The sequence below is a fragment of the Athene noctua genome, chromosome 1 (assembly GCF_965140245.1).
Source record: "Athene noctua chromosome 1, bAthNoc1.hap1.1, whole genome shotgun sequence".
In the NCBI taxonomy this organism is placed as follows: Eukaryota; Metazoa; Chordata; class Aves; order Strigiformes; family Strigidae; genus Athene; species Athene noctua.
The window spans coordinates 55,947,800-56,013,022 of NC_134037.1; the positions used below are offsets into that span (position 1 = coordinate 55,947,800).

Consider the following 65,223-nt stretch of genomic DNA (forward strand, 5'->3'; position numbering starts at 1 on the left):
GTGTATCATGTTGTAACAGTACAGGTAGAAAAAGAGCATACCAGCCTGCCTTCCAACACAGCCATGGCTGCAGATTTATACTTTTGCTAACATCTTAGACTATGGTCATACCTTGTATCACTGATTTTTCCTCCACTAGAAGTCTAATCCATTTTCTATTTCTAGTCTCACAGGAAAATGACAGATCAATATTAAGACCCTGATGGCAGTAATTTAGAGAACCATCACAATCTCTTGTGCCCTACCATCAATTAGTTTCTCTTCCCACTACCCCTTCCTACAGAAACAGGCCTGTGTTTTCCTTCCAGGAAAGGCTGTTGTGAAGTTTGTGATGTAGCAGCTCTCATACTTTCTTCCAGATTCCAGTACCTTGTTAGTCTGACCACAGTAATATTATTCACTCATAGCTGTGGGGTCCCAAAGATTTGTACTGAGTCATTTCTCATTAACTCTAAAAACAGTCTGTCAACTGCAATAAGAGTCTATCTTAGTATCTTAATTCAATGTATGTGTGTGTGGCAGAGCGACAGTTAAATAAATCAGAGAAGACCTGTGGGCTTCTAACTTTTTACTGCATGTCTCTCCATAACTGATCTGGCATCTGGCAGGGATGAGAGTATGGATGAGAGCCAGCTCGCTAAGGAGACAGGCAATACTGATGGTGGAACAACTGGAAGACGAAAGACAATTATTGAAGCATTGGGATGAGAGTGTGACTTCAGGTGACATTGCTGACTCTGGAGAACTGGTGCCTACATGTAGAAGATGAGGTAAAAGGAACAGTGAAATATAGATTTTTGAAACTTGATTTTGGTGCAAAGTAATCCAGATCCATGTAGTTCTAGAAAAACACGCAAATTCAGTTTTCATTCTTCTGGCTTCTGAGAGGAACGCAGAACTTAGAGGCTGGTAATGGCACAGAATGGACAAGTATCTGTTTATAAGAAGCCGCCCCATAGGAAAAAAAAACCATTGAATGCATTGTGTTCTATTTTTGGTCATTTTAAGTATTTGTCAGAGTAATGACGTGCTTTGCAATGTGAACAGGTTTTGTTGTTTGTAAATGTAAATAAAATAATCATAGTATAAAAACATCCAAGTAGGGTTTTTTTAAATATCAAGAACAGGAAAAAAAAAAAAAGTGAGAGAAAAAACAATGTTGAAAACCACATATAACCAACAATAAAAAGTTTAGCATGCTTAGATATTCTCCTAAGCAGAGAGATACAACTATCCAGCTGCAGAGACAGGAAATAAAAATAAAAATATCTTGATTTTGCTATATATATTTGAATTCTCTAGTATATTAAAACACAGAAGTCCAGTCAGTATACTGAGATATTTATATCAAGGTAATTAGAGAAAAAAATGCAGTGCAATATGCTTTGCTTTTCTTTAATAGCATATATAGCACAGCCAGCTAAACCAAAGAGTGTTTTTTACAAATTCAGCAGCAACTCTGTTTGTTCTGAAATGCTCTACCATTGTCTTTTCTAAAGACATGAACAATTGCCAAAGTATGATAAAATCTTCCTACATTTCTTTTTCTTTTTTTTTTTATTTGAAGAGTAGTTTGGGGAATAATCTTCAAAGCTCAGCTTTTTTTTTTTTTACCTTTAGAAAAAGAATAGAAAAAAAACCTTTTTTACTTTGTGAGAGTTTTAACCTTCCTGTAATAATATTGATAAAGAACTTGGAGAGGGGGAAGAAATAAAGAAGTTGTTGTATACCTGCCTTCTCACATGTCTGCCTAATAGCAGAAGTTATTTTGGTGAAAATAGTGGTGGGAGCCAAGGTACAATTTCTATCACATTTTTCAATCCTAGTGATATTTAGATCCAGGAACAGGTTAAAATTCATTTCTAGGATACAGTATGCTTCAAATGCACATTTTAATTTTCTCTATACCAAAATAAGGAAAAATTGAATTCTTCAGCACAGTGTAGCTGTGAAGATTAAAATGCCAAAGTACTTTTCAGTGATTTCCCCAGCTTGCTTATACATGTCATTGATTTTTTTTCTTCTGTATTAGTCATTCCTGAGAAGCCTGAGACTGAAAAAATAAATTACATGGACTTGCTAATAGTAAGTGTGGATAGAACGAAGCCTTTTTCACAGACCCTAGTTCAGCATTTTGTTCGAGCATAAGCAGAGATTTTCTGGGCAAACTTTTACAGCAGGTGACTGAGGCAGGCATCTGTCACACACTGGAGAACACATCTGGCCCAGATGTTGATGGAACAGAATGGAAGCCACACAGCTTTCCATAAAAGTATACCACACATCTGTATGTCTTTGAGCACAGTGCCACGACTCATGTGCAACATTTTTATCTGCTCCAAGATCCATACTCTACAACCAGCTGACTAGTGATTCGCAATGACCATGGGAGCACTGAGTGGGCATGATACTACAGCACTTTTTAAAGGCGTGAAACAGAAGCACATAGGAGAGCATAAGAAGCCATCACTTGAATGAGTCATATGCTCCATTTCTAGGCACTAATAGTTTGCTGAGCCAGAACCACAATAAAATAATGCACTCTGCTGGTTCAGTTCCTTGCATGCTCTAAGTTACAAATCTACACAAAGAAAACTGCTGCTCATAGTCAAGTCATTCAGAGAGCAAGTACAAGATATAATGGACCAAAAAAAGAAAAGTACTACAAGTGATAGAAGGTTCGCTGTTGCCCTATCACGTGTTTAATATGCCTGCATGTGTTCTTGAATGCAGATTTAGTGAGCAAAGGTTCTCCAATAGGAGTCAAAAATAAACACTAGGGACTCCCTAACACTTACAGTTCAATTGCATTGCTCCATAACTTCCTGAAGAATGAAGAGTTTAAGAAAAATAGAGGTTCTTTCTTTCTGGTTGGACATTTTTAAGTTATCTTTTGTAAGGCCACATAAAATGATTTAGTTCTCGAAGAATAACTGAATTGCATAAATAAAACATTACATAAAAGACATCTCAGTACAATTTATGTGAAGTGAATTTCACAAGGACCGGTCTATTGTAGAAAATTCAACTTATCTCTTCCTGATCCTTTTATTCTATCTAAACATAGAAATTTATGTCAGTTCAAAAAAATCTATTACTATTTCTCATAACTGAATCCATTATTTTCCCTCCATGATCCATCAGGTAAAAACAAGTGCAACAGATAGCTCTAGCAGAACCTTGAATATAAAAGGCCTCAAGAATAGAATAAGTTAAACCCCTCTTGCTGTGCACTATAACTGGAAATGATAACCCTGATGTTTAATTTAAAACAAGTCATAGCAAAGACTTCTCAATATAATTGTTATCTGTCATATAACTAAAATTATTATAAAATGGAATTGGACTTGGAAAGGTATAGTTTTGCTTGTTGCATTGCCTGTAAGCAAATTGAACTCTGTGAAGGTTTGTCACCCTTTGCTCCCTTCTTCCTCCAATCTTTCTCACTAATGGATCCATTTGACTGGAAAAATATGGAGAGAAAGAGCTGAGAACAAATGATTAATCTTCCACATTACTCTACTTCCAGAGCTTTGCTGATTCCATTGTATTGCTGATTTTTCGCTCCCTTTTTCCCTTGCCAGCCCAGGGAAAAAAGAGACACTAAGTTAGAGCTCAAATGAAAGTGGCAGCATTTCATTGGTATAACAGCAGTTTACGGACAGGCAAAATAAGGGAGCAAGGGCAAGTGCATGGATTTAAGCCAGAAAGAGGAACCACTGGATCTCATAGTAGCATCTACGGTTTCCAAGTTTGGCCTCACCTGGACTGTTGATAGTGGCAAAGGGCCTCTACCAGGCACCAGACTTTCTCAAAGCAACCCAGTGCAAGATGAATGTCTTAGCCCCATCACCTACCTGCCTTCCTGCCTTTCCTTGCTTTCCACTTCTGCTAAGAAAAGAGGGTGCGGTGCACTGGCTACAGGACACACAGCAATGCGGTGGAGATGGTGTTCAGTCGCGGAAAACAAAGGCTGACCGAACCTCTTCATTTACAGGGCATCACCTTGGGGAGGTCAAATATGCATATGCTACCTCAAAGATGAAGACAAATAAACTAATTTATCTGATGCAGTGCCTATAATGAGACACATCAAAGTAAGTCTACCTCCTGCTTTTAGCCAAAGCTGCAGCTTATCTCCCACTCTGGGCCAGCACATACCAGAGGCAGTTGTCAGATCCGAACTCCATTAACTAGCTGTGGCTGTGCAAGCATCCACAGCGAAAGCACAAGAGATAAAATGGCAGGATGCAGCAGTGGGGGAACATGCCTTCTGGAAGCAGCCTGCTGTGCCAGGCCACATCACCTGGAGGACATCACATGCGGGTGCCTGCTCCTCACAGAGCTCAGCAGGATGCAGCTCACTTGCAGCTTCTGCTCCTTTCAGCTAAAGGTGGTTCCTGAGGTCACACTTGGTAGAGGAAGCTTGAAATAACTAATTTCAGTTCACACACACCCCTCAACAAAGAGTCTCATTTCTCCTGGATACCTTCACAGCATCAGACAGAAAGAAGCCCATCAGGAGTGCTCCAGAGGAGAAATGCAATTGTGGCACACTGATTCACCATCTCAAGGAGCCTTTCTCTCTCCTTTGACTATAGGAGAAATTAAGGAGCAAGGTATCCAATTTAGCTGAACGAACAGATCTTCTATTCCCTGTATGTTAGTTTAGAGAGATATTTATTGCATAGGTCTGCTTTCTTCAGAATTACTGGCATCACTTCAGTGGAGTCCTACAAGATCTTTCTAGCTTACACCCAAGGGCAGTGGCCAGCACACAGGAGCTTAGACCAGTTGGTATAATGCAGAATCCTGAAAATTGCTATTTCCCTGATGTCGATTTTTTGATTTTTTCCTGGCAACTCATCTCCTGTGAACTGCATGCATCTGTGCTCTTTAAGATTATATTTCTTTTATCAACAGTTTTTTTGAGCTGGGCAAACTCAATTTTTATTTGCAACATTCTCCATGTTTTAAGTCTGAAACATCATGTTAGAAATAGTGCTTGAACACCAAGATTGCAAGCTTGACGCAGAGATCTTTCCAAATAACGGCATTCCTGCTCTTATTACATAAACCTACTCTGTGGGATTTGCTAACCTCATACTGTAACAGTATTAAACACAGCTACCAGCCAGATGGGAGATGCATGGATTGATGGAGGTTTGATAATCATAAATAAAATCTTGTTGGGGCCATGAGCCAGTAGCTAGCATGATTCGCAAAACAAATATGGATGGAGGACAGTAGGAGACTTTGCCTGGGAGTCTCCGAGTTCCTTCCATGCCAATTCTTATCACGATGTGTTTGGCAAAGCCATCTAACATCTTCTTCTTTTAGAGTGGATGACTACTTTCCAAAATTGTATGGATGCTATGACAGCTAATTAATTATCACTGTGTTGTGCTTTAGAAATGCAATTAGTATAAAGAGGGTTAGTAAGGAGAAACACTGCACAGAAAATGAAGGTGAACAGAGACAGAATGCTAGTAAGACTCTAAGTGTAGTAAGATAGAAAGAGAAGAATACATAAAGAAAGGAGTTTTGAATAGCAAGTACGTAAGAGATATGTATGAAAGAAAAAGGTGTGCTGCCTTCCAAAAGTAGAGGAGGGGAAAAGGAAATTAAAAATTAGAAGCAAGTCACTGAGATGAATGGATTTAAAGTAGAAAGAGAAGAAAAGAAAATGAAAAAAATGTAATAAAAGCCACCCAGCCTTTAAAGTAATGAATCTTTTCATTTATTTATACCCTTTTGATATTAGAGGAAAATGGTAGCACACTTACACTGAGCTCACACTATGTTAACACAGTACAGCTCTTAATTCATGGATTATGTTGCTAAATAATTAACTGATGAATCATAAGTAAATAATTAAAACTTGGTTCTCTAAGCCTCACAATTGAGAACATAAAACTGTCACAGTGATATCAGATTTTAGCAGAACTACTATTGTAGTTAATTAGAAAAAACGCAAAAAAAATTGTAAAATCTGTAGCTGTAAAGACTTGCTAGCAGAAGCACCTGGGTTCCATTTCCCCATAGAATAAAATGGATCATCTATTATTTAAATCTCCCATATTAAAGTTACATCTGGAGAAGATGGAAACATGGATTGTTAGTTCCTCTGCAAAATACTTAGACCTGACCTGGGCCTTGTCCTTTTGGAGTGGGTCTGTGACTTGGGCAGCAGGATAGGAAAGGGTGTCACTCTAAAAGACTTAAGACATTATTGAGTTCATGTTAAAATACCTTTTTCTCCAATATCCCTAAAATTAAGAACTATAAAACAAAACCTTACACTTCAACGGAAAATAACTCATTGGTTCTGTGGCAGGATTTAACAACATTAAGAACAAACAGCTTCAAAAAACTAATAATTTGTTTATTCTTGTAGAAAAGGAAGAGTAGACAAACCAAAAAAAAAATCACTCTTTGCATCCACCAAATAAAATAATTCCTTTTCTTCCATGATACAGCAAAAGCATGTGTACTTCAAGTCTAAGCAAGGCAATTAATCTCAATTCTGCCATCATCACAGTCACAGTTATTTTTTTTTTTACAGTAAGAGGAGTCTGGAAGCACAGATCCCGCTGTGCAGACCCGTCACATTCCTTCATGACATCAACCTGGTAGAAATCAAAAATCTAAGGAACAGCAGATAATTATTCCAATAAAGAAATTACAAAATGCTACAACGGTTATTGAACAACACTCATTTAATTTGTTCATTGTGATCTGTCATTTAAAAAATAAATAGAAGACTTTTTATTTTTCAGAAGCATGCACCCTTCCAGCTTCCTGATGCTTAGTCTTGTGGAACACGCCGGCAGCAAAAATTTTTAGTGTCTTTGAGTATCCACATGGGGATGAAAATGTGGCAGAATTTCTCAGCACCCCCTAATAACCTCCACACCTGAGGTTAGGCTGATTTCACAGCCCCACGCCCTTCAGCCATGTTGGGTAGCATCTGCCCCCAGACTCAGCCTGGGGGTTCATTTCACCATGTCCTGGGCGTGAGCGTAGGAGGAGGAGTCAGTCTCGAAGTAGCACTCCAGCTGCCCGCAGAGGGCCTCAAAGGTGGGACGCCCGCCCGCCTCCGCACTCCAGCACTGCAGCATCAGCTGGTAGAGCGGTGCAGGGCAGGTCTCTGGCTGAGGAAGTCTGTACCCTTTGTCCAGCATCTGGATCACCTGGTGTCCTGGCATACCTGCAAGCCGAAAGGAATTCATCGGGATACTCGGGGGTCTACTAAGCAACACCATGTGTCCCTATCTCTTACTGACACCATGTGTCCCTATCTCTTACCAAGAGGAGGTAATGGGATGCTCCCCTGTGAGGTGCAAGTGCAGGCTGAGGGCAGAGCTGTCCTCAGCAAGCCCCCTTCTATGGCAACAGCCCACAGGAGTCACCAGAGGACCCCAAACCAGCAGTTACAAACCACATGAAGCATTTCCCAGCCCCCTCACCTTGACTGCACCACCTGAGCAGCATAGCAAATGGTTCATCTGGGTGTGAGGCTTTTCCTCTGCCATCTTGGTTTGCCAGAATTTTTCTGACACCTGTTGCCCTTAAATTGTTCCTAAACCTCTCTAGTGTCAGTGACTCCAAAATCTCCCAAGAAAATCTGTCCTGCTGCTGAATTTTCCTCACATTTAGAAAGCTTTCCCTAACGGCAGCCCTAAGTTTCCTCTGGTGCAGCTACGCAACGGCATTCTGCCTGCTCCGTCACCATGAGTCATGTAGAAGAATCCATTCCCCTACCTTTGCTATACCTTTATATATTAAATATTTATATAGTTATATATTGTCCTGTTCTCTTTCAATTTTAATTCTCTACTCTTTAAATTAAATCTTGAATTGTGTCATATTTACTTCTTTTCCCAAATCTCTGAATGGTGTTTCCTCTGTACATTACCCACTGCCACCATAACCTCTTTTCCTAACTGATTACCGAGGACAAACTCCTGGAAGTAATACCAAGTAAGCAAATAGCCATGGCAAAAGAACATTTTCTACTGTAAATTTACAGATAAACTATGCCTCTGCAAAGGAATAATGCTGAAAGTACTTTCAGACAATAACAAGAATCATAGTGTGACATATCATTTATACTTGAATATCTTATTTATGCGTGTGTGTGTGTGTGTACTTATGCACACACCTATAGTTTATATCAGAAAGAGCTGACGATTTTTTGCTTTGGGTTTGTTTGGGGTTTTTTTTCAGAACAGTTTCACAGGAGGTAAGCCTGGGAATCAAAAAGCAAGATCAATTTTTCCTTTTACAGAAAATACCAGTTTGGGATCCTGTGAAATGTAGTTTATGGTGAATGCAACACCCCTCAGGCCTGTACAGATGCAGCATAACTTTTTTTTGCTTTAGTCCTTCCCTTGTGTTCTCACCAGCACAAAATGAGTCACAGTCAATCATCTCACTGATACCTTGTGTTATGGGAGCCACAGTTCCTTGAGCATTTCTCACAGAGCTAGGAATAATAGCTCCTTTCATACCATTAAATCTGCTTTTGAGGTTGGTGACATTCCTAATTCTTGTGATCCTTCTCTTTATGAAGACTCCACTGCAATAGTCAAATATGAATGAAGGAGGTAAAAACACCCTGATTCATTTTTCAAACACCTTCTTCCTGAAGTGCCTGTACAGCACTTGACACACAATCATATGTTCTTCCATGAGATATCCTCAAAAAGATAAATTTAAAAAAAAAAACAAGGGCAAAATGGGGACAGAAAAACCTTCCCTTCTTACACATTCCTAAACTTGGCATCTTTGATCTGATGCTGGAGGGAAATAGCCAGTTGGCTTAGGTGCCTGTGCAATGCATGTTGTCTCTACTGAGGGGAAGCTTGAATGGCTGCTAATCACAGCCTTGGGAAAGCTTCCAGGGAGCCTGGGGCAGCCAGAAGGTCTGACCCTTTAAATGGACCTCATCCGAACAGCCTTCTTTCTGTATTTACAGTTTTAACCCTTTAACATGCCTGTAGTACATGGCATTCTTAAAGCAAGAAAACATTGGACATCATTCTCTAGGTAAAAGCACTTACCAGCATAAGGCATCTTCCCATAGGTGATTATTTCAAACAGAAGTATTCCAAACGACCAGACATCTGACTTAACGCTGAATTTGTTGTAGCGGATTGCCTCTGGGGCTGTCCATTTCACTGGGAGTTTTGTTTCATGCCTAGCTTCATATACATTTTCATTTTCTACCTGTCATGGGTAAAACGAAGCAAGCCTGATTTCAGATCTGCTTCAGCAAAGCACTTAAGCACCTGACCAAGCTAAGCATGTGCTTAATCTTACCCTCTTTTACACAAGCAGTTGCCTTTCATAGTATTAAAGCATGCACTTTCTGAAGTCTATTGTTGAATTGGGCTTCACAGTTGAGAAATGCTACATTTCATCGGAGGCTTTTCTAAAGCATTTATCATTTCAAGAGAGCACACAGCGTTGGAGTGGTTTGTGATTAATTATGACCTGCTACTGTGAATTCTGGACCTGGCATGCAAGATTTCAAAAGTCTGTCAGGAGTGGCAGTGTAAGCATCCTGCTGACACTAGAGACCAAATGGCTCCACGTTTGGTCTTCAGTAAACAGAGAAGGCAAGAGCAAGAGCTAATGAATTTCAGAACCTTTCTTCTGTGATTTATTGCAGTGTTGAAGGGCCATTGACTTTTATAACAATCACTTAAGCAGCTTTCGGGGACCAAAGAACAAACTCTAAGTGATTCCAATTAACATACTAGCTTACAGTGGGTCCAATTAATTCAAATAAAGTGAAGATGAAAAGACTGAAAGACATGAAGAAAAATTATTTACTTGCATATTTGTAGAATCACATCCTTAAAGTTTTATAGCACAGATATCTAAACTTTGTGAACATTTATTCTCCCTTTAATTCCTAAATGTAATTTAGTGTACATCATTCACATCTAAGCCTTGGTCAGGTTTTTCACATGCAAATCCAGGCAAAGCTGTACAAGATTTTGTTTGTTTGATTGTTTTTAATACAGAATGTATATTTCCCAGCTGTAATCCCCTATAGTTTTGGAAAGACTGGTTCTTAGTTATTTGTATCTACATAGTGATACAAGTTGACATCTTGACCATAATACTCATCTCTGAAAACAAGAAATTATTTCATTATGCTAATTAACGCAGACAGAAATGCAGATTTCATTTCTCACACCTACTCCTTTGCATGTGACCATGTTAGTGCTTCAGCTTAGGAGACAATATTCCTAAGAATGTCTGCTGAGATGACTCTATGACAGAGTGTTTTAGTAAAGTTCAGTTTTAACAAGAAATGTCAACAGCTGTAAATTATTACTCTCTCGAGTGAGGACAGAGGAGAAATATCCATTGTGAGCATTGTTCATTTAAAAATATATATTTTTCATGTTAAAAATATGCAATCTGAACTTATGCATAACTAGAAGAATCAAAATTAAGCAAAAAGCACATTCAAAGTCCCTTGATGCCATTGTCAAGCCATTATTCTATATCTCAGTATGCAATAAATCCAACTCTCTTATGAACTTCAATTTCTACTGCTTGAATGGAAGAAAACAAACAAGAGCAGAGAGCTTTTTAGTCTGTTTTTCCTTCTCAGTTCAAGAACATCAATCAATAAAAACAATAAGACGACCTCAAAAATTATGGATTACATATTGAAATCCATAAAATATGGCAAATCAAATCCTTCCAACTCTGATCAAATCATTTCTGAGGTAGGAAATCTCATTTCTAAACCACAGCTCTTTCCTTGGGTGATCTTGGTCAGCATTACTTGGCATTCCATGTCCTCAAGGGTTAGAGAAAAAAAATAGTGCAATGGCAAAAAACTTGCAACTGCATCCAATTTAAAGCTCTGAGAGATCACTTTGTGAACTCCACTGTTAGTCATAGAGAGACATAAGGACCTTTTAAGATTACTACCTGTACTCCCAAGCATCATGGAGACAATGGGGAAGTGAACAAGGAGAGAATAGCTGTCAATACATTTTTATATGCCTTCCCTTACAGGCTCAGGAATATAATTTTGCCATCATTCCTGTGATCTCACTCCATGTGGCAGACACTAGTGTTGTGGATAAATGTTGTGCAGCAAAGGATATTGCTTGCTAGGCTCCTTCGCTGGTGGCTGAGTGGGAAGCAGACCACCAGGATGCCATCTTCAGAGTGACACCAAGACACAGGCCTCTAACTTTGCATGGAATAACGCAGTTAGAGGTTACAAGTGAACAAGTTAGGGGTCCTTTTCTCCCTGGGCATGCCTTTTGCCATAACCCAGCAATCCAGAGGCTACAGTTCATCCTTTAGTTGACCTCTTCCACCTTGTTCCCCAGAGTTAATCTAATTCATCCTCTCACAACCCACCTTAAAAACTCTTGCAAGTCCAAAGTCTGCCACTTTGTAAACACTGTGTTCACCAACAAGAACATTCCTGGCTGCCAGATCCCGATGGATATAGTTCTGAGATTCAAGGTAAGCCATCCCGGAAGCCACCTGAGCAGCCATGTCTACTTGATGTGGGAGAAAGATTTGGGAGCCTGCATCTTCTGTTTAAAAAGATGACAAGGATAACATAATATTTACAGTATTCAGATATAAATACATATCAGGTGGCTGGATCAAATAGACAACACGAATCAACAAAACCATGCAATGTAACAAAGTAACAGCCCAACCAAATGACAGAGGTTAGTGAATGACACTACTTAAAGTCATTCAGCTAGTTTCACGATAACTGAGCAACAATGCTTGTCCCATCTTCTCTAAAAGAGTATATACTAAATGCAGCAGTTGATCTAGGGCTGGAAAGAGCTTCTGACACAGTCCAAAGAAAAAGACATTTATCTACCAATAGTAATGCAGATGTTTGTCTTTCTGACAAGTGTATATCCCGTTCCAAACTGTGAGTAAGAGTTAATGTCAGTACTTGCTGGGTGTAGCCAAAGCTGACTAAAGATGGAAAAGCACAAAATTATGCTGGTTCCCTGTTCTTCAATGATTCTTACTAGGAAATATACCATCTGCTGTCAAGTGTAACTCTCATTTTCACTTTCCAGTCCACTTGACTGCTTCACGCTGTTATCTCTGTTGCTGCTACTCAACAGCAGGACTCCTTGAGCTGCTTTCAAGCTGCCTGCTTCTCTTGTAGAACTTTCTGAAGCAATGTGCATGCCGTTCCCACAACTGTAAGATCAGCAAGTCCCAGAAATAGAGATTTGGCAATCAAAGATCGGCTGTTCAAACAAAGTAGTAGAAGAAGTTTGAGCAGAGCAACTTGCCTCCACAAATGAAGCAAGGAGGCTTAGGCCATGATAAACTGCCACTAAAAATAGTGAGACAGGTACTCAGAAAAGAGTCATTGGTGTATAACATTAGAATTCAAATTCAGGGTCTTTGTGGCATTTTGGGGACAGCTGACCTCACAGCAAATAATTTGTGCCACAAGGTAATCTAGGTAAGCCAAATCAATATTATAGTCAAGCACCACTGTCACCCAAACCCAAACACTGCAGCACTGAAGAATGAGTGTCTACCACTGTAGCCTCTAATACTCAGAATGGTTTCTGTTTCAGAATCTTATCAATATCAAAAAGCTGAGTGCTTGCTGCTACATTTATTGGTAGTCCTCCTTTCTCATTGAGGATGGTGACTTTTTCTTACTGCATCTGAGTTAAGGAAATAAAACATTTTGTAGCTGGCAGTTTTCTGTTCCTTATTTTGAATTGATTCGTAATGAAAGTGTGTCTTACCATTGTTTTGCATAGCCTGCTCCTGTTCTGCCATTTTATCTTTTTAACCTTGTAATCATTCCTTATGAAGAGTGAAATTTTAATTTACTCATCTAATTCTAGTTTACTAATCTATTCTGCAATCTCCAGGCCTCGAATTTCCTGCATATCTGGATGTTCTGAGAGGAATAGGTAAAATAAATGAATTTTAAATTATTACATTTGCCCTGTATGTCTATTGTCTTATTTCCTTTTTGAAGCTAAACTCATTGTTATGATAATCCAGCACTAAGATTATTTACTTCTATTGTTGACTCAGAAAGTCTTTTCCTCTCCCACACATAGGTTTAATATCTGCCTTGACCTTTTAAAGAGAGAGGGAGAAAAATGAGGCTATAAGAAAATCTATGGCTTAACCATCAAGAAAACCCATCACCAGGCCACAGACTAATATAACACTGAAGTTTTTCAGTTCTGATAACTGGCAGACATCAACATTTATTATTCATCTTACTGGACAAAGATATAAATCCTCAAATAACACTTATGTTGTATTTAATCAGAAAATAACTACATATGTACAAGTAGTTTGCATGAGTCCTGGATTTTGGAAACCAGCTTATGTGACTGAGTTTAAAATCCCTCTCTCTGTGTTTCCTTTCACACTGCTCCTTCAGCTGCGCAGGCTGCTGAAAGCAGACAAGGATGCAGACAGATGCGAGCACAGGTTTGTCATTGCTCTGATGATGCTCCAGGCTGGCCTGACACAAGCTTGCTCCAAGAGGCAGAACACAGCAATGTCATGGCAAAAAAAAAGGATGACTCATAAGCCTCTTGTTTAATGAGATGCCTCAGCACAGAATAGGAGTTAGAGCTGTTAAACCCTTATTCCCTGCAGGACACACAGGTGGACTGTGTTAAAGGACAAGGATGAGATCCACCTTAAATGGTGGAGTTGCAACTGAAGACTATTTCTTCCACTGGGGCCTGTTTGGGATCCCAGATCAGGCTGATCTGCATTTAGCATGTGGGCTGAGGAAAGAGAAGAAGCTACCATTGCCCTGGCTGCTGCAGTATTTTTTGGAGGGTTTCTCTCTGTGAGCCAGTTCTGCACTGCTACTCTTCTGGAACTAAAGAAGGGAAAGCTGTAATGAGGAACCTCAGCTGATCAGGAGCTGCAAACTGTGCACAAAGATGAAGCATGAGTCTCTCTGGGATCTGAAGTTCAAATCATGTATGGTTGTCTCATAAAGATTTCTGACTATATCTCCAAAATCCGTTAGGCCAGTCAAGCAAGTTCAAGTATGGCCCTGAGTTAGTACAACTACAGAGGTTTCCAGGCTAGCTCCTATCTGGCTGGTTGAGAGCAGGTTGGAAGAGTTTCCAGCTGTATTCATATGGATATACATGTGCTTTAGTCTGTTTAAAAGTGTTGTAAAGAAGGAAAAACTACAACAAAAAACCCCAAAGTTAATATAACTTCCACACTCAAAACCTGGCACTACAAGTGAATTTATAAAACTTTCCCATGGCTTATTCTTTATCCTATGAAGAAAATGTAGTGCCTCCATGTCCTTTTTTTACTAATATTTTTTGACAAAGCTATCACCCTTATATGAAATATTTATTAGAGAAAATATTAAAGAAGGCTTAGGGTCTGCACCCTGTTCTAAACAATCAGTTACAACATCTCACATAGGAAAGATAGGAAAATATTCTCATTGACAGATGTCTGAAAATAAATAAATAAATAAATAAATAAAATAAATAAACGGCACTTTCCCCAGTTGAGAGCATTACCTCTGCAATAATTCACTGAACTTCAAGACTACATCCCTGCCAAAACAAGCTCCAGGTCTATCAGAATTGATAAAAACCCTCATATGTTTATGACAATTTCATTCACATCCAATAACAAAGAAAAGTTTTCAGTTGCATTTTTCTCATACTGGTGGCAGCTCAATAACTCTGCATAGCAGTGTTCATCAAGAAGTGTCCCAAAGTACATTCACAGGGTGCACAGGGAATTCACATGCCCATCATTATTAAGTTGCTGTCATTATGGTGGAATGCGATAGTCATTATGCATTAAATATTAGGGATTTTTAAAGCTGAGAAAAACAGACTATGCATTTATAGGAAGGGAAATTCAACCAAAGAATGATTTCTGGACTTCCCCTCTGTTCCAGTTTGCCATATTTACCCATAGTGCACACAGAGACAGCAGCCTTTTGGAAATGTTTTTCTGGTTCCTGCAGCGGCTGAGTCTCAGGAATGCTTATCAGGAACTGTGCACTGACCAGCAGTCGATACAGATCACTTCCAGTCACAGAGCTCTATGCAAACTTTAAATCACTTTCCTTACTACACTGATGGTAATGACTTTTCTCTGAGCAATACCTTTCAAAACACCTGGATCTCTGCTTCCACCTTCTAGTTCTGTTTATCCCCCTGTACATAGGTCATCAGACATGTGGAGATACCACTAGGCTGTGTTTCAACTGGCCATTTTTATGGTTATCTTGACAGGTGCTTAGAAACCAACTGACCTTCCACCATCTCTCTTGATGCAGGGCTACAAGAATGAGCACTCAGGCAAAGATCAGGCTGCACACGTGCTGCTCACAGCATGGGCAGCTGCTGTGCATATGCTGGCAACTGACCCACTCACAGGCTACGGCACTGATGTGTCCTGGACACCACGCACAAACAGACCAGTTTTCACCTCTGCAATAGCTGTGACTCATCCTGGCTTTCTCAAAGATATTTCTCCTGTGCAATAAATGCTTTCGTGCACAGCAATCATTTCCTGATCTGCCAGGCTTCAATCAGATAAGGAGCAACTTTCACACAAAGGCACCAAAGAGGAGAATTTAAAGGAAATTTGTGCTTTGCTACCTCTGGCCACTAAATGTCTACAAAACTGAAGATGATCTGGCCCAAGATTGTTGCAGCCTCTCTCTGCACAGTTCCTGGTGGAGTTGTCCCTCTACCAGAGATTTCTTTAGCTGCAATTGTCCCTGGACTGAGTCTCACTTAAAAAATGGTTCCACAGAGAAGATGGGGAAAGGCATGTGTCATGGTAAATGCTGTCTGTGGTACTTCACAGGGCTTTGCCTTATGGGCTGGAGACAGAGAAAGAATTTAGCAAGACGATCACAGTGAACATTTTGTCTTCAAGAGATCGTTAGAGCTTTAGAGACATTTGGCATCTCAGAGACATCTACTAAACTGAAAATGGGTAACAACAGTAGAATCAAGCATTTCTCAATAGCAGGGATGAATTTAAAGTGCAATCATTATGCTAGTCTGTTCCAGACTGTACAACTTTATTTTTAATTATTATTTGCCTTTAAAAGAGCACTTTGAAGTGCTGCTGAGATAAAAGCCCTGATGCGAATAGGCAAGGGACAAATTCACAGTGAAAGGTTATCCCTGCCTAGTAATAGATTTCAAAGCTGTTAAGTACATTTTGTGGAAGTGCCTCTATTTCATGTCAAATATGATGACCCATCCTCCTGGATGCTTATATTTTTATTCTGTTGGTGTACGTTCCCATCTACTCATAGAAATGGGTGGAAAAATGTGGGTCATTATGAGGCAAGAATCAAACTGTGAATGTGATTCTCTCCTACTTCTCAAATACTTTGGCACGTCAAAAATTCATAAACCTCTTTCTTCCGTCTTTTCTCATCCTCATATGTGACAAATAATGTAGCTTTTATATTAAACCAGAGTGTTGTACTTCTATCCTTTATGTTAGTGCATTTGCTAAACTGACAGCTGTGGCACCCCTTGAAATGAGTTTATAGTCATTTGCTTACTTTGAAGGTATTCTAGAAGACTTCCATATCTCATCAACTCAGTAATAATATAAATTGGGTCCTCCAAAGTACAGACAGCATAAAGTTGTATAAGCTTTGGATGTCTCAAGTTCTTCATTATTTGTGCTTCCCTCAGAAAGTCCTTTGGATCCATTGAACCTGAAAAAACAGAATATAACAAAACATAAGCTGGTTATTAAAGGCCTTCCTGCCAGCTTGGCAGTCTTAAGGGAATAACTGAGATTGTTTTCTGTCTTTCAAAGTACATTAGCATCTCAAATCTTCACAGTTACCACAGAAAACAGACAGTGCAGCTGAAATAAACAGTTAATGAGTGAAACATGCCAGTTGCACAGGGGCAGAGAACATATGTGTTCCAGTCACCAGAAATATAAAGGCTAAAATTAACTGCCCCCAGGCCTCCCCCAAACAGAAAAAAGTGAGGCTACAATGTTAAATGATATAATTTAAGCAAACAATTATGTTATAACTGGTTAACGAAATGACCAGAAACTGAGGCAAGAGTGCCTAGATAATGAGCATAAAATTTCTGACATAAAATTGGTGCTGCAATAAGAATTTGTTGCGCTGTTTTTTCAGCTTCAGCAATCAAAACCTGAAAGCACTGAAATCACTTTAGCATATAAGGAGTAGATGTGTGCATTTTATATACATAAATACAAATAACTATTTATAATGTTCACATAATAGCAACCTTATTAGAAATACCAATGTATGCACAGATGTAGCAGTAATTTTACACTCCCTTAAATGCAGAAGTATCTTAACAGCTAACGATCCCAAATTTTAAGTGTTAACATAAAGTCATAATATCTCTAGTTCTATTCATATACACAGTGAGCCAGTGCATAAACTATGTCAAAGAAGCAATACAGATATGGCACACGGAGCTAGAGTCAGTGGTAAATTTAGGATTAGAGCTCATATGTCCTGAAAAGGAGATTGATTAGAAAAAACATGCACAAATTCACAAAGTTTCATTAAGAAAAGATTACAATGAAGGTTTGGGGAAAAAAATCTACCCATCTAGTCTGCTCTATGCCATGTTTAAAAACAAACTCTTTTCTTAGTGTAAGCAGACTGAGTCATTTGAGAAGCCAAGGCTGCAAGAGTAAGAATCTTTATGTTTTCTTAACATTAGGTAAATGACAAGGTTCATTGGGAGTTTGGCTCTCTTCCAAACATGGATGTTTAAATGAAGTGAAATGCTGGGAGGATGCTAAATGGCTCAGCAATGAAACTGCACCAGAAAATCTGTTCTACAGTATGAACTGGCAAATCAGCCACTGGCCCCCTTCACCCAACACCTACCTTGAATGTCGCCTCCTGAAAAGTGCCCCAACCTATTTCTCAAAACATAGCAATGATGTGTGATTTCATATCCTTGCATCAATGCTAGAGGAATGACTCAGAAATGCTTCTGACATAGACTTTATGAAAAAAAAAAGAGCCACTTGACATTGCAACCTGTGAGAGCAAAGATTATTGCAAGGGACAGGTGCCCCTTTCTCCCCGTGTCCTCATACTTTCCTTGTCAATCCCATGGGGTCCAATTTGACAGTACTTTATAGGATGCCATTAGGAGGGATGGTGAAAGTTAATGGATTTCCATGCCATCAATAAATGGATAGCAGCCAATAATACATCTACTCAACAGGTACAGGCTATACCCATTTCCTTCTGTCACTGTCAGAAGGAAGTGGGAGCCTGCATGAAAAATAAATGACTCATACTTGGTCTGGATAAAGCAGAGATTATGACAGTCAGGTGGGGAAAAAAAAAATACCTGTAATGTTATGTCCTTTTCCTGTTTGGAGCAGCATAAGATTTACAGATTTATTTGAACTTTCCACCAATCATAGACTCCAAAAAACAAAGCCTAGGGTTGTCTTTATAGGGTTTAGACTCACTTTGATACTGATTTAACATTGTGGTCAACTTGCTTACTCTTTTCAAGATAGATGCATTTGTTATTGAAATCATCCTAAAGTCTACAAAGAAGTTGCATGGTGTGAAGTATTCTACCTCCAAAGGTAAATGCATAAGCATGACTAGTGATTTATCATTGCTGCCAAAATCAGACAAGTCAATGCTAAAAATGGTAAATTTGCTAACTTGGGGTCTATCAAATCACCTGCCCTCTGGATCATTATATAGGATTTCTTCACAGAAAATGACAATATCTGATTTGTTCCCATCATCAAAGTTTATCTACAAGGAAACTCGCAGTTTAATCATGCTATAAGCTTCTTCCAACAATCTGAAACCAAGCAACATGTTTTTCACATATGACAACTTCCAATAAATTGATCAGGAAGGAAGTATCCTATTAGCTGAATAGAAGCAAATCCTTCTTTACGCTGTAAAAGTAATTAATAATAATGATAACAAAGCAGTGACAAAGATCAATAAGAATTTCCTGTATATTTTAAAGAGCATATGTAACCTTCAGTTTTACTTACTTTATATCTTTAAATAGCACAAGTAGCAGATAGAGCTCAAAAAACAGCCCAGAGCCCTGTAGCTCTTATACTGTAGTTATTAAGTGGATTGTATGCTAACTGAAAAGAAATAAAAAGTGTCCTTATCAGTGTTAAGATTAGGTTTCAGCAACTAGATAAACCAAGTAAAAACTGCCTCTAAAACCAATCTTGCAACAAATTAGTTAGGTAAACCCTGTTACAACAGTGGCAAAAAAAGTTACAAGACATTTCTTCGAGTAAGTTCATATAAATGAAATATATAAAATATATGCCACAAAGTTTCAAATAACCAGGCTTTCTTAGTTTGTAGTTAAATTACATGTGTTTTCAATGAAAACTTACATTTTCAGCTGTAAGTGGTAAAAACAGGATGAAGAGCCGATTAAGTAGAAATTACTTGATCAAAAACCAACTAGTTAACAGAAGCCTTTATTGAAACAAGTATCCCTTCTGTAAGACACCAGTTTGGGAGTGGATTGATCAGTATCGAAAGAAAATACAGTTTTGATAATTTGTTTCTTGAATGAAAAAAGGTTTAGTAAATGTAAAAGTCCTTCTTAAGAATAAAATGTAGTATGTTTCTTTGATGTGTTCTGTGATGTGCTGCTTTGCCAGAAACCACCTCTAATTTAAGCCTAGTTAAAGCAGGTATATCAGTTCTGATTATTTTCTGAAAATATTTTGTTCTAGAATTGAGGAAGCTTCACATTGTAAAATAAACACTGATGATTTCAAAATGAGTTAGAGAGAAAGGTCAGGTTTTTTCCAGTTTCCACTGGTCTAAGTGTAAGTGGCCCTTAAATATTTGATAAACCCCTCCAGAGACCCTTTGCAACTTTCAATAAACCTTCCCAAAGGGCTTCAAAGTAACCTTGTACTTCAGAGCAACCTTGTCTTCTGAATATGTTTATACAAAATGAACTTATGTAGGGAGTACATGGAGCATATGCTGTGATCTTCTGAATAAGTTTATGCATAATAAAGAATTAATATTAAAAAGACCAAGCTTTTGGTAACATGAGAGACTGAGTGTAAACTATTCATATTAATAGGAGAATGAGATAGGTATCTGACAATTCTCAAGTAGCTTTCTCACCTACAGCAATGAACTTACAAGTTAGTGTAAGGTTATGTACTGAACTAAAAGGAAAATATTTCTTTGTTCAGGGAAATTGGGAGACTTTCCTGAGTGCAAAGCTTTTTACACTGCATATGCACTAAAGAGATGACATACTAAAGAACTGAAAATATTGTTAAAACCTCCACTGACAATACCAACCCAGAGATGATTTTAAGAAAGCCTCCTGAAAAAAAATCATGCTTAGGCAGCTTCCATGCAAACAGAGAAGCTTGGGAGATGCTTTACAATATGATAATGACAAATGCATCTGTCAACTTGAACAGGCATGAAGAACTTTCTCAGATACGATTAATTGGTGATGATAGATGTCTGTTTTACATGCTGACAGTTGGAGAAGCAAGCTAGCCCAGACAACAGGTTCTAGAGAATCCGTCACACTCAGCATAGGACAAGGTGCAAATCCCTGCTGCAATGATTTCCACTTAAATAGAAAAAACAGTATCTCAGTGAGAAAATAAAAACAGAAATGTGAAATGACATGTTCAGGGACCTACAGCAAGACAGTGCTGTCCAGAGCCAAGAATAGCAATTGCTGGTTTCTAGACCATTTTTCTATCTGCTGATCCCTACACCTCTTTGATGACTGTGGGTCAACAACTCAAAAGTCAGAGATGTTCTTCAAGGTAAAGATGTTTTTGTGGTTTGTTTTTTCATTCACACATCTGTCACTATGTTTTTGGCTGGTAATATATCACAGATGTCTCCAAAGCAAACACCAGTGAACAAATAAGAGAATTATCTGAATGAAGGCATCACATTACTCCTGCATTTTTTTTACAGTCACAGTGATCAACAAATTGTAATAAGAATGAGGAGAAGTAATGGGTAAAACATGGACCGAACAATGTTAAAGAATGAAGAACGGAGTGATCGTGGGGAATTTTGACTATTGTAAATGTGAAAGAGGTGAATTTTGTATAAATTGTCCACTTTGATGTTATGATGATGTTTTTCTGATTTTGGTGTGAGGAGTTCTTTTTGTTGATGTGACTGAAGTTTGTGTGATCACTGCGGATTTTAATGATAATTCTTGTATATGTGATTCACAGAAGTGAGGGGTGGAATGTATTGGGTTTGTGTGGCATGGTTTTGTTGGGGGGGGGGGGGGGGCTACAGGCTTCTTCTGTGAGAAGCTGCTAGAAGCTATATCCAAAGGACCCAATGCCATCAGCTCCAAGAAGGACCTGCCACTGGCCAAGGATGAGTGGTAATGGTAGTACCTTCTGGGATAATGTATTTAAGTAGGGGGAAAAGTTGCTGCACAACAGTAACTGCAGCCAGAGAGAGGAGTGAGAATATGTGAGAGAAACAACTCTGCAGCCACCAGTGTCAGTGCAGAAGGAGGGGCAGGAGGTGCTCCAGGCGCCAGAGCAGAGGTTCCCCTGCAGCCCGTGGTGCAGCCCATGGTGAGGCAGCTGTGCCCTGCAGCCCGTGGGGGTTGGCAGTGGGGCAGATCTCCGCCTGCAGCCCGGGGAGGGCCCCACGCTGGAGCAGGTGGATGTGCCCGGAGGAGCCTGTGACCCCGTGGGAAGCCCACGCTGGAGCAGGCTCCTGGCAGGGCCTGTGGGCACATGGAGAGAGGAGCCCACGCTGGAGCAGGTTTGCTGGCAGGACTTGTGACCCCGTGGGGGACCCGCGCTGGAGCAGTCTGTTCCTGAGGGACTGCACCCCATGGGAGGGACCCACGCTGGAGCAGATCATGAAGAACTGTAGCCTGTGGGAACAGCTCACACTGGAGCAGTTCATGAAGGACTGTCTCCTGTGGGAGGGACCCTACACTGGAGCAGGAGAAGAGTGTGAAGACTCCTCCCCCTGAGGAGGAAGGAGCGGCAGAGACGATGTGTGATGAACTGACCACAGCCCCCCTTCCCTGTTCCCCTGCACTGCTCAGGGGGAGAGGGTAGAGAAATCGGGAGCAAAGATGAGCCTGGGAAGAAGGGAAGGGTGGAGGTGTTTTAAGTTTTAGTTTCTATTTCTCATTACCCTATTCTGACTTGACTGCTAAGTCAAGTTTGTTTTGCCCATGATGGTAATCGGTGAGTCACCCTTCCTGTCCTTATCTCGACCCACAAGCCTTTTGTTATATTTTTTTTCCTTTTCCAGCTAAGGGGAGTGATAGAGTGGCTTTGGTATGTACCTGGCATCCAGCCAGGGTCAACCCATCACACCAAAAGACCCTAGTTTAATTATGAGTCTCGTGACTCTTCCTGCAAGGTTAATAGAAATAATGTATAAATATAAAGATCACAGACTAATCCTTCTGACATTTTGAAGGTCTTCATAATCCACCACTGCCTCTGAAAAAAATCTCCAAAGAGTCAGGGGAAAACATGGTTCTGGATCAATAGATTTAATCTTCTGATATTTTGGATTTTGAAGTATTGAACATTCTGTTAAGAGACGGACAACAAATGCTAGCAGAAATAGGATTTCATTGAAAAAGGATGGTTCACTGAATCTGAAAACATCACTGGTTGAGTTGTTTATCCTGCAAAATCTGCCCTATGGTCCGTAAGAGCTGTGTGTGGAGCCGTTTTGTCCATAGCCAGTGGACTATACCTAGATACTCCATAATCATAAAGGTAGAGGGTAACCCACCACCAGGTTCATCAGAAGATGGACATTTTCATATGGCTTCCTTTGGAAACCCAATCTTTCTGCAGTTCTAAACTAGTTCTTGGTCAGAGGGTTCCCAGGCTGACCAGTTTAAGATCTCATAGGCTCCACCAGCTTAATATTTTCCTCAGTTTTGTAACTCTTCTAAATTCTGTGGAATTATAGAATACTGCAGGTAGCTGAATTTACTTTCTCCAACTGTAGGCAATTATTTAGGCATTAAGATCTAAGTTAGTTGTCCAGACTTTACAATCAATGGAAAGAAACATGCCTTAATAGCATGTTATTCTCTCATTGTAATGCACATTTCTAACCTACAGTATGATATATCTGACATGTAAATGCTTATTTCTTCCCACTAATTATTAAAAATAAGCTATTAGATGCCTAAAAATATGAAAAATGTAGCTAGTATGCTACACATCAATGTTTCTGAAAGAAACACTTATGAAATTTCCAGTTTGTGTGCAATATCTGAAAAATTGGCTTTTGCTCCAAATTGGAATGGAAACAGATTTCTGAATACCCTAATTACTCACAAGTCAGGAATCACACATTTGCATGAAGGGACAACTGCCTCTGGGAAAAATCCATCAGTGTTATCTAACCAGAATTCTGGGAGTTTTATTTTTCCTACAGGTTGGAAGATCATCTAACTAAACACAATGATTTTAAGCCTTTGAGCAGCAATAGCTAGAATTATTGTAAGTCCTGGAAAAGTATTTGAGAAAGCAGAAGGGTACGATATAACAAGAAACTATATTTAGCCTTTCTAAAGACCATTGAATGTTGGTTTAACTCGCTCTGTATGTACCTCCAGAATGGAAAGAAAAAATAATGCATACAAGGAGGCTTTTATTTTATTACAAGAAGACATAGCAAGAGTTTAAGAGAAGACATCAGGTAAATCCAGATGAGAAATTAGGCCCACGTTCTTACAGATATAGTGATATACCATTAATAGAAACTGTCAAAGATAGCAGAGGCAACTTCTCTCTGTTTCTTCATCTCAGGACTGGAAGACTTGTAGTTATTATCTAGTCAAAAGCAAGATGTTTTTTGATTAAATATAAATATTCTACCTCAGCAGAGAGGTGAAATCTAATGACATATAAAAGCAAATTATTTAGACTATACATGATATAGGACGGGTGTACGCTGCAAAACAATGCTCAACAGAAAAACTCAAACTAGCAGAATTCTGTTCTGGCCTTCAGGCCTATAAATCTATGACATACTGATTGCATTATTCTCTTCTATATTGTTTGCTATGTGATTACCTTACTTGATTGACCTGTTCCTGCTTGGTAATAAGAGCATGGTTCCATGTCACAATTTCTCTGATGGCAAAGCCATTTTAACAGAACCCTCTCTATCTCAATTCCCTGTATTTAGCAGATCATTTCCAGTTTATCATAATTCTCCACTTCTCTGATGACCTTCTTTTCCAGTGGGTCAACACTGTAAAGTATCTCAGCAAAAAGATTTAAAATATGTCCCCTCCTCCCTCAGTGTAGACAACTTATTTAGATCTTTGAGACAAGCAAAAATTGTGCCGGGTCCTGCACTTTGGTCACAACAACCCCATGCAACACTATAGGCTTGGGGAAGAGTGTAGTGGAAAAGGACCTGGGGGTGTTGATTGACAGCCAACTGAACATGAGCCAGCAGAGTGCCCAGGTGGCCATGAAGGCCGAGAGTATCCTGGCTTGTATCAGAAACAGTGTGGTCAGCATGACTAGGGAAGTGATTGTCCCCCTGTACTTGGCACTGGGGAGGCCACACCTCAAACACAGTACTCAGTTTGGGGCTTGTCACTACAAGGATATTGAGATGCTAGAGCATGTCCAAAGGGTAATGAACCTGATAAAGGGTCTATAGTGCACGTCTTATGAGGAGTGGCTGAGGGAACTGGGATTGTTTAGCCTGGAGAAAAGGAGGTTCGAGGGAGACCTTATCACTTTCTACAACTACCTGAAAGGTAGTGAGAGAAAGAAAGCGAGATGGGTGCTGGTGTCTTCTTCCAGGTAACAAGCAAGTTGTGCCAGGGGAGGTTTAGATTGGATATTAGGAAAAAATTCTTCATTGAAAGCGTTGTCAAGCATTGGAACAGGCTGCCCAGGGAAGTGGTTGAGTCGCCATCCCTGAAGGTATTTAGAAGACGTGTAGATGTGGCACTTAGGGACATGGTTTAGTGATGGAATTGCCAGTGTTAAGTTAATGGTTGGATTCGATGACATTAAAGGTCTTTTCCAACCTAAATGATTCTGTGATTCTAACAGCGGAGGATCATTTTACAGTGTGTTACACTCAAAGCCTGAAAAATTGCTTATGTGAATATCAGAAGCTTCAATCTTAACATGATGTATTTCTTGATTATTCATTAACTACTATGTTTTCCATTCAGTTATCTTTATATTATGATGAACGATGTTACCCGACCTAGTCTTTGGTGTAATTTTATTAGTACCAAGCTAAGCATTTATTACTCAGGTTAGGGTGAGGGTATTGGGGTTTTTCGTTAATTATTGAAATGTTATTCCTCATGAGTAATGATGAGAACAAGCTATGGAAAACCAGTATGCTAGCTGATTACAGTAAGGCACTCCAAATGGTGAAAAACATTGTGTAGAGGAGGGTAATTCCCTAGAGAAGTATATTACAAGGTTAAATACTTCCAGTTGAGACTGAATTGTTTTTGTAGAATGAGATAGTTCACAAAGTACAGTGATAAGAGATTCAGTATTACTTATATAATTTATCAAGATGGCTTTGAGAATCAAATTCTTCATTCTGAGCATCACTAAATGCAATGTATGACTTTCTTATCACAGTATTAGATCGCAAACTCTGCTATCCAAGCATCACATCCAGGTGGGGCTTGTGTCTGCCCTAACTCAATATAACCCACTGTGAAATCAATGAAACTACTACTGTTGACCTTAACAGGAGTCAGACTAGAGTGAAAAAAACAGAGATAGAAAAAGTATTCATTAATAAAGCCTTTTTTCACAGCCAAACTATGATATTACAAAAAGTTTCACAATGGAAGGGGTTTCTTCTACTGCACTGTGCTAGTCTGTATGTAATAATGAGTTTGCAGTGAATATTATGTTTATTCCAGTGTAAAATTTAATTTTTAGCTAACAAACCTATTGAAGAAGTTTATGTGATCACTTTTTATTGTTTTATAGTCTTCTGTAAGTGCATTCTTAGGACACCCTATTATTATAGAAACTAAAAAAACCTTTTCCTCCTCACATCACTCTAGAAGTCTTGTGTTCTCTGTGTGCTTTATCAGCAAGATATTAAAAGGATACTGAGTTGAACAAACAGATCTCCACAGATCAGTTTGGCCTTAAACACATAAAAATCTGTTTCAGATGTAAAATTAACTAACTTTTCAATTTCTTCAGGTGAAGTATTAGTAGCAGTCATTCAGCTAATCAGCATTAAAAAGAAAAAAAAAAAAGAAAAAAGAAAAAAAGTAGCAAATTGAAGCTGGAACTTGCTGCTAGTGTTTCACATATTTCTGGGTAGACTTGTACTTCTGATTGAATCCATTATTAAAACAGAAGTTTGTTTCACAAAGAACTGATAATATGTAGTGTCCCTATTACACAGAAGAAAAAGCTGAATTAGAGTTTTGTAATGAGTTATTAAGAGGAGATGAAACATGATTAAGATAGCTTCCTGTTTTTGCATATGCCATACCAGATAAATGTCAGCTCCACCTACCCACTAAAGAAAGTAAGTAGAAATGTATGCACTGCAATTTGTTCAAAATCTAATTATTTTGTTTGATGAGAAACAGGTCTTTTCCTAGGGTGCTAATTGCCACATATTTTCTTAAAGAGGAAAGCAAAAAAAACCCCAATTTCTAAAAGGAAACTTAATATCATAAAAATTTAAGATAGTTTTGTCTTGTTCTTCATTCCAGTTTCATTTATTTCCTTCTTTAAATATCATTTAAGAGATTTCACACTTTAGTAAGGACCCTTCAGTCTTCTGCAATAAAACAGGATTGTCCAGATGTTGCATTAAATCATTAAAGGAAAGTAAACTCAGATGGACAAATTAGGTTCTTGACTTATGGAGAAGAAAGACAATCATCATATTGGCCTGTTTAAACAGAGGTCTAGCATGTCAGAAATGCGAAGCAAATATTATTTCTTTACACATCTAGACTTGTTCGTCCTTTTAGCATCATACTCAGAAAAAATATGGCTACCACCTTGAAACAGTCCAGTAAAGATCTTCTGAAAACAGTGGGACATCTAAAACATTTGAGCTACACAAAGAATCTGGTTGAGCTGTTTAACCTAAAGAGGAGAAGACCAGAAAGGAACTTGATAATAGTTTTCTAGTATGTACAACGCTGCATAAAAAGGAAGAAAAAATAGGTACTCTTTAGTCATGGTGTATAAGACAAGAGGTAAAGGACTTGTACTGCAGAATGAAAGATTCAGGTCAGACACAAGGAGAAAAAGACTGATTGCAGACTTGTAGTTTCAGAAGTCAATAAAAATAGGCATAGGGATTCCTGTCACAAAAGCTATAGGCTTAGTGGATACTGTCTTAGGAAAGGGAAATGGACAAAGAGATTTCAAGATGGTTTCTGGTTTACTGGGTCACAGGGGAGATGTATCAGTTCACTGAAAAATGTATGCTGTCTTCCACATCAATTATAGAAGGCCTTTAGTCTGAACAGTTTTTCTACTTTCAGTTAAGCAGAGAAAAAAAAGGTGCTTATTTGCTTTCAATTTGCAAGTCCCAAAACACAGACAATATCCTGATACAAGATAGCCCTAAAACACATGCTTAAATTCCTCCCTGTTCAGGAGACCATTCAAGCAGGACTCAGGCATATTGTTGTTATTCTGAATCAAAGATCTGAATCTGTTCTGCTTCCTGAAACATGATCACTAATGCCCAACACAAGCTTTTTCAATTAACCACATCTCATTATATTGTTATTTCTTTTTAAAAAACATGTATATCATCCAGGCTACCTTTCTTATCTATGTGGTTCTTGCCATCTGCTGGCAGATACTTTATGTTGTCAATTTAAAATGTATAAATTACTTAAAGTCAATGAAAAATAGTCAAGAAAAATGTTAAAAGCTGTATTAGTAACAAGCCTATATTATATGCAAATATTAGGTGTTAATGTTGTGTATCAAAAACTTCGAGAAATATTATTCAGTCAATATTAAGATTAAAGCACTCCTTAAATACAAGCTTAACATTGTATGTATTCTATATTACCAGTGAATCATTACAATATAGCATCTAATCACTAGAAGAAATTCTACAGATGTCAAACCAGTATTAAACCAATTACTTCACCTACAGATGAAATGTAGTCATTCAATTCCACACAAGCATTATTGTACAAATAGATGTCCTTGCTGGAGCTGCCTTTTTAGGTAATATAGATGTTGAATGAGTTCAGCTTGTATGGAAACAGAAGACTGTATAAAATTGTAATTAAAAACGCCAAAGAATATCTGGACCTTGAGCTTTACTAACCCTCATGTTTATGTGCATGGATTTTAAGAATAGTTGCATATATGGGCAGGCTTTCTTTTCATTAGCATTTAAGAAATAAAGGAGCACCCTTGCTAACATTTCACTTTATTAACATTTAAGAGTAATTCACATACCTGGTTTTAATGTTTTGATTGCCACAGGGGTGGTATTATTCCACAGTCCTTCCCATACCTCTCCAAACTGACCAGATCCTAATTTTTTCAACAATTTCAGAGATTGTCGGTCTATCTCCCATTGATCGACAGTTTTATATGACAAGTCAAAAGTAGTAGGACTTTGTATCTTGTAAAAGAAAAATAATACAGTAATTGAGACTTCTGGCATTTTTTCAACAGCATATACAAGTAACTGTTAACTATGTCAGGTAAAGTTGCAACTGATATAAATAATGTTTCCTTAGAGTACACACATGTCATAAAGTGAGATGAGAATGTAAAATACAGCCCACATCCTGAGTATATTTTTTTAGAAATAAGAAATACTCTAAAGAAAATATCCTGCTATTAAAACTAAAAATTAGAAATCATCCTTCTAGCAAGCTTTTTGAACAGTGACGTATTGCTTGCCTGAACCTTGTGGTTTTGTCTCAGTAATTACTTATGGACAGCTAGAGTTATGAAGTTGGAGATTTCATCTCAATATACATTTATAAAAAGGTATTCATAAATCTTGATTTGGCATATTTTCTCCTCCAGCCACACGATGATTTGTTAAAAATGGCACAGTATTTTATTATTAACATGTCAGCTTCAAGAACGAAACCGCAGCGCTATCCAGAACTTCCTGAAAGTAAGCAGATCATCAACATTTTGAAAAGGTAGAAGTGGATACAGGGTTTACACCTTCTGACTGATATCTGATGAGTTAGCATACAAAAACTAGTGCACAGTGTAACATCCACTCTTACCTTTAGGCATGGCTTTCCAAGCACCACACAGAGGCCATCACTGTTCTTACTGTAATAGTCAACAAACTCATTTAGAGTTTTGAAAGTTTTCCTTCTGCTTAGGAAAAATCCTCCTTCATCCAGCTTTCTGATCCTGTAGTGCTTCACAGATACACCATCAAAAACTAAGAAAATTTAAATATATTAAATTTCCATGAGTTATAGCAGTGGTACAATATAGCTTAAGACCAGTTTTAAAAGTCTTAAATAAGGACCTTAAAATAAAATATTTTAGATTCAAAGATGACAACTATAAAAAATCTCTTTCAAACTAAAGCCCACTACTTAGATAGCTTAACAGATCTAGTCTAACAGACTTCAGACGTTCCGGTTTGGAGATTCTTGCTTGCACCATAAGACCTGACGCAAAAATACATAAATATATCTTCTGTGAGACAGCTCATACATTCCATCTTTTAGAACACCAAAATCAGCCAGGAGCATCTAATTCACAGTAATCATTTAATCAGTTTTTAATATTTCATTTATCAGCATTAACATTCCAAACAGCAGATGCTGGGCTGCCAGGAATTTTAAAGCAAACAGATATACCCTCACATGCCCATGACTCTCTGAAAAGCACTCACATCTTCCATGGGCTTCATTGAGATATGTGTATGTTTAGAAAATGTAAAACTCAGGCCAATAATATTCTGTTTCAAGTAGCTGATGACTCCCTTTCCACTAAAATGTGTTTTACTTTAGTCTGTTGTTTCCTAATCAACAAGGCTTTTCTCTCCTCACCTCCTATAGGCTATTTACCTTCATGCCATGACATCCAGTGTCCTTCCCTACGACCATCAGACCACTCTTTAGAGATGTCAGAAAGAAGGCTGGGGCTAGACCTGGACCACCAGCAGACCAGAGATGGACAAAAAATGCACTATCACTCACCTAGTGCATTATTTAAGGAATATTAGGCTTGTAATTGCCATTTCTCACATCTCCATCATACATGGCTTAGAGCAGTGGTCTCCAAAGCAGAGTGTGCAACCCAGGCAGTGTGCAAGACAATCCATTAGGGTGTGGGGAAAAGTATTTTTTGTACTATTAAAAATAAAATAAATATTTTTAAAATACTGTTTATTTCATCTTTATGTCATACATTTTTTAATTTCTTCTTTTGTTTATATTCTACAATGTACATAAATTATCAGTACGGTATATATACACATATAGATTACAAATAAATAAATAAACATATATTGAGGGTGAATGCTCAAAAATCTTTTTACTTGTGGGAGCTGCACAATCAAAAAGGTTTGGAGACGACTAGCTTAGAGATCTCCTTTATAAAGAAATATCAGTAGTAGAAATGGCAGGCTGAGCATCAAGAGAGGGCAGTTCCAAAGGACTGGAAAGGGATTTAGTCAATTATGTGGGGATGTCATTTAGCATGACACTCCATGACTGAGACATCACTGTGCATTTCTCTCCGTGGAGAGTTTGTTACATACTAAAGGGTAACTGATTTAGCTCCTATCAATGCCATAAATGTTAGTTCTAATATTAACAGTGTTCCACAATGAACCTAGCTGGCAATGAGGAATTCTGACCATATAAAGCATAACATCTTCCCTCTTAAGTAGTAGGATAATTTTTCTGCATCTCAGAAGATAAATACATCAGTGGAAAAAGGTTTTCTGATAGGAATTTCAGATGGAAAAAATGCTCAGAGCTCAAGGAGTGGTACCAAGCTGTAATGAGATTAAGTGAGGGGCAAGTATTTGAAAGTATAGACATGTCTTCTCACCACCTGTTAGAGACAGTGTGGGAGCAAGGTGAAGGGACACAGGCTGCCTAGTTAGGGTGGGGGCCAGTGAGATTCAGAATTGAGCCAAAAAGGAGAATGGGAAACATCTAGTGAGCCTGGGGAATGGCTAGGAAGAGAAACACTGGAGCAGTACTAAATGTGAAGCACCACATTTTGGAAAAAGACAAGTGGCAATAGGTTAAAAAAGGGGAGAAAAATCAGAAGGGTATCCCACCCTGTATTTAATGAAGTAACACAGTGCTTTTCCATGATGAGTGGAGGAGTTATCTCCAGTTGCCATCCTGGTCCTCATCACCCAACATTACATCTTTCCAATAGGCCAGGTGGCTCCTTCCACACCCATCGATTTAGGAAATTATCATTGTCCCCTTCATAGGATCCTTGTGCAAGACAAAAAGCCTGAAAAGCAAAAGGAAGGCATAGGGGAAAGGCCCTCTGCTGTTTACTTCCAGTGTACCTTTTAGTAGGCAAAATTCCAGCAAACAATTCAATCATGCTGACTAGTGGGTACTCTTAATTAAATAATTTAATGGAAATATTTTTCAATCCTAGAAGCAGTCTCAGTCTGTTACATTTGAAAATCTAATTATCAAAAAAATTGTAATGTCTCTCCTCTGGAGACATTATAGCTGATAGATCCTTGATACTGTAACACTACATGAATTTTGGCAATCACTTTTGTCATAATAACAGAAAAATATGCAGCTACATATTGTATGTAGCAAAAATATAGAAAATTACTGATTGCATGCAATTAAAAAAAAATGATGTAAATTATAATTTCACCATTTAAGTAATTCTCTCTTAAATACTATCATGCATGATCAAATATTTTTCTACTGTACTGTACGATTGTCATCCCAGGCCACCAGAGGGCATATAGGAGCTGTTGAAAGTATTGGGGGATTTTGTATCTGCCACAGGTAATATTTTTAGAGACCTGAGAACTTAGAATTCTGCACCAGGATCAGAAATAAGAATATTTGTAAATATAACTCCAGAGTATAAAGATAATTATGTCACAATTTTCAAATGACATTTCCTTTTAATTTAAGAACCATAATTGGTATTTTTAAATTATAAAATGCATGTATATTTTTTGTGATGTATCATTTGGAAATGAGGCTGAAGCAAAATGAAGGAAAGAGCAATTCAGTAATAACAGACTGAAAATGTAATGACCTCCAAAGTTCACAGGAAAGTGTGTGTGGCCAAATGAATTGCTATTTATGATGCATTGAACAAAAGGCCAGCAGGATGACGATGTTAATCCAGTCTCAGTTGTATATCACAAGTGATAGTAGGTAGTTTGACTACCTGCTTTATCTATTAGCAGTATTATAATTATTACTTGTGAAGCAGCTAATGTTAATGCAAGAGTTGGTTTGAAGGATGTGCTCTAATTTCTTAAATGAGCCTTGTATGAAGCCTTATGATTGGCAATATCTAGGTCAGATGGTGATGTGAGTGGAGAAGCTGGAGAAAATTTCTGTGCTGATACCATCTCTTCTTGTGATAAGCAGCTGAGATTAGTACAGTATTTGATAGGGGGCTGTTTGCTTGTATCCCAGGGCTGAGTCTGGCTGTACAAATTCCACACCACATACCCACAGTGCTGCAACATGGTGCTGCTCTTCTGTCCAACACAACACAGAGCATGTGTCACTCAGGGAAGAGCTAGCCATAACCCCCTCAGAGCTTTCAGTCATCCCAGTCTACATCAGACTGCTAAATAGGACAGGATCACAACTTCAGCTTCACACAGCTTGACAGCATCTAGGTTTGAAGACTGCAGTGGTTTTCTCCCCAACTTGCTCTTTGCAGAAGAATCACAGCTGCCCATTAGATTTCTTCATGGTTTCAGTTTAACAGAAGCATCCCCCTCTCTCTGCTTCCCATCTTTGTAATGCTGGGCCACACAGAAGTAGATTTTGCTACCCCAAGGATGAGAATAAAATAATTTCTACTCCTTTCCTCAGGGCAGCAAAATTTATGGTGGCATCATCAGAGTCAATATCATCACCAAATTAATCATGGAGACACTAAGGCACCATTAGGGTTGTCAGCAGTCCTCCCACAACACTGGCAGAGCAGCGCTGTCGGCAGGAGCTGTGCTCAGTCCTCATGCCCAGGGTGGATGTGGGAGGAGAGTGGCTTATGAGATTGCCTTTGCCAGCACAGAACGGGTGCAGGGGCTGATCCAAAATCATTCTCCTGCTATGGCCATGATTTTGCCACTCCTATCAGTCTGCTGCCTTAAATGATTGCCTATTTTTCCCTATGCTGAAAGCCAATCTGGCCTAGAGGAAACTACACAACCTTTTTTAGGAGCATGGAAAAAAACATGAAGAAAACACAAACCATTTACATTGTCATTTAATGCAATCAGTCTTTCAGATACCATTATTCAGTGAGGGGGGAAGTAGAGAGCCTCCTGCTATCATTGGCAATGACACTCAATTAAGCTGAGCACATCTAAATTATGGCTTTTAATTAAAAAGAGTCAATGTCTAAGATGGTACCAACATGTTTAAAATTTAATACATTTCACACCAGATGCTGGAGTCATCAACATAAAAATCTGTCAACAACATGTGCATTTTTAAAATGGGAAAACCTATTTTTAAAATGTCAAACACTTTAAAATGATAGCAACACATCTCAGTGGCCTATTTGGTTTGATGAGCTTTCCATTTAACCATTCACAGATGAGAAAAACCTTTCTGAACATGACTTATTTTTAGTTTAAATAGTCATTTATCTTCTAAATCTTACAAATTGCGAGTTTTCCCATCAAGGCAAGTTAGAAGTCAAAAGTGTAATTTTAATGAAAGGTAGGGTTTATTTTTTTTTTCTTTTTTTCCTCCTAAGAAGCTCCATTTATCTCCCTCGTTAACATTAAGTCTCTTACACATTGGCCAGATGAGTACAAAATCAAGCATGAAAGTCATAAAATCAGTTTATGGGTACTTGGATAGAAATCTATCTTCCTTTTCTAGTTCTTTTCCTTTTTAGCTTTATTACACTTAAATGTTAGGCTGGACACAGAATTACAATATTTTCTTAAAGACCTTAATTCTGAAAGTCAGGTTGTCACTCTTCCAGCCATTATCATCTACTCTGGAATGAAACCAAAACAGCTATAGAAGGTAGAGCAAACCCAACCAATCCTACAGAGGATGGGAGTTGGGGGGCGTCTATTCTTTCTGCACTGGAAAAAATGGAAACAGAAATTAGGGACATGTTCCAAAATATCAGGTTGTGACTTCTCCCCTGTCAGTGTATCAGCTACCATGAGATAGAAGCCATCCAAGACCTTTTAAAATAAATAGTTCTGAACACTATTTCTCAAGAAAATACTGCTTTTCTGCCTCAGCTTTGAATGTCTCATAACTCCTTCTGATGGAACAAAGAGGAGAGAGTCAGAAAAACTTCTCCATAGCATCTGGTGAACTAAACAACCTTCCTTCTAATTAATACTCCCTACAGTACAACCCACTTCATCATTTGCTTTAGAATGCAATAGCTCACCCAAAAGGAGACATAAATGATGAGGTTATGGACATACAACGTCTAGACCATTATGTATACTATTAGGTTGGAAGCAAAAAAGCTTGCATAACACAAATAGATGTGATCCAGTCAAGCCTATTCAGTAAGGAGCAAATAATATTTAGCTCTTCAGGATAAAGTAGCATGTCGAGGCTAAATTACATTCAAGTCTGAAGCTGCTAAAAGATCTAACAGCACTGGTAAATCATGTCATTAATACTCACTGTCTACAGAGTGCTTCAGAGTTTATTCTCTTTCTTTGCCTAAAAGAGCACAAACATTTAATGAATCTGAGATGACACATATATATGCATATATGCTCAGAGGACAACCCTTGTTTGTGCATGAAGGAGGGCTGGCTCCTGTAGCTGAAGCCTTGCCTCTGCCTTGTGCATTATGTTCTTCAGCACCACTGTTCCCTTGCTTCATTAAACAAACCAGCATGGAAGAAATCCACACTGACGGTTTCATATCTTGCTGTTATCAGCCATCATCAAATCTCCTGTTCCCAAATAAACTTATACAGAAACCTGAAAAATGTCTACCACAAACTTTTATAATTAAATCAAATATACTAAATCAGATAGAATATAGTTTCTGTCCATGATTTGTAAGGAAAAAATTAAACAGCAGCATCAAAGGATGACCTCATCCTACCCCAAATGCTGGCCTAATATTTATTTTCATTCTCTTCGATCTTCCTCTCCAGTACTTCATAGTTTAAATAAGGTACTGCTGCCTTCCTGTTAGAGAAACAGTCAGGATGCAGGGTAAAGAATAAAGATTTTTCATCTTTCCTAGAAGGCTACACTTGGAGAATAATAAAAAGAAATTGCATTTCCACCCCTAGGTGCACAAGTACAATCTTTCCCATTGATTTTTAGTAAGGTGTCGTGAATTCAAGTGCCAGCATTAAGCAGATAATACAGGCCTAACTATCCTTCCCTGCATTACACCACACTGTTATCGGTCTAGCCCAGTCTTTGGATGAAATCAGTTCACTGATGAAGAATGCTTGAAGGAAGCTGAAACCTCGTAAGACAGGGCTAAGTTGGCATGTAGAGGGAAAGGATTTTTAAAGGTCTGCGGCTATAATACAGTCTTTGGATAAAAGGGTGCACGCATGAGGGTCATTTCTGTCACAGTCCGGAACCAGTCTGATTCCTTGCTGTTAGTTTTCTTATCAGTGCTTCTTGGCAAGAGCAAACTTCCTTAAGGGCAAACTGAAGACTATGGAATGAACTCTCCCAGAACTGCAAATATTATTTATTTCATAAACTTCCCTGTATTTCACTCCACAGGCAACATATATTTCTTTGTCTTGGCAATAAAAAGCAACCCTCCCATTACCACAAGACATTTCAGGTATATATCTTTTCCTCATGATTTGGAAAGAGAAACCAAGAATGTGTCAAAGGTTCATTAAGCTGTTTAATGTATTTCTGTGTAATGCTTAGAAGGTGACTGACACATAAACATTCAGGCAGAAGAGTATGAAAGAATCTGTTTATGCACAAAGTGCCTCTCATTTCACTGACATAATTCTGCACGTGTCAACTTACAGTTTATTCACAAACATCAAGCAACTTCACTGACATATGGAACTGTACAGGTAGAGCACATTAGGAAGTTTGTTATATAGCTCTGTTGTCTCAGGGACAACATTATTCTCTTGACTCACACTTGTATAACAAGTTTGATAGAAAATGTTCATGGAAAACAACCAATGAACAATCATATTTACTATCTAACATGGCAAATATCTATGGCATAAAAAGATGACATGTACATATATGTAAGTAAAATTATTATCAAATAACGATCCTTACATGATAGTCTTTCAGATTCAAATAAAGAACTTCAGGTAAATTTCAAAACCCACCATCATCATAGATCTAACTTTTTACTGATGTTTACAACTAACTTTTCAATGAAATATGACTGATTCTAAAGTACAGCTTTGAAGATCTTGCTATCATTTTGCCTGTGAAAACAAATAAATATAAATCTAAGGGTCTGCTCTAGCAGAAATCTCATTTTGTTAAACTGCAGTTATCTGCCAACATGGTTTAATTTTTATTCTGTGTACTAATCAGAACAGTAGTGTACAACTCTAATGTATTTTTTGGCATTTTAATCATGAAAATAGTTTTTATTTTAAGGCAGCTGGCACACTGGAAGTACTAAGCATAAGAGAGTTAATTTCTGTTCTGCACATATTAATAAAATGTGCCTATAAAATAAATGTTAGTAAAATCTCAAACCTTGCCAAGTTTTCCTTATACATCTCCCGGGAAAGAAATATTATAATGAACTTAATTTCATTTTCGTGCCCACAGTTTATCATTCTCAAAAATTAAAAAGTCCAGGTCACCTAAGAAATTTTTAAAACATTGCTTAAGATGAAATACTAGAATATACCTGAAAGCGAGTATTCGCCTTTTAGACTTTCACTTTCTCGGATTAAGAAAGCTCCTGCCTGGTTTCCAGGGTATGACAGTTGTCTCTCGGCATCTGCTCGTTTGATTGGGCCAAAAAACCATCTGAACAAATAAAAAAACATTAATTTTACCAGTCAGTGAAACATACCAAGAAGACGATTTAGCTTTTATAAACATGCTGCATATTTACTAAAAGATAATCTATGCTATGTTAATTAAATTCCAATAGCATAAGGGAATAAAGCCAACAAGAACTACACAACAAATTTATTGCTAGAAAATATTGCTTACACATTAGAGTGAAATCCGGATTTTACTGCTGATGGAAAGTCCTGCCGATTTCAAGGGAACAAGAATTCAAAAGTGACAGACGGTCCTGTCCCAGGAAAAATTTACCAAGAAATTTTGCCAATTTCTACTGTGGCAGAAACTGATGCCAAGTCCATTGATGCCACTTGAACTACGCGGAGGTGCAGGTATGTGCTAACATCCTGACAACTTAAAAGTCAAAAGATCCCCAAAACTTCAGAAGGGCTCTCGGTAAGAAATAAACCACCCTGCAGCCTTCCCCATTCTACTGCCACGTCAATAGCCCACAAGTTACTGGCAATTTTTCAGCTGTGCTGCTGTCAGACAAACAAAACCACTATGTCCCTCAAGTCACTGCAAACATCTCAACAGCCCTGTCCTGTGAAAACCTACTCCTATCTATGCCTTTTAAAACATATTTTCACTCTCTCACTAAACTCTGTAATTTACAAGGACTTGTTCATGCAGTAGTTTTAGTTTGCTCCTCTGACAGGACTATTTAGCTCTTTTGCTGCTTTGTGCTGTGCGTAAATTAAATGGAAATAAGACTGAGATGAGTCAGCATTTTCAACTGGGACAACATTTAACTTCCGTCCAAAAAACATACGAAGCTCTTTCCAAGATTAGCTCCACCCCTTATTTGAAGCAAATGTGATAGATACTTATGAAAAATATGCCATATACTTATAGGAGAACTTTTTAATTAATCATAGCTAAACCTATTATGCAAACTTTTAAGATAAATCAGTGTAACACACCACACGTAAGTTGCCTATTCAGTTAACTACTTGATTTGCCAGTTACTAGTGAAAAGTACAGGAGGAGTCATCAACAAACTACTTCAGTATCTGGAAGGCTTGTAATCATCAGGACGAATGAAGAAAATAAGTGAGAACATTGGGTGACACCTTGGCTGAGCAAGCATGAGGAATGAAAAATGGTTTTGTATGAATAAAGAGGAAATAAAAAGAAGCAAATACAGATGGTGATAACCCACACTGAATATGGTTTGTTAGCAAAAGAAAATGAAATCCAGATATTCTGGACTGCATTCCTGTCCTCTGACTTGAAGATGATTTGGATAAAACAGACATTGATACATACTTGGCAAGGAAACGAAGCTCATTAGAAAGCCAGAATGTGTTAGTAATAATTTTAATTAGTTAAATGTGTTCATTAATTCAACTAATTAAATGAATTCATTAATTAGACTGTAGAAAACTAAATAATCAATAACTGTTCAAATCCTTGACTGAGGTTCTTGTCAAAAGAATGAGGAGAGAGTATAAGTTCAACTCTATTCAAGTCCCAAACAAAATTTGTCTGCCTTAAATATTAAATTAGAATCTTTCTGAAATGTCTAAATACACCTGCTCTGAGAATAACATCTGAAAACTAACAACCTATATGATCAGAAAAAAATTTCAAATGGTATTTTTCCCCTTGAGGTATAAGATATCACTTAGTAATGTCCAAAGTGACTGATTCTCACCATTGTATAATAAGAGGTGTTTAATTTTGTGTCTCCATTCTTCATGGCTTAAGAGGACATGAATTCTTTCAAAAGGATTTAATTTTGTACCAATGCCGAAAGAGCTTCCAAGCATTGTTAGCAAGGTTGAATATTATGTCAAGGATAGTAAAAAATATAGTTTTTCCATGACCCAGTATTTGTACATACACTGCTAGTAATTCAAATTGCTATAGCTGAAAACATGAGCTGTAATACAATGTATGCAACAAGAGGAAACTGTTGGTCTATTTGGGAAATACAATTTAAAATAGTATTGCACCTGTGTATGTAAAATCATGTCTACAATACAGACTACAATTATGGAAAAAATACATAAATGCATATTGTATATAGGCATATGTATCCGTTCCTTTGACTTCAAAATATTTCAAATGATATGTTTATTTTTATTAGGCTGGAAAAACTTCATTTAAATCAATATGAATTTACCATTAAAGGTTATATGGAGAATATGTAATATGTAGGTTCTGACTCCAGATAAGATTAGCAGTTAAAAAGACCGTGACTTGCAAAAGCAGATAATGGGAGCAACAGTATTTGAGAAGGTAAGTGTAAGTGAAGCAATTATTATGGAGAGTGAAAAGTGGACACATATTGAATATTGATTTATTTGTCTGACTTTATATGATCTGATTAAAATTATTCAGAAAAATATAATGAAAATTACTTTTAATAGCACTTGAATATGAGATTCTTAGTTCAAAGTCATCAGGTTTGTGATAATAATCATACAGTACCAAAAGCAATACTGATTGTGAAATATAACCCCTTAACCTCAAAGCAAATAATTTAATTTGTTATTCACTTTTTTTAGCAAAAGCACATCTGACTTTAAAGTACTGTTTGCATTACAAATGGAAGTTTAAATTCCTTTTATAATGCGTGAAAGGCTTATTTCAATTTCTAGCGATTGAAGTTATGCTTCAAAAGGCTTAATATTTTACTTCATCCAAAAGTGTGTATCTATCTTAGAGGAAAAAGTACCCTAAAGAGTAATAATGAATCAAAGTAATTGCTCACCATGAGATATTGTTCTGCGGCATAGGAAGGTCAAACCAAAGCAACACCCAATCCTTAGTAAATCTATTTGTGTTTATAGCTCAAAGATAGATTAAGGTTTTGAAATAAAATACTTGGAAAAACAGAACTAAACCATCAAGCACTATCCATTGTACAGGTTACTTAACCAGCACTTTCTCTGACTTCAGCATGCTATATTGGCACTAGATGGTTCAGGAGAAAGTCGAATTAGCAATTCATAAACAGTTTCACTCTGAACTTCAGCTCACAGACAGATCACTTTGGGTTACAGTTGTCAATGCAGGATCAGTAGACTACCAGGTATGGCACAAACAAGCGTATTTGGACTTGGGCATAAGTTTCCATTTCTAGCAGGAGCTGACTAGCTAGCACAGCAATAGTGTTCTTATGTCAGTGAGACACAGGAACATGCTTCCTTAGACAGAATGAACCCAACATCTCAACTCCCTTTTCAGTGTAGGATGACAGATCTGCATTTTGGGGATTGTTTCTAGCATCTTCCTCAAAATCCCTTGTTTCCACCATCATTCATAGCTCTCAGGAATCCCTTCATTAAAAATTCAAGCTACTTCCAAGTCACTTCTGGCCACCATATATATGAGGACTTTGGGGACAGAAAATATGACCTTCATGTAGGTCCATAACAAACACAATCCTCACCTGGTGCAGATGATGCCCAATACTAGAATACCAGTGAGGTCTGTTGTGGTTATTCAGATCATAGTAATCCTATCTCTATTGACCATCAATTCCACTGGCAGATTTCTGGTCACAGGTTCATCATCATGGATCACAGGAGGCTTTGTCATGGGATGTTCCCTGGCTGTTATAGTATCATTGCTGAGACCCATACTCCTATTCTATGAACTTTTTCTTCCACCAAAGGAAAGGGTAGATCTTCATCAAGCTGAATGCTGGTGATTATATATGAAGGTCAAATGTTTTAAGAAACAGAGATCATGTCACTCCTGCCTCCCCATTCAGTCCAGCTTGAATTAAAATTAAGTCATGCATTCAGCAGAAGTTGATGGTGTTACCTGGCTCCACCACCACCTTTTCCCAGAAGCCCTCTGTCCTCCAAGGTGCAATGCACTGCTGATCTCTGTCTAATTGTCAAAGCCCCATATACCTGGCTCTGCTTTGTGTCTCCCTGTGCTTTGCTACATAAAAATCTGCTAAAATAAATTGTTACTTCTACTTCTGCAATTTTTTTCTTATAGCAGGAAGATATGGCAGGAATTTTTAAACTGGAAAATAGAAGACAGGAAGAGTAACATGGGCCAAGGGTTGTCACATGCTGCATAGTCACTGACAGATTCACTAAAGCAAAGAAAGATAGAGAGTCAAATGCTAAACCACTGGTAAAGTTTCCAGTGCCTGGCAACATGCTTAGAAGACAAAACCTGAATGTAAAAACAAAAACTACAAATATCCCCATCCAAAAAAAGAGCATGCAAAATGAGTTTTCTTCCCTCTGTTCCCTCCCATTAATGCGATATCTCCTTTTGATTGTGTCAGTGCAGTGCACTCATTTGAGGTAGAGACTGAAGATTTAACAGAAGATCTCAACTAACCTGGGAACTACAGGCTCTTTTTCTCTCCTGAAATTATCTCTATCCAACACTCTAAGTTAAACCCAAACAAAAGGATTCCCAGCCATGGTCCAGATGAAAAAGCTCTCAGGGTAAAGATCTCTTTGGCAGCCTACCATTCCTTAGACAGCCTTTTACGGCTCCCTGACCCCACCCCCCCACCTCCCCTTACACTGGAGCTCTATGCTTTGTCTCTCCTAAATCCCTAACATGCTAACTCCTGACTAATGCAAGGTATGTGCTGAGCCTTAACCAAAGCCCCTAGTCATGGGCCAGACAAAATACTTCTTGGGAGACAAGTCTTTTTTTGGGCGGACCTGTGCAGCTTTATTCAACCTGGAGCTCTACAGTTTCTCACCCTCCTATCCCTAAAACTAATGCAAGACCTAACACCTGGTTTGAGCCTTAACCAAAAACCTGCTTTCTGCAGCTTTGATCTTCCTCAGGCAGTCCCGTAGCAGCCGTAGTCACAGTGGAACTCTAGTATTCATCTCTCTCTTTATCCTTATCCTAGGAATGGGCTGACCTCTGCCAAAGATCTTCAGTCATGCCAAATGAACAAGCAACACAGCATGTGACCCCTTGGCACAGGCCAGACACAAAAGTCCTAAGGGGAAAAACCTTTCTCTAGCCCCAAGCTTCCTTTCATGGCCACTGTGCCACCCCTCTTCTTCAGCAGGAGCTCCTTTTCTTTCTCTGAACCCAGCCTCTTGCTTTTGCATTGGAGGAACCACAAAAATACCCAGCCATAGCCCAGGTGAAAAATTTGTTACTGGAGAAACATACCTTTTCCTTGGGCAGCCCCTTTGCAGCCATACTCCAACAGAAACTCTAAACTCATGATTACGGACCCTGTGTGCATTCCCCTTTGGGATGTGGGTAAGATCTTCATCACCAAGCCAAAAACCAACTCTGAATTAACAACTATGATCTTTGTCTTACTTGGAACTTCAGCAGATCCCCCACTGTTCTTTGGTTATCCACACTGAAGACCAGCAGAGCAAAAGGTGTGGAAGTTTTGACTATGTCATGCATTTCCATTAGGGCTCACCAGAGCACAACTTCCCACCTTTATCCTCTACCTTTATTTAGATTTAATATGTACAGGAGCCATCAGTCAGAATGAGCTCCACATCATATCTGAAGTCACTGAATTTGCTTTAATAACTAGGTGTAGCTGGGATAAGGGGGGATTATTTCAGCTTCTTATTCAAGTGGCAGGACACTGGAGGTAAGATAAGCCTAAAGGCAGAGGTCTGAGACATACTTGAATTTTGTGAATGTCCAACTGAAAGGGAAAATCCTGAGGGCTGAATCAGCACTAAGGTACAGCCGCATATAGAAACTATGATCCTTACAAAAGGAATGAGAAGGGAGGAGAGGGAAGAAAAATTGATGAGAAGGACTACATGGCAAGGTCATTCAAAGAGCATGGAGACATAACAGAAGACATAGCAGGAAATCAGTCACATGAAATTTATTTTCAAAAATAACTGAAGACATTAAAACGGACAGCATGATCCTATTCTGGATCAACACTGTGGCATGAGGGCATCTCACTTCTCATTCTTCATAAGTGCTTGCAACTGGGATCTACCCTCTCATGTTAGGGTAAATCGCATGAGACCGCTAAATCTCATCAGCTGGGAGGGTTTGTTGAGATACCTGTGGTTCCCAACCAGAAGTCTCCACTACAGAAGAAATAATGATGACAAATTAGTTGGCCTTCCAGAAGATTGACTGGAGTGTATTAACTGTGTCTGTAGTACAAGGCTATGAAGATAAGAAAAGATTTCTTAGACTGAAAAGAGCAAAGAATTACTGCAATTAGAGTAAAAGCCTTGGGTGAAGACAATGAAAAATAGATACTATATATATTGAAACCAAATATATCATGGTTTCTTCTGGAATTCAGAAAGCTTGTGCAATACTAAAACAAATAAAGAAAAGCTTCAACACTATATAAAGATTTCATATTAAATGCCCCAAAATCTACAGTCATAGAAAGCTGTAACTCAAAGTCAGGAACACCAAAGTTAGGAGGTGGCAATATTAATATTGCTTTCATGGCATCAACTCAGCCATTTTCAGGAAAATCCAGTATGATACCATCTTTAATTACATGGCCACTTCCAGTGCTTCCTACAGTGTTAATATGAATGCTGCTCACTGAATAGTTACTCTTTATTTTGTTCTGTCATTGTGTAGATAGAGTTTATTTACTGTACATTGTTTAGTCTCTGCCCTCAGTACAAGTTATAAAATTACATGAATGGCTAATTTCCTAGCAGCCTCTATTATAGTGTTCATGACTCTAATATCTGAATGCTTTATGAACATTCATTAATTTCTTTTTGTGGCACTTCAGCTTGTAAAATAATTTTTACAGTGGAGAAGCATCACAGAAAGTGGACTAAAGCAACAAGATGTTATTATAAGCATTTTCTCCTAATTTTGGATATCCAATTTGAAATGCCTAGGGCCTGCCTTTCAGGGAATTTAGCACTGTGCAGTATGTTGGAGAGCAATAGCTGCTAACTTCTGTGTCACAGAAGACAAGGAAAGATGCAATGAAAGTTAAAGAGACAGAGAAACAGAGTGATCCTCCAGGATCTTATACAATTATTTATATCATATGACCATCGTGTGATCACTGCCCTTACTCAGCACATGGAAGCCTGAACAGGCTTGCATGTGCCACTCTTCACTGCTGTCATCCACGCAGGACAGAGGGCTGCTGAGCCAGCTTTTAATGCATGCCAGGTTTGCAGTCTGCTGTGGGTAAACAGTAGTGCAGAAGCAGGGACTGTTTAGCAAGGATGCCACAAGCATGTCCTCTCTGTGCTGAGAGGAAGGCTCCAAGCACTGGATGGGTTTCCCAAAATTAAAAAAAAATACAGAATGGAGCTGTCAAATTCTAATGAATATATTATTCTAATGAAATTACCACATATAAAGTGCAATTTTATTTTCAAAGGTTTTGTTAGTTTGATAGCTAAAAAGCACAACTTTTAATATAGCAATCTCTCCTACCAAATAGCAAGCCCTTCCTCCAAAGTACATGCCCAAAGGATTTATCATACTGTTCTGAGACTTTTTTTTTTTACTTTCAGGGAGGGAAAAAGGCAGCCTGTGCCTGATATCAACACTGGAAAATTCACATCCAATCAGGTAAAGCCTGGAAAAATTATAAGCAACTAAACAAGCTCCTCTGATAGAAAATATTAGGCTGCCTTCATTATAAGACTAATGAAAATATATAATAAAAATATAATTTCTCCAAGAGCTGATGTTTCAAGAAAATAGGAAATATCACTGCAAAGATGAAAGCCTTCCAAATATAACAAATTATGAACTGCATTCAAGAAGGAGAGAGTGAGAGATGAGCACTGGCTGCTTCAATTTTCCCTTTATAGTCGACAGTGAACCTGATGATGGCGTTGGGAAAAAAAAAAAAAAAAAAAAAAAAAAAAAAACAGTAAGAAAAATCCGTAATCAGGCTAAACCATGAAGATGAAAACTTGCAAAAGATTCCTTTCATGAGCATTTTCAAAAACATAAGCCTTCCCAGATCTGGCACAAGAATCTACGTAGCAAAAGGTCCAGGATTACTCAAGGGCTTGCAGACTTGCACTGTGCAGAGGCTGGAAAACCTACGGTTTAGTTTCAGGCGCTTTGGGAACTTCATTACTTCCTTCTACAGGCTTGACTGGGATTGGTTTTAATGCCCTCTGTCTCTTATTGTCATTTATTATCAGATACTGAAGGATGCATAGGACAAGGACAAAATTTAAGCAGAAGGAATTTAAAGCTAATGATAAAGGAATGCATGGGACACTGCAGGAGGGAGGAACAAAACAGGACAGTAAAAAATCAAAGCAGAGAAGACAGTAGAATATTATCAAGCAAATGGAGAGAGAAGGGAGAAAGTCAGAGCTAACAGGCAATGATGAAGAGAAAATAAAGGCAAGACAAAACTGAGGACTTCATTTATTGCCCAAGGGCTATAACCTGCTGCTGCCTGAGCTGCTGCACCTGCTCAGCAAATGCTGGTTTCCAGCTTATCCTGCTCCCACAGGGCATGTGTCTTTGGCAGCGATTTCAGTCTTACTTGGGGAAATAATTTCACAGACTAACTCTCACTATAAGGATTGCTCTCTACAGATCGTTTCTTTCTCCCTTCAGTAGTTCATCACATCACTCATGTTTGTACTTGCCAAGAGAATACATTAACATTTATTTTCATCATATATTTGTTGTCTAGAGGTCACTGCTAAAGGTACTGGTTTAAAATTTACCCACCAAAGTACCATCAGCAACAAGTCAGTCAGGCAAAGTCTTTAAAAAAACTTTTAGGTAACAATAGCCTTCTGTGTCTACATAAGTAAATCAGTTGAAGTCTTAACACACTGCAAGTACCTGACTTGGACAATACATGAAGTAAAATATCAGTTATAATGTACTTGTAAAGTGGCACAGCTCAGTTCTGATTACTTATTTACTGTAATCAGAAACTGATTTCCTCCAAGGGAAACTAGAAATTCAGGTTTTCAGGGATGGTTATGTAGGGCAGCACATTTAACCTTTCACAATCACAATGAATTTACTTCATACGTAAAGATCTGAGTCATGTATATTGCTCATATCCTTGTTGTTGTTAAATAACTTATCACAAACTAAAATGAAGACTGACTGGATGCATTGTGTTTGGGACCTGGAGTTTCTCAGTCTTTTCACAATGTTATGTATGTATGTAATAGTCTGCCTGTATGTTTGAAAGTGAGAGTCTGTAGCAATATACTGTAAGTTCCACTATATTTTCTGTATTTCAAGATCAACAATGTGATTTTTCTTTAAATAACCATTAAAATGTGAAATACAGTTTTGGAAAACCCCATTTTTCTCTTGGATTTTGGATAACATATTGCTAACATTCTTGTCAACAGATTATAGGCGACGGGTTGGCATTTTTCTGCAAATACTAAATTTATGTTAGATTTTAGAGAGTTTTATTGGTGAGATGGCAGAATATAAGAGGTGATAACAGAAGAGACAGAGAAGCAAAAAAAGGAAATTAAAATTAAGTTATCCTTCTCCGTATATTTTCTAATCAAAATATTATAGTTTAACTTGTGAAGGTAATCAATTTCAAAAATTTTCAAATTTAAAGAGTTTTTAATTTCTGTTTTCAAATGGAGTTTCCACCAAAATATTAGCATTTTTTCTTTTATTTTTATTCAGATAGGCTTAACTTATCCAAAAACAAGATACAACCAAGCAATACCCTTCATTTTGTTTCAGGCCGTGTTAAGTATTTTGATACGATACAAAACTAAATCACTGCTTTCTTCCAGGAGAGGGGAACTATTTTTCCTTTCTCTCTTCCCATACTTATTTGATCATGAACATGAGCACTAGGACACAAGTGATACATTCACCCAGAGAATAGCGGATCTTTAGTTAAAATGAGGCAATTTAAACCTATTCTCTAACATACAATATTCACTGTTTTGCTGGAATATACAACATGCACAGGTGCTCACATATAGCAATTTGGAGAACATATCACTGTTACAATAGAGCTAATCCTTTAGGGACCGAATGTATATTAGCTACCACCAAAATCAGGCAGAAACTTTCCTACCATTTCTTTTTAGCAAGATGGGAAATTGCAGGTTATTGCCAGAAAAAAAGCTTTATACTTCTAGACTCAAAGACCAGATTCACCACACTTACATTGCATAGTGCCTTTTAAAAAAAAAAAAAAAAAAAAAAAAAGATTATTTCATTCATTACTTGTCCAAAACTTGTCTCTAATGCTGAACAGTAGCTTACTCCACAAAATCCCAATGACTGCAATGTAACCATAGCAAATATGTGAAATACCTACCTACACTGGTAGACTGACCTTGTGTATGTACACTTGACCCAAAAGGAGCCCCAGGTTGCACTAAAAAATCCCTGGGAAAGCCCAGCTGAAGAAACTACAAGAGATTATAAACTTGTAAGAAGAGGGCAGATGTGTCAAGAAGGACTCTAAGCCTCTAAAGTCAGTGTTTTGGTCTAAGAAGCATCGTTGGTTTGTGTTACTCTGTTGGTTTTGTTAGAAATAATAAGTTGTGCCCTAAAGAAATGCACTGCCAGAGCTTTAGGGACTTTTACAGTAAGTACCTGTGTGGGATTGTTTGGATAAGGTAATCAACAGTGAGTAAGTGTGGTAAAACCCACCACAAAAGTAGGCATTTTCTCTTATAGTCCAGAACAACTTTACTGTCTTGTAAACATAAACACAAAGATGACTCAGGCATTAGTCTAAAAAATCCATGACACGCTGTGTATAAACCTTTTCAGTAGGCATTTCAGTAGGCCATAACTGTACTGTCATGTGATTCCATTGTAAGGGATTTTGCATAATACTGCATTTCAGTAGTATTTTTCAATATTCTTTTTCAACTATTTTTCAATAGTCAATAATAGCAGTTAACTGAGCTGCAAACATGGAAACTAATTTGCTCTGAGTTTGCTTCAGGATGACAGACCATTGCACCTTTGGCTACTCTTGCCTCTGTAATGATGGGGAAGTGACTATTCCTCCTGTAGGGACAGTATTACAAGGCCAAGTGCATGCTCTGTAAATCAGCATAGCTCACCCAATACTAGTTTCACTGCACAGTAGGAACAAAAGATAATAAAGCAGCAACCAAATCACAATCTGATAGAGTTAATTTGCGGAAATCTCCATAAATAAATCTCATCCTGTGAGCCCCCACTTCACTATTGTGTAATTAATTTCAACATTTGCATTCATTCTCCACAGTATTGGTCATCTGCATGCTGTATTATTTAATCTGCTCTGAAGCTCTTCTGTATGAGAAAATAAGCAGTAGATGAAAGGGATACCATATTACTACTTCTGTGGTGATTTAGTTACATAAATCCCTGCTATTTCTCCCATTTAAAGTCAATCATCAAAGTTTGTTCCCAGTGCTGGTTTTGTACCTCGATAAGAACATCATGGCATTTAAAACTTTTTCTAAAACAACTTGTCTTTGGAATCAACAAAAGGCTACCATTGGTTTTAATGGGCGTTACTTTGGGATGATAGGTGTGAAATATAGCCATATATTCACCTCTTTTTCAAAAAAACTTACAATGTGTTCCTCAGACCCTATTTCTGCTGCATAGTCTTCCAAACAGCGTTGAAAAATCTTCCATCAATGCTAGTAGTTCCTGTATGCATTTGTTAATACATACATGAACAAAAACACTGATATACTGCCATAATACACTCTAAAAGTAGTAATAAGTCTGCTATTCATAACAACTGAGGAACAAAGTTGAAACCTTGAGGTAGCCTTAATGTTAACATGGTACAGAGAACACTAATAACTCCAATTGATTTAACATTAAGGGAAACACAAAAGGACAAGAAAATGTTCAATCATACATTCACTTAAACCATTACAGCTTCCAAAAGCACTCAATTGATTTTCTTGAGAAAATCATTCCTGAGGAATTACTTTCTTTTCTCACAGGGTAACTCACCTCCATATAGAAGGAATACAGAAACCCTCAGAAATAAAAAGTCCCCCTTGCCTGCACAGGGCACTGGTGGCAGAGCAGATCTCTCCATCCATTTTGGGCAGAGCTTTTGGATATTCATTTCAGCACATACCTCCTCAACCTATTGCCAGCAGTCCGAGCAGACTTGTGCCCTCATTTTCAGTGGAGAACAACCTGGTCACTCTGTCCCCAGGGGGCTTGGAAAGCACCTGTGCAGTCTGGCAGCCCCAGGTGACCTTGAGCCAAAGGACAGAATGGTTCATTCACACGGGGACCAATTTCTTAACAAAAGGGTTTCCCAGTCTGCAGGGTAACCTTTTCAGGGTGACAGATGGGAAGGGTGACACACTAAAGACACTTCTAACTCCCAGAAGTAAAGCTAGAGCACATCAAACTCCATATCAGTGTGTATATTATCAGCCCAAGACCCACACACATGGATTATTTTGTAAGAGATCACAACACCATGTTAGAAAGGTATGTCAGCATTAAAGGAAGTTTCTAGGTGATTTTTCAAATATTTTAGCTCTGTAATAAGAACAAGATCTTATTTTCTTTTTTCTTTCCTTGCGGGTATTCAGAAAACTAACAATTACCTTTCCAAACAACTAATGAAGTTGTCATTCTGGAACAGCAAAAAACATCAGGTGACTCTCTATGGATAAAAATGATACTGATTCATCTATTTTAGTGGCTGAGAATATATACAGTCTTCTAAACATTCATAAATCTGCAGTAGTTTAGGAAAAGCATACAATAAAAGGAACAGAAAGCCAAGACTCTCTTTTTTTGAAGTAAAGGAAGCTACTAAGGGGATTTAGAAGTAGCTGATGGAGCCCAGCCTGAGGACACAGGATCTCTGCCCACACTGAGGTGATGTGGTTGCTGCTTTCCCATTTCCAGGTTCGACCAGCAGTGAAGCTGAGCATGTGTCTCGGACACAGACACAGAGGACACTGGCATGGCCGGTCACACAGACTGCTACAGACAAGGTGCTGCTTTCAACAGCACCCTTGTACAGGATTCACATAGAACACAAGCACAGTCCCCTCCTCCTCCTCCTTCTCCTCCTCCTCCTCCGCTGGCAGAGCCAGAAGGTCACTAGTGATGGCGCACACACATGCACACACTCTCTACATTCACAAGCACAGGGACATTTGCAGATCCCCCCCTCAATACTGGCACAGCCTGACTCTCCATCCAATAACCCTGCCCTGATCCCAGTCCCCCTTACCCACACTCGCCTCATGCACACTAGACCCCCAGCAGCTGCTTTCAAAATGTACCCCAGTGGCTGGTGGCCAAGACCCCCACCCACTAGAGCATCTGGCACTGAGACCCCACTCACTCCAGCAGTTAACACTACAGGCCAGTGGCACCCACATCCCAGCTCTGACTACAACTGCTGGCCCAGTACATAGTCACACCAGTCCCCCCAGTAGCTGACACTTAGTCCTTGCAGCACTCACACATGGGCCAGAAGGTAAGGTTACACAGAGAGAGTCAGGAAAGGATTTAGCGAGATGACAGGACAGAGTCCAGACGCAGGGCCCAGCCAGACAAGTGACTGGCTGACTGGCCCTGTTTTACACAAGAACAGCACATTTCATACCCATTTCTGCCTACCCCCTCTTCGTTCCTTCCTGATCCCCTTCCCCTAAACCTTGCTTCATCACCTGACATGGCCCCACAGACCCTCCCCTCTAACGTCCTGGACCCCCATGTTTGCATCCTTATGGGTTGCAAATTCCGAGTTTACCTGCTGTTTCCTGATAGCCCATCAATTAGTGGGACCAACTGGATTTATTTCTGATTATCATCTTTGTTAATATTTATCAGTCAGGTATGGTGTCTCTGTGTGGTTGTCTTCCTCCCTTTTCTTATTTTTTCTCAATAATTTCCCTGAAAAAGAATCATTCCCACACCCTGCATACCCTTATCAGTGAGTGTGACTGAGCAGGCTCATCCTCATCACCACCTCCCTTCTCATGTATCCCTCAGGTTTGTCTCTGCATATTCTTGTGTACGGCTCCTTTCACCACATACCCTTCAACGATCAGAGACTCCTTCCATATACCCTTACAGAGACTTCCACTAACTGAAAAGATCAGTAGCTTCAAAAGGAAGACTGAGGTTTGTCAGTTCTCATAATTTCTGAAATTCATGGTATATATTCATTCCCACATGTCAGTCTCAGATTTCTTTTTTCTCTTCTTTTGCAGTGAGGTTTGAAATGGTGTACTGCAAAATCTTTTATGCTATGAATACTGAAAAATGTTATTAATTAAACTAGCAATATATCTGCTTTAGTGAGAGAAAGCTAAGGGAAAATGTTTGCCAACGTTCCTGCAGATAAATTTATGATGTAAAATATTATAGATTATAGTCTGCATAGAAGTAATGAAAATGTCAATTAGTGCAATCCTTTATGGAACCATCACTTATTATTTAATATGCTGCTTTGTTTTTCCAGTTTTCATTGATTAAGATTAGTGTACCAGCACAGAAAAAATATATGTATTTCTATTTGGTTTAAGTGATAAAGGAAAAGAATGCATTCATGATCAATATTTTGTTTGATCTTCTGAAAAGCTATTTCCAGATGAATTCTAGGCATGTCTGGAGAATTGAAAACTGTGAGATGTAGGTTTCCATTCTAATTTCTTGTAACTCTTATGGGGTTTTTTACACAGTTATGAAGTGCAAACCTGAATCTCAATATTTAAGAAAACACTGATGAAGAATAAGCTTCTTAACTAAAGAAGTTTATTTTCTTATTTTTAAAGTTCTAACATAAAAAGGGTCTTCAAATATGTCCCATATAGTACTATTTAAAAATCACTGAAAATAGTGTTTTCCTCTTACACATAGTAGTAAATATGTAATAATATTTTGTCTTTTTTCAAATACCACCTAATAAATTATATTGTTTCTTTGCTATGCTTACTTTGACTGCATAACTTGAAAAGGAATAAAATATTTTATTACAGAAAAACATCTGAATATTGATTAATAATATTTTCTCTATTAATCTGTTTTAAAATTAAAGTGCAGGTACATTTTGTGTTGTCTAAACTAGGCTACTGGAAAGCTGTATCATTATTATATTATTTGCACAAGGCACCTCCGCTGTAGCCTCATGCTAGGATATAATATCTGTAAGATAATAAAAGGACACATCCTGGGTTTAGTTCTGCATCTTTGGTAGGTAGCACAATGAGTTGATGGGTAAACCTGTCAGGGTAAAGTCACTGAGTTCTGCAGTCTGGGCTGACACTGGTGCATTCAGGTAGAAAGGGCAGATAGGTGTGGTATGTAAAGGACCGGTCCCTGAATTTCACAGGGACTTGTGAAGCTCTACCATTTCATTTTGTGCCTATTTATTTTCAGTGTGAGTTTTTTTGAGTCACTCATGACTAAACAATAACCAATCCAGAAAAAAAAAAAAAAAAAAAAAGCCAAGCACTTGTTTAGGAATATAAAACTTTCTGCAGAGATGAGAGGTTTTTTTGTAGGTTTTGGGGTTTGGTTTTTTTTTTTTCCTAATAGCTTTGTCTTTGCCCATAGACAGAAATAAAGAATTGTGCAGGGTCAACACTTAAACTTTTGCTAAACAGACTTGACAATAGGCCCATAATTAGACATGGCAGTGATGTACCCCCTGACATTGCTTATACAACAGTTCCAGCCTCTAGTGAAGTACAAAGGGAACAGATCAAAGAAAATGGATGGGCCTGTGCACTTTTCTTAATATCCTTTCTGAAACAAAATAACGGGGCTAGGGGTGCCATTGGTTTGACCTCGTAGGGTATCTCTTATGTTTCTATGACTTAATCTCTTAAGTACATGTATCATCCTACACAAAAAAAAAAAAAAAAAAAAAAAAAAAAGAAAGCAAGCAAGCCCCAAAGTTTCTATAACCAACAGTGCTTTTTACATGTTACAAAATAATCTTCACAGAGATACCTGACCTAGTTTGTTTAAAATCAGCCCAGCTTTAGGACTTCTTAGCCTGGTTGAACAGTTGGTTACTATTTTTCAGTTCTAAACCTGCTCAGAGGTCACTCAGCTCTGCACAGCTCTGTATTGTGCTGCACAGAGAGCCATCAAAGACAACTATTGAGGAAACAGCAACCATTGTGCAATACTTGGCAAATGTTTTTGCCAACAATATTGCTCAAAATCAACTAATCTAGGCTAGCATGCACAATGCTTATTCCTACTGAGTCAAGAAAAAACATCAAACAGGGCTACTGAGTTATTCTGACCAGTATATGGTTTTTTGTTTTAATAAAAGGCACTGTAAAGGCCACCTGGGTTTCACAGTGGAAACTAGTATATAATGATTATAATGTATAACATACACACTAATTTCAAATAAAGAAAAGGTAGGAAGAAATTTCTTCATTTCTCAGAATTTGAACACTGTCGTATATTTATAAAACCACATTGCCAGAAAATAGGTGGCCTAAATTAGACAAGTTTACATGAACTGCTCATCTACAATGCCATAATTCCTTCCATCTTTCTGAGCAGACAAACACATTTCTGGACACGGATGCACATGGATGTGTCAATAAAGCTGTTACTTGACGAAATCTGACATTCCACAGTTCTGTAAACCATCTCCTTTTGTGTTCAGTGTATTTACATATTTAAGAAATAAGCAGAAATGAAGACAAAGTTTGAGAGATGCTTGAAGACAGCACTGGAATGCTCAATCACAGCTAAAGAAGTTAAGTGATTAAATTCATGATCTTTCTGCAGCATTGAATCATTTAGATTCAAGAGAGGCACTCCAAAACATGCATGGCAGTTCCAAACTCGGGTATTTCAGATGCTATGAACACAAGATCAAGAAAACATGAATAGCATGATCTTCTGGCTTTGCAATACACACCTTGTCTACAGGGCTGTTTTGCAGAGTCTTAAAAGCATCAGCCTTATAAACTTTCTGTATGTTGTGTGTGTACATATGCATTCACACACAAAAGCACATACCTAAAGTATATCAGCTGAAAGATGGAAATGAGTTCACATACAGCCATTTCAATCATTTATAACAAATACATATTTTAGTGAAAAAGAAACCTTTAATACCAAAACTATATGAAAATAGCTTTTGTACTTAACGTTACAGGTTCTCACAAGAATGTGAGAACAATCTAATACTACTTTGTGTAGTTGTATTAGCAATGAACAGCTTTTACGAGTTCATTAGAGTACAAGGGTTACTGCTGATTCTGGTGGTGTCTTCAGGAGTTTGTACTGTAATAGAGAGAGGAACGTGAGAGAAAGAGAGAGAGGGAGCACACAGAAAGCACAGTGGATTACATTCAGTTTTCCAAGGTGTTCAGCAGAATCTAAGGTTTCACTTTAAAAAGACACTTTAGATATTTTGGCTCTAAATACTACTTTGAAAAATGACCCATATGAACCAAAGAAACCCCATAAGACTGACTTCGCAGAAAGTCTGAAACAGGTCAGCCCAGGGAATACTTTATTGTTCACGTATAGTAACTCAGATTCAGTCAATGTATTAAATAGTTAAAGCTGAGTCAGGTCACAGAAGGTGAAGGAATTATGGAGATTCACAAAAATAACCTACAAGTCACTTCTGCTTTCAAAGGGCTGTTTAAATAGCTCATTGTGGAATTGACTGGTGAGGTTTCATTGATTAGGTCTGGGGCTCAGTTTCCACCAGCTGGGAAATACCTACATAAGGAATGTTTCTGAAACTGGCAAAAGTTAAAAGTAATTGCTGTGATCTTCTTTGACCTACTCGACTAGGAATTTGTGTGGATTTATTTCCCTCAGCACAGCAGTCTTGTGTCAATAATGTTAGCATGAACACATGGAATGAAGTTCACTTTCCATAAACAACCAACAGGTCCATCAGGATGGCAGGTGAGAGCCCCCCTCTGCGTACACTCCACCTTTCCTCTAGGAAAAAAATTCATGTCACTCCAACAGTGAGGTGTTCTTTTGTTCATTCTTGCTTCATTAAAATTAACTGTACAGCTGGGCTATATTTGTTGTCCATAACAATTTGCACTATGTCATTTTCTTGTTTAGTTAAAACAACTGGCAGTAATAAAATAAGAGCAGGTGAATGTGTTACTATGGTTCCTGTTTATTTTGCAGAATAACAAGCACAGAAACAGGAAGGTCACACTCCTTGCCAAGGAAGTTTATATCTTTTAATTCAGATTTAAGTGTTAGTCAAATTGTTCTTTCTCATCATCCTTTGCTGGACATGCAAGTTAAATTGTGTGACTGTATCTCAAATTGCATTTTTTATTTTCCTTTTTCTAAATATAATGTGTCTAAACCCAGAAGGAAGAGCATTCTGAAGTCATGGGATGCAGCAGATACAACCTCACTCAAGTTTCTTAGAAATGAAAAATCTGTCTGGCTTGTGGTTTTGACTGTTACCTGTCATGCAGAGAGAAGAAAAGCACCAAGTGTCCTTACAGTTGCTAATTTATCATTAATCTAGTCTGTGTCTGCTTTTGGTCAGATATTAAGTAAAATAACATTTTTGTATTAAAAGATTTATTTCTTCATGCAGTAAAAGTTCACTAGGTGTCTACCGTTTGCTAGATGAATGCTTCCACTCCCTGGCTGCCTTATCCTACCTATCCCAGCTACGGCCAGGATCACACACCTGTCTGCAGAGACACTGGGCACAATCCCTTCACAATCCCTCCACCTGACAGGTTGTTGTTAGTATAAGGAGTACTGCAGGTGCTAAAAAAGATCAGCAATAAGAAGATGCTTTACTAGTAAATATAAAAATGAAGGGCCTTGTTTCCTCAGTCTGTCCAAAACAGATTTCATGGTAGCAGGTGTGCATTTTTGGACATATTTAATCTTATGCAGCACACATTTGAACTGCAATACTACAGCAGGCAGAACCCAAGCCATGGATTTATCTTTTTTTCCCCTTCCCATACTCACACAGATTGTTGCTGATTTCATTCAAGTCATTCACACACAAGCCAAAGGAAGAAAGCAAGAGAAACCTGTTTTTAACAAGATATCATGCACAAATAGGAAGTGTCTGGCTTTTGGCATGTTAGTTATTTTATATAATATAAATATAATATACATATGTTAGCAAAATATAATATAAAAAAACCCCTGTCCCTTCAATTTTAGCATACAATTTCTGCCAGTAAACTCTGGTCTCAAGAAAGCAACACAGTAATCTCATTCTATCTGTTCTGCCTGAACATCCTGATAGCCAAGGATACATGAAAATTCCCTTTGTTATAAATAGTATTTAATTTTTGTTTTCCCCAGAGTGGAGATATTGCACATCTCTGCTCTTTCATCCAGTTATTGATCCACCTTATCAGCACTACCTCAGTCATATTGGATGGTGTCAGAGACTTCCAGGAAGAAAAACTGTTATCTAAATGAGGACAAGGAAGAAAAGTTTCTCACTTTCCGTCTTACTTTACGTTATTCTCTTTCTTACCAAGGAATAGTTCAAAAAATCCTTTCTCCCTGAAAAAAAAAACCACAGACACTTCAGCAAGGAAACAAAATGGTCTGCTGCAGCACTTGCCGAGAGTAAGCAATTACCTAGCACTATCTTCTGCCACAATGGACAACACAGATTCAGATGGACTTTCTGATCTCTAACAGTCTCTATAATAAAGACTGTGTGAAAATGCTGATAAAAAAGGCCCAGATATATTTTGTTGCTAATAATCTTGAAAGCTACAGGCAAAACTGAGATGATTAGCAAAAGAAATCTGACTGCTCCGCATGCAGCTTTCAAGCATATATTGGCTAAACTTACATAGTGGCCCTGTCATCTCTAAGTCATTCCATGACTTATAGAGTATTTCATGCCCCTCTATCCCTTTATTTAAGTGAATTTATGGAGTATCCATGCATGCATATGAATGTCATTTTTGTAAGGTTTATATACAAGCATTCTGAAATCAGCTGCTAAAGAATATGGTTGGTTTGGTTTTCTTACCAAGCTTCCTAAGAGTCATACCATGACTCAAGTCTGTTTCCCAGAACAGTTTAGCCAGTTTGCTTTGATCTAGTAAGATGGCAATACAGTCCAGAAATAAGCTAAAATTCCCATTGTCTCTGAAGATATACAGAAGCTAGCTGGTGCTAGGAAATGTGCATTCAACTAGCTCAAAGACTCATCTGTGCCTGGCAAATATTGCAAAGCATGAACAACACACTTGCAAGTATGTATATATGCATTTTAGCAGGTGAACATGAGATTGTAAGTCCTCCATTCTTTGTCACTTCTGTGCTGGGACAATAAAGAACTGGTATAAAAGGTGCAAGGATGCTATAAAAACTTCTTCTGTTTTCACAAACATCTACATCATGACCATGAGCAATTGGCCAGCACCAAAGGGGAGAGCTAATTAAAATAAAAATGGAAAGATGAAAGAAGTTAAATTTAAAGTTTGGGCAGAGAATATGATTAAAGCATTGAATTTTAATTAAAGAGATATTAGAATAATTTTTTTCACCCTCAATCTCCTACTTTAGGAAAAACAAGGGATAATTCTTTAAACCATCGTCACTGTTGCTCTTATTGTTTCACCAGAATAACAAAAGGTGTGAAATGCAGAGGGTGAGTGAAAGGGAATTCTTGGTGGAAATTGTAGCAAGGAATATTCCAATTCTATACAAGACAAAAAAATCCTCACCATGAGGGTGAAAAGCTCAGCTGGAAAGGCTCAACTAAGCAAGTGGGTCTAACTTTATTTTGGCCATGTTTGAGTTGGGATGACTGCTTCAAATGTCCTTTAGAGGTCCTTTCCAACCTGAGTTAGTCTATGGTTATATGAGTGGCCTGACAGAGAGGTCTTGTATATGTAAGAAGATCACTAAAGCCAACTGATTTAGAAGGAAATCTGAGAAGACAATGTTTAACCAGATTAGTTTTAGTACAAAACTAAAAATTCATTTTGGAGGAATGACTTCATCTGAGAGGTGTAAAAGCTCTCCATTTCCTCCTCTCCAGTGTTCTAACAGTCTATAAAGAAAAATCTGTTGCCAAAACTTAGTCTTTATTAATAAAGCCATATAAAAAGAGTAAAATAATATAAAATCTATTCTGTAACAAGAAAAAAGCAGAGGTTATGCAACAATGCACTTTGGCAAACTTACCTTCGTATTTGATGTTGTAGGTACAAAAAGATAAGAGGGACCTTAAGAACTGAGACTTTGTTGTATAACTGAGCAAAATTACTTTCAAAGTATTAACAGCAAGCAGAAATCTTAAATGACTTGTAATAAAACTAGTTTTGAGAGCAAAGGCCAAGCTGAGTTGAATTAGAGTCTGCCACCATTTTTCTAGTGGTGCAGAAAATGCCTTCCCTGCAGATTAATTTCTGCAATTGGAAGAATTCTTTTGAACATGACCACTGAAAGGGTTAGCTGCCTGAATACAGAAATAGAAACAGATGGTCAGACTCTGGAAATTAAGGTCTTCAGGTTAGAGAGGAATCTTATAGTTGCCCTAAAATGCCTCTAGCACAAATCCTACAGCTGATAAAAGACTGTCATAATCATATCTGTAAGCCAATTTTCCTAGCCCTTGGCAGTACAGTAGGCAGATCAGACCAGAGATGATGTTTCAGGTCTAAATGAGATTTAACTGAAAAGCTGCAACATCATCCCTCTAAAGCTAACATTAATTCTGAGACTAATAATGAATGTCATTTTTGCTGTCTCTTTCCACACTGATAATTTCTGCCACAACATACCTCTGGAGCTGCAGTCAGACCTATTTCAGCAAATGCTGCCTCTGACTGCAAACACACGTAAGTAACTCTGCATGCCAGGCTGACTCAGACCTTACTTATCCTCACTAGGGAGCCAAGTAACTGATTTTGTGTGATTTCTGCTCTAGTTCAGAATACTAAATAAGATTGGACATGTTTTCGAGGGATAGAAAAACATGGGCTGCATAATTAAACTCTGTGAAAGTTTAACAAATTCAGTTTTTACTCTGTTGCTATATTCACTCTTTTGCCTTTTGCAGTACTTACTTTCAGTTAAGTTTGTCATTAGAGATTTGCCTCCAAAGAAGAAAATGGAGAACGTAGAGAAAACCATAAAAAATTTTATCTGTTAGAGACTCACCCATCATTTCTAAGAAGATGTAAAGGTGCAGAAGCAGCTTCCTGAAACTGATTAATTTATAACTTTGCAGCTGGTTAGGCTGAACACTGTTTGGGGCAGAGGTCATATCTTTTCACTCTCTGGGAAACATCTCACAAACACTTACTGGTATACGAATAAAAATAATGAACCATCACAGTGGTAACCAACCTGATATTTCCAGATGCTTCTTAAACAGGTGATTAGGGTATATCAGAGAGAGAAATTATTTAAACCAAACCAAAACCCTCAACACTCTGCCTTTTGTAATTGACTTTCTTGTGACCATGGTGTCTCTTCCTTGCACGTGCCAACTAGTGCTATCACTGGTAGGACCACTGGAGGTTGAGTGTGGACAGGGTACTACTCAGCAAGAGAAAAGGCCATAACCTCCTGTCCCAAACCTATTTAACCTAACACAAAAGAAACCGGTGTGCGTTATGTGGGTTACTCACGGCTCAGCTTCGATGCTCTGGTCAGCAGCTATGTAGTTGGCAGGGATGTAGCCCTGGAGCTTGCGGCCAGGACAGACTGACCCTGTTGGCAGGAGCAGCCTAGCATACCACCAGCCCTCGTGGGACGCATCCAGCACTTCAAGCTTATCCCCGGCTCGGAAGCTCAAGTCCTCCTCAGTGCGAGCCTCATAGTCAAAGAGTGCTACAAATCTGCAAATATTCACCAGATTCTGGACAGGCAGTGGAGGAAAAGGTTTCTCTTTTATCTTACTGTCTCCATCTTTCTGTCGTGCTTGTAAGTCATGCCTTACCACAGCAAGGTTGGCAAATACTTGTCCAGCTTTCTCATCCTGCTCACCGTCTCTCCCAGAGAATAAGCACGGGCTGTAAGGCTCCAAACAGGCACAGTGCTTCTGACAAAAGTTTCCCATCCTGTTTCCTTGTGCCTTCCTCTGCTTCTGCTTTTCTTTCACTTTTCCCACTTGTGACACCCTTAGACCAATTTTTGTGCTATCAACATTTTATCTTGTTGCAGGATTTCTTCTCCCCCTCCTTGTTTGGCACAAAATGAAACAGTTCTTGGCACAGCTGGAAGCTCCTCTCCGAGCCCCACTGAGAGCTCATTACAGGCGGCTCCTGGATCGCAAGTGAAACCTGAGTATTCAAGTGCCGGAGCACATGGGGAGGGAATTTCTCACTTCCTCTTCGGAACAGGAAAGCAACAGAACAGCTGTGCTGGGCTGAGCTCCGGGAACAATGGGGGAATGTGAAGCCTCTTCTCCCACAGCAAAACAATAAAGTCAGAACATCTGAGCAATGAAGGCTTCTCAACTCTTACTGCTGGAGATGGGTGTTTTCTTATCTCAGATGGGGTCTTGTCATATGATCAGAGGTGAACATGTCTATCTTGGTAATGATTAACCAAGCTAACCTGCCTGTTTCCTTAGCAGTCTCCGACGTGGACAGCTTGAATATTTATTTTTGTTTCCTGGTTTGTGCTGGTTTCAACCTTTGCTCACCCAAGGCCAGCAGACGCCCTCATCTGGAGGGCACCTGTGGCTTCTACTCTCACCCACACCCAAGTGCTTTCCCCTGCCAAGCACCTGCCATTCAAACCGGTCCTCTGGCTTTTTTTTACTGAGATGGGATTGGCACTTCTTAAAAGAAAAAATAAATATATAGGGCTTAGAGTAAAAGATTTTAATTCATTCCTCATTCTGCATTTTAAGGAACTAAAGGCACTAGTCAAAAAAATCACTCTAGGTGGTTGGCTAATTATATCAACAATATATAAAAATAATGGCTGTCTTCCAGCCACCATATAAGCCAGAGAAACCACATTGACCAGTATATTCCTATTTCTAAAGTATGTATAACCTAACAACAAAAAAAAAACACCAAAAAAAAAACCACCAAAAAAAACCACCAAAAAAACAAAAAAACAAAACACACATGGACCCATAGCTTCCTGGTGATAAACTGGCTCCCATCTTTTTTTCCTTTCTTTTTTTTTTTTTTTTTCTCTTCTCAGGAATAACTGTTGTTTTCCTAAACCATTTACATATGTCTCTGAGCTCCATTTAGAGTTCCTGACTTCTGTTGCTTTACATTACTAGAAAGAAAACCCAACCAAGTAACTTAGAAACAAAAGACACCTGCTTTTATAATTTCTCTCAGTCAGTCCTTTGGATGAGGAGACCAGTGGAACAGGAGAAAGCCTATTGATGGACTAGGAACTGTGGGATGACTGAAAGAACTCTCCACTGAAAGTTTATCACTACCAGGTGCTTCTCCACTGAAGAGGGATGAACTGCTTATTCACTCCTCTTCTGCAATGCTGCAAAAGGAAACAAATAAAGGAGAAAGTACCATGCACTTTAAGTGATTACCAAATCTTATAATTTGTAGTGAAGCCTTTCAGTCAGATAAAATATTGGCATGCTTATTTTGCAGATTATGAAAATCTTATTTAGTTTCTGAAGCACCACTGGAGATGATTTTTCTCCACAGCAATTATTAATCACTACCCAGATCACTACACGGGTATCACTACACAGGTATCCAAGAGATACTTACTTTTCTTAGGTCTGATAGACCATATCCAAAGTGAGGAAAGGCCTGTATGGAAAAAGAAACTATCTTCATTAGTCTTGTTTAAAGAATTATTTACATCTATTCAAACCAGAGAATATTAGATGTATTAAATAATCTGTGATTTTTTGAGTTTGTATATTTGATTGGCTTTTCCTGTAATGTTTTGTGGTTCTGGAAACTTGGGCATTAATCTGGCAATGATTTGCATATACATCTACTGCAAAGAATAGTTTCGTCATGATAGTTGAGCCACTTGCATCATAAAGAATCAGTCACGCACAGCTCTTTTCAGGATAAAGAATCAGTCACGCACAGCTCTTTTCAGGATCAAGACCCATCGTTACACTCAGGTACCAATATACATAGGTATTAGAAATCACAGAATATCCCAGAATCATCTAGGTTGGAAAAGACCTTGAAGATCATTCAGCCCAACCACTGACCTAACACTGACAGTTCCCAACTACATCATATCCCTCAGCGCTAAGTCAACCCTATTCTTAAACACTTCCAGGGATGGGGACTCCACCACTGCCCTGGGCAGCCCATTCCAACACCTAACAACCCATTCTGTAAAGAAATGCTTCCTAATATCTAGTCTAAACCTTCCCTGGTGCAAATTGAGGCCATTACCTCTTGTTCTATCGCTTGCTATTTGGTTAAAGAGACTCATCCCCAGCTCTCTGCAGCCTCCTTTCAGGGAGCTGTAGAGGGCGATGAGGTCTCCCCTCAGCCTCCTCTTCTCCAGACTAAACACCCCCAGTTCCCTCAGCCGCTCCCCGTACGACCTGTGCTCCAGACCCTGCACCAGCTTCGTTGCCCTTCTCTGGACACGCTCGAGTCATTCAATGTCCTTTTTGGAGTGAGGGGCCCAAAACTGAACACAGGAATCGAGGGGCGGCCTCACCAGTGCCGAGTACAGGGGTCAGATCCCTTCCCTGTCCCTGCTGGCCACGCTAGTGCTGACACAAGCCAGGATGCCATTGGCCTTCTTGGCCCCCTGGGCACACTGCTGGCTCCTGTTCAGCCGGCTGTCAATCAACACCCCCAGGTCCCTCTCTGACTGGCAGCTCTCCAGCCACTCCTCCCCAAGCCTGTAGCGCTGCTGGGGGTTGTTGTGGCCCAAGGGCAGCCCCCGGCATTTGCCCTTATTGAAACTCCTCCAGCTGGCCTCAGCCCATGGCTCCAGCCTGTCCAGGTCTCTCTGCAGAGCCTCCCTGCCCTCGAGCACATCAACACTCCCACCCAACTTGGGGTCATCTGCAAACTGACTGAGGGTGCACTCGATCCCCTCATCTAGATCATCAATAAAGATGTTAAACAGGAGTGGCCCCAAAACTGAGCCCTGGGGGACACCACTTGTGACCGGCTGCCAGCTGGATTTATCTCCATTCACCACAACTCTTTGGGCCCGGCCATCCAGACAGTTTTTTACCCAGCGAAGCGTGTGCCCATCCAGGCCACAAGCAGCCAGTTTTGCCAGGAGAATGCTGTGGGAAATGGTGTCAAAGGCCTTACTAAAGTCAAGGTAAACATCATCCACAGCCTTTCCCTCATCCAATAAGCAGGTCATCCTGTCATAGAAGGAGATCAGGTTTGTCAGGCAGTTTCATAAACCCATGCTGACTGGGCCTGATCCCCTGGTTGTCCATTATATGACTTTTAATGGCACTCGAGATGACCTGCTCAGTGACCTTCCCTAGCACTGAGGTCAGACTGACAGGTCTATAGTTTTCTGGATGGTCCTTTCTGCCTCTCTTGTAGATGGGTGCCACATTTGCCACCCTCCAGTCCAACGGGACCTCCCCAGTCAGCCATGACTTCAAGTAAATCATGGAAAACAGCTTGGCAAGCACATTTGCCAACTCCCTCAGCACCCTTGGGTGTAACCCATCCAGTCCCACAGACTTGTGTGCATCCAAGCGGTGCAGCAGGTCTCTGACCACCTCCTCTTCAACTGTGCTGACCTCATTCTGCTCCCCCTCCCCATGTCCCAGCTCCTGAGGCTGGGTGTCCACTGCTAAAGACTGAGGCAAAGTAGGCGTTGAGCACCTCAGCCTTTTCCTCATCCTTAGTTACCATGTTTCCCTCTGTATCCAGTAAGGGGGGGAGATTTTCTCTAACCCTCCTTTTGCTGTTAACAAATATACAGAAAGATTTTTTATTATCCTTAATAGCTGCAGCTAAGTTGAGCTCTAGATGCGCTTTGGCTCTCCTAATGTTCTCCCTGCATAACTTCACTATGACTTTAGAGTCTTCATGAGAGACCTGGCCCCTCTTCCCAAGGTCATAGATTCTCCTTTTGTTCCTGAGATCCAGCCAAAGGTCCCTGTTTAGCCAGACTGGTCTCCTTCCCCACTTGCTTATTTTTCGGCACATGGGAACAGCCTGCTCCTGTGCCCTTAAGGCTTCGCACTTGAAGTCTGTCCAGCCTTCCTGGACTCCCATATCCTTCAGGGCATCCTCCCACGGGATTCTGTTAATCAGTCTCTTGAACAGGTCAGTATTTTCCCCCTGGAAGTCTAAGGTGGCAGTTTTAGTAACCCCTCTGTTTCTCCAAGGATCGAAAATTCAGTCATCTCATGATCGCTGCACCCTAGACGGCCTCCAACCTTTACCTCCCCCACAAGCTCTTCCCTGTTCACAAGAAGCAGGCCCAGGAGGGCACCTTCCCTGGTCGGCTCACTCACCAGCTGTGTGAGGAAGTTATCCTCCACACATTCCAGGAACCTCCTGGATTGTTCCCTTTCTGCTGTGTTGCGTTCCCAGCAGATACCTGGGAGGTTAAAGTCCCCCACAAGAACAATGACAAGTGACTGCGAGATTTCTCCCAACTGTTTGTAGAAATCTTCATCCACCTCACTGCTTTGGTTGGGGGGTCTATAGCAGACTCCCACAGCAAGATCTGCTTTATTGGCCCTTAACCAAACACTTTCAACCCCGTTATCACTATACTTGATTTCTGAGCTGTCATAGCATTCTCTTACATACAGGCCCACTCCACCACCTCTCCTTCCCTGTCTGTCCCTCCTGAAGAGCTTGTAGCCATCAACTGCAGCACTCCAGTCGTGTGAGGCATCCCACCACGTTTCTGTTATAGCTACTATGTCATAGTTCTCATGATGCATCACAGCCTCAAGCTCCCCATTTGTTGCTCATACTGAGTGCATTGGTATAGATGCACTTGAGATGAGCTGATGAATCTAACACTCAAATCATACTGCATTCGCTGAGTTCACTCAGATAAACATTTGTATATATGAATATCTTATCTCTAATAAACCCAGGAATTAAATTAATCTTCTCTCCCAATTTATGCCTCTGCTTGGCTTTACAAGACCAGAAAGACTTTTGCTGGAAGTGATCAA

General features: G+C 38.8%; 1 protein-coding gene across 2 annotated transcripts; it reads right to left on the reverse strand.

The window, feature by feature from the left end:
* Positions 1-5,797: 5,797 nt before the first annotated feature.
* FRK (fyn related Src family tyrosine kinase) lies at positions 5,798-60,382 on the reverse strand. Of its 2 annotated transcripts, XM_074923529.1 has the most exons (9): positions 60,120-60,192; positions 59,762-60,035; positions 37,096-37,217; positions 29,310-29,473; positions 28,516-28,684; positions 16,589-16,747; positions 11,401-11,582; positions 9,066-9,231; positions 5,798-7,210 (listed from the first exon to the last, which is right to left on the reverse strand). In XM_074923529.1, exons 1-9 carry the CDS (start codon positions 60,190-60,192, stop codon positions 6,996-6,998), a joined length of 1,524 nt encoding a protein of 507 aa, XP_074779630.1. In that variant the 3' UTR covers positions 5,798-6,995. The 2 variants fall into 2 exon arrangements, with proteins under 2 accessions (XP_074779630.1, XP_074779621.1); XM_074923520.1 differs by having other exon boundaries at positions 59,762-60,382.
* Positions 60,383-65,223: the final 4,841 nt, after the last annotated feature.

Coding starts and splice junctions, on each gene's coding strand:
- FRK (XM_074923520.1), bottom strand. CDS start 60,192: ATGGGAAACTTTTGTCAGAAGCACTGTGCCTGTTTGGAGCCTTACAGC. Junction 37,218..59,761: donor CAGAGCATCGAAGCTGAGCC/GTGAGTAACCCA, acceptor TTATTTGTTCAG/ATGGTTTTTTGGCCCAATCA. Junction 16,748..28,515: donor AATCAAAACATTAAAACCAG/GTATGTGAATTA, acceptor CTGTTTTTTCAG/GTTCAATGGATCCAAAGGAC.